The sequence below is a fragment of the Malus domestica genome, chromosome 09, assembly GCF_042453785.1.
Source record: "Malus domestica chromosome 09, GDT2T_hap1".
Taxonomy (NCBI): Eukaryota; Viridiplantae; Streptophyta; class Magnoliopsida; order Rosales; family Rosaceae; genus Malus; species Malus domestica.
In genome coordinates this window covers 15,234,940-15,306,539 of record NC_091669.1, presented here as the reverse complement: position 1 = coordinate 15,306,539, position 71,600 = coordinate 15,234,940, and the positions used below count along the sequence as shown (strand labels likewise).

General features: G+C 38.3%; 6 protein-coding genes and 1 pseudogene across 6 annotated transcripts; 2 read left to right on the top strand and 5 right to left on the bottom strand.

Moving 5' to 3' along the window:
- Positions 1–19,248: 19,248 nt before the first annotated feature.
- On the top strand, positions 19,249–20,099 carry LOC103453620 (auxin-binding protein ABP19a-like). Its single transcript, XM_008393176.4, has one exon. It carries the CDS (start codon positions 19,304–19,306, stop codon positions 19,943–19,945), a length of 642 nt encoding a protein of 213 aa, XP_008391398.1. The 5' UTR covers positions 19,249–19,303; the 3' UTR covers positions 19,946–20,099.
- Positions 20,100–20,563: 464 nt separating this feature from the next.
- On the bottom strand, positions 20,564–21,152 carry LOC103453619 (uncharacterized; annotated as a pseudogene).
- An 8,236-nt stretch (positions 21,153–29,388) lies between these two features.
- Positions 29,389–31,139, top strand: SCL29 (nodulation-signaling pathway 1 protein). Its single transcript, NM_001300874.1, has one exon. The coding sequence runs from the start codon at positions 29,391–29,393 to the stop codon at positions 31,047–31,049; it is 1,659 nt and encodes a 552-aa protein (NP_001287803.1). The 5' UTR covers positions 29,389–29,390; the 3' UTR covers positions 31,050–31,139.
- Positions 31,140–34,794: 3,655 nt separating this feature from the next.
- LOC103453617 (E3 ubiquitin-protein ligase SPL2-like) lies at positions 34,795–37,344 on the bottom strand. The gene is made up of 6 exons (XM_029108279.2): positions 36,801–37,344; positions 36,610–36,711; positions 36,314–36,490; positions 36,077–36,198; positions 35,513–35,632; positions 34,795–35,260 (listed from the first exon to the last, which is right to left on the bottom strand). Exons 1-6 carry the CDS (start codon positions 37,134–37,136, stop codon positions 34,969–34,971), a joined length of 1,149 nt encoding a protein of 382 aa, XP_028964112.1. The 5' UTR covers positions 37,137–37,344; the 3' UTR covers positions 34,795–34,968.
- A 489-nt stretch (positions 37,345–37,833) lies between these two features.
- LOC103453614 (E3 ubiquitin-protein ligase SPL2-like) lies at positions 37,834–40,764 on the bottom strand. The gene is made up of 6 exons (XM_008393172.4): positions 40,185–40,764; positions 39,974–40,090; positions 39,693–39,863; positions 39,489–39,610; positions 38,734–38,853; positions 37,834–38,316 (listed from the first exon to the last, which is right to left on the bottom strand). The coding sequence occupies exons 1-6, from the start codon at positions 40,524–40,526 to the stop codon at positions 38,037–38,039; spliced, it is 1,152 nt and encodes a 383-aa protein (XP_008391394.1). The 5' UTR covers positions 40,527–40,764; the 3' UTR covers positions 37,834–38,036.
- A 103-nt stretch (positions 40,765–40,867) lies between these two features.
- On the bottom strand, positions 40,868–43,781 carry LOC103453615 (E3 ubiquitin-protein ligase SPL2-like). Its single transcript, XM_008393173.4, has 6 exons — positions 43,346–43,781; positions 43,146–43,247; positions 42,860–43,030; positions 42,640–42,761; positions 41,758–41,877; positions 40,868–41,277 (listed from the first exon to the last, which is right to left on the bottom strand). Exons 1-6 carry the CDS (start codon positions 43,691–43,693, stop codon positions 40,989–40,991), a joined length of 1,152 nt encoding a protein of 383 aa, XP_008391395.1. The 5' UTR covers positions 43,694–43,781; the 3' UTR covers positions 40,868–40,988.
- Positions 43,782–65,880: 22,099 nt separating this feature from the next.
- On the bottom strand, positions 65,881–67,749 carry LOC103453613 (uncharacterized). Its single transcript, XM_008393171.4, has 4 exons — positions 66,951–67,749; positions 66,744–66,833; positions 66,546–66,613; positions 65,881–66,356 (listed from the first exon to the last, which is right to left on the bottom strand). Exons 1-4 carry the CDS (start codon positions 67,659–67,661, stop codon positions 66,203–66,205), a joined length of 1,023 nt encoding a protein of 340 aa, XP_008391393.1. The 5' UTR covers positions 67,662–67,749; the 3' UTR covers positions 65,881–66,202.
- Between the last annotated feature and the right edge of the window lie 3,851 nt (positions 67,750–71,600).

Genomic DNA, 71,600 nt, shown 5'->3' with positions numbered 1-71,600 from the left:
CATCAAATTCCTGCAGCTAGTTGAGCTTCTTCTTCATGTTTGTAGCATAGTCATGTGCGAGCATGTGCAACTGTTTATTCTCATGCTTGAGCCCTCTGATCTCCTGTTTGAGACTTATCACTTCAGCCGCCAATGATTCAACTTGACGGGTTTGAGCAAATAGGCGTTGGGCCATCTTAGACACAGAACCTGCACACTGAACACTAAGCGCCAGAGAATCCTTAACAACCAACTCATCAGACCGTTTGGAAAGTACTCTGTTATCTTTGGGAGTGAAAATGTTCCTGACCACCACTACAGCGGTCATATTCATCACAGAGTCCCCAACGGTAAGAGGACCAATAGGGGATAAGAAGGATGGGCGCTATATGTTGTCTTGACAAGGCATGGCTGCCTCATCACCAAAGTTCAAGTCAAAACGACGATCGGATAGGCCAGACATTCTCAGAAATGATGAAGGAGAAATGAGGTGCAATAAATCTCTGAAGTAAGGGGAAAATTCCTACAAGCAATAACTATCTGAATGTACTTCTTACACACAATTGGTGCCCTTATAAAAGAAAAGGCAACATGACCGTTGGTTCAAAAATCGAAGAGGCACCACTATCCGGATTCCGAAGAGGCACCACTTTCCACACGCAACAACAGCTCTTCGGGTACCACAGATAAATTTGCCAAAGATCTCTGACAAAGTTTAGACACATAAATTTTGAAGGTCCAGCTACCCTACTATTACCCACAAAGGTAAAGGAACAACATCACTGTTTGATAACTAGAAATTCCTTATGTGTGTCAACCTCCGTGCTGCGTGGCAAGGCAGATTGGCAAAAATGCCTAACCTTTACTTACATTCGAGAAAACACTCCCAACAAGATTACTTGCTTAAAAATCGAAGAGGTACCACTCTTCGAATCTCGAGAGCCAGACTCCCAACAGGATTACTTGTTAAAAAATTGAAGAGGCACCGCCCTCCGAATCTCGAGAGGCACCGTTCTTCAAATCTCAAAAGCCAGATCCACGACAAGATTACTTGTTTGAAAACCGAAGAGGCACCGCTCTCGGAACATTGAGAGCTAGATTTCCTTGGATAAAGCTTGTCTACAAGCTTCAAACGCAACATCAACTTTCCAGATACCACATACCACTTTTTCAAAGTGCTCTGACAAAGTTAAAACACGTGAATCTTGCAGCTTCTACTACATTGCTATGACCAAGAAGGGTAAAGGAACATCGTTACCACTCATTGTTGGGATAATTCCTATATATGTCGACCTTCATCCTCCACAGCCAGGCAGACCTGCAAATAAAAAAATGCTCAACTTTTCTTCACATCTGAGAGGGCACTCTCAACAAAGTCTCTCGAAATACTCAGCTTTTTTCCCCCCCGATAATACCTTTGCAAACAGGCCACACCAGAGCAAAAGTATCTCATATCATCAGGGTTAAAAGTAAGAGTATCCCATAACATGCTTTTTCCCTGTCTTTTCCTTTGGCCTTGTTCTTACCTGCAAGACAACGAGAAAGAAAGCAATCAGTCAGCACTTGGAATCAAGCTTCCTGTCAGGAACTGACTGCTTGGAACCCCTTGCCTGATTACTTAGCTGGCATTGCTCTCGAGTACTCATCGTTAACATCTTATGCTTCCAGAGAAGATACCACATCTGCCTAAGTAACAGATAGGGCAAGTGAGAAGGATACAAGGAAGCATGTGGAGACAAGCGTAACAGAACACGTGCCGATGCATCCACTACTTTGTCAACAGCAAAAGTATCCCATATCATCAGGGTCGAACGTACTCTAGATTTGATAGACTTGTTTTGACCCTCAAATTCTTGAGTCGGCCTTATACTCTGGAGGAAACCAAAAAACCCTCCAGCTTAGTTCAAGAATAAGCCTGTGGAAAGTTACTTCTTCAAAAGCAAAAGTATCTCATATCATCTCTTCTCCATTTGCTTCTCCTTATCCTTGTTGTTGTTTAGGACACAAAGAGAAGGAGAACAATCAACCGGAAGCCGAAGTCGAACCTTCGATCCAAGTTGCTTGCTTGGAAATCTGATTGCTTACCTTGTTTGTTACCTCATTCGGCAAATCTCCTAGCTCGACGACTTGGGGGACTCCTACTATAGGGTTTGTATCGCACTTGACCAAGCCCGAAACTACAAGTAAGCTTCAAGTGAAATTGATACATTACCTTGTCCATCTTTATCGGTTAAAGATACCACCCCTAGATGAAGGAAAAGTACTTCCAGAAAAGATGCCACATCTACGTATGAGACATATAAGGCAAGTGAAAATGATACCACATTTCGGTATTTAAAAGTTTCGTGATTACTCAATGGCTTGGATCTTGCAAGTTCCCAACCGGGGAGCTTCCCGCTGTTTATACCATACTTGACCAATCCCGAAACTACTGAGCACCGGTCAATGTTATACTATCAAGGACCCAGAAGAGTTTCCCTCCAACCAGGAGGCCAATCATAGCGCGACGCGTGTCGACATCAGAAGCCAATCATAGTGTGACACGTGTCAACATCAGAAGCCAATCACAACATGACACGTGTCAATGTTCGAATGAAACTAGAAACTCTCTTCTATAAATAGAGATCATTCTCTCACAATATTTCCGAATGTCATTTGTACTAAATCATTCACCAGTACTCACTAAAAGAGAGCTTGAACCTATGTACTTGTGTAAACCCTTCACAATTAATAAGAACTCCTCTACTCCGTGGACATAGCCAATCTGGGTGAACCACGTACATCTTGTGTTTGCTTCCCTGTCTCTATCCATTTGCATACTTATCCACACTAGTGACCGGAGCAATCTAGCGAAGGTCACAAACTTAACACTTTCTGTTGTACCAAAGTCCTCACTGATTTTGTGCATCAACATTTGGCGCCATATGTGGGAACGACACTTATTCTCACTCTCTTCAGCTTTGTTAAGTTGGTTTCCACCATTCGTACACTCTCTTTTGACCAAGCATCCTTCTCATGGGGAGCGAAGGAAGCCACAATACACAGAATGACACCCCTTTTACACCTAGTGCGAATCAACGAAAGAAGAAGGAAATATGGTTGCTCTTCAAGCTAAAGTTGATGAGCTAGAAGCTCAGAACAACAAGACGAGCAAAAAAACCCTATAAAGTAGAAGATAGTAAAACATCCAATCAAAATTAAGCAAAGCCGTCATGTTCAAGGCAGCTAAATCACGAAGGTCAAGACATTTTAAGCGTGCACACCATATTCCATTTAGCAGTTACCAATTTATGGAAAGCTAAACCTCCAGACCAAATAAAGTTCTTTGCACAAGTAGAAATATGCTTCAAAAGGTAAGTCGGCCACTGACATACTGAGAAACTACACAAAAAATAACTTTGATAAACAAATTGCACCAATTGAACTCGTCCTGTCATGCCCCGATCCCGACATACGTCCAAGATCGACATGTAACGTCATCAAGTATCCATATATCTAATATACCCCACCTCCGGAATATGCACAAAGCACATCTCAAGATTTGAATTGCGTACAAATTTTTGTATACTTTATGGCTACATCTAGCCTCATCGTTAGACTGCATACGTACCCTAAAAAGGGATTAAGCCATTCGTAGTTCACCATTTGTTAAACTTTAAACTTTTCATAAAATACTTCTAGCAGAAAACATAAAGTACCACACTACACATTAACCATAAGCCAAATAACAATTGTCATCTTGCCATGCACATAGGTACACCATTCACACACATATGCTTTCCAACACTATTCCACCATCCTATTAATCAATAACATATACTATACAATGCACCAAAATGTAGGACTAGAACGACAAAGTTTGGCCGAAGCCTACATCTTTGAAGAATGGGGTTTCAGACCACTCAACGAATTCCAATAACATCAAGTTCCAGACCACTCAACGGAACTAAAATACCAAGCAGGATTCTGAATCACTTAACGAAACCAAAACCAGGATACAATTCCAGACCACTCAACAGAATCGCGGAGTAGAAGGGATTCCGGACCTCTTAACAGGATTTGAGTAGATACGATTTCGGACCACTTAACAGAATCGTGGAGTACAATTGGTATCAACCACTCAACGGAATCCAGATGGAGCAGGGAACCAGACCACTTAACGGAACCCCAATGGAATCCAGTTCCGGATCACTCAACGGAATCAAGCAAAAGTCCAAGGAATATAATAACGGCTCGAAGAAACAAAACATGAATCAAGTGTTCAATTACAAAGGCTCAACGAAATGAAACAAAGCACAAGTACTAAATTTAGAATGGTTCAACGAAACGAGAAATGATACAATGAAACTGGATATGAAACAAGCTCTGAAGCAACAAACCCCATGGCAATGGGTTAACGGTCCACTATTAGCCCTCACATTTCATTGCATCATACCAATCATGCAAATCAAACCGCATATCAAATATGCACGTCAATCACATTTCACAAATGTTTTCAATACACAGTCAAATCACATTTAATAAAATCAAGTGATAACCACAAAGAATGCTAAATACAATAGTAGGTAGTAACCATATCACATATATTCAAGCACTTACTAACCAATGTAGGTACATTAGACTTCACTTAGTCTTCCGTAGTACTAATTTTAGTATTTAAAATGATTCAAGACATGTTGACCAAAAGTCAACTCTTAGTCAACAGTGGGGTCCACAACCTTACTTAATTAGATCCAGAAGATTCGCACATCTAATTCCAGATCCGTAACTTTCTTAGGTTCTCATTATGCTCATAGAACAATATACAAAAATTTCATCACAATCCGACGGCCAGATCTCTACCAATCACAAATTCAAGTGGCGATCAACGTTTGGTTTACAAACTTAAAAATTCAATTCGGGAAGATCTGTATGTTGAATTCACAATCCGTCAGTTTCTAATGTCCTCAAATATTACATACTATAATACATAAAAGTTTGCTAACGATCGAACGGTCGGATCATCGATTCAAATAATGATCAAGTGGCGTATTATAATAAAAATAGGTTCAAACAATCAAATCACATCAAGCGGATATCGAATCTGAAATGAGGACATCTAATTTATCTTAAAATAGCATTGTCGGTCCACTGGCCACGCGTCGCCGCCGGTGGCAGTTTCCTATGAATGAAAGCCCAATTTTCCGACTAACTCTAAAAATTACCAAATTTTATAAAAATGTACAACTCGATGATAGAAATATTTTTCATACCTAGGCCGAAGTCCAGTTCGGTCGGGAACTGGCCGAAACATCCCTTGAACAGTCAGAAACCCCGAAAATGGGTGAACCTCGATCTGTCGAATTCAAAGCTCCTCCGCCCCTAAACTTGTTTGGGGTTTGTTCCTGGGTTCAAGAGACACCTGAAGGTGGTGGTGGTGGTTGACGGAGAACATTTCAAAAATGGTGGATCAAAGGCTAGGATTTCACGGCACCCATACGGGTGTCCTTCGTGAAATCAAGATGAAAACTTGTTAATTTTGTCTCTAATTGGATGTTGGGATGTCGTGGTGAGGTTTGGTGGTGATGGGAGGTTGAAGAAAGTTGGAAAAATTGATGGAAAACCCGCTAGAACAGTCACAGGGAACCGGGTTTGTGTTCGGGTTGTCGGGTTAAAACCGGGTCAAAACTTGAGATCTGGTTGGGTGGTTTTTCTCTCCCTCATTTCCCCTCCTCATTCTCCTTTCTAATTGGGTAGTTTCCCCCCCTCTCCTCTCCTTTCTCTACTATTCTTTCCATCACAGCCACACAAGTGGCTTCATCCCAGCAATTCATGCTCCAACAAATCTGGAGCTTTCCAGATTAATAACTAAAGGACCATTTTGTCATCAACTTCAATCATTTATAACTCCTTCGTTATAACTTCAAATTAAGTTCCGTTTGCGTCTACGAGTTCGTATTGCCACGTACTATCCAAATATGTGAAGAAATCCTAGAAAATCATGTAAGGATCAAATACGTCCGCGAAGAATCCATTTAATACAATAAGGGCAATTTTGTCCTTTTGCTTATCGAAAAAAATATACTACGTAAATATGAAAGCGTCGAAATTATGAATATGAATACGAAATACGAGATACGTAATTTTAAATAGTGAAATCCGGGGACGAGATTTCACATGTTCAGTCATCAAAAGAAATTTTCCTTTTCGACCTAAGAGATGTGCCTTAGTTTTGTCAACCAAATATTAAAAGTGAATTTTCCTTGTCTTACTACGAAAAATTAGGATACCAAGAAACGTGAGGGGAACAACACCCAAACGAAACACAAGATGTCTAGAGACAGAAGTCATACGATGTGAAATGGTGACCCAATATAAAAGTTGCTCTTATTTGCATTAACAAATTGTCCAGAAGCACGACCATACATGTTTAGGAAATCCCGAAGAGAACAAAGAGATCAAATACCCATGCAACAAAAAATAAGAAGGTTCTCTGCATATAACACATGAGTGAGAGGACAGCAACCCCGCATAACTGGGATAGAAGTTATTTGTCCAACAGAATAAAGCAAATTTAAATTCCTATTGAAAGCTTCCTCTGTAATACAAAGAAGTGGAGAAAGAAAGTTTTCCTGACAAACACCCTATGAGCAAGAGAAAAACTCATGTAGAGTACAATTCAGCAAAACTGAAAGCCGAGTTGACTGTAATAGAACATGCACCCAATCTACAAAAGTAAGAGAAAATCTAAAGCGAAAAAGCACATAAAGAAGAAAATGGCAGTTTAAAATATCAAAAGGCCTTAGTAATATCTACATTAATACCCACATTACCACTCAAAGATTTTTTGTCCATAAAATTGAACTGTTCTGAAACCAAACCATGCAATCAAAAATACGTCTTTTTTCTTTCAAAAACGGTGTCTGTTGGGGAGAGATAATATGTGTGACAATAGGACTGAGCCGATCAGCAAGAATCTTTGGAATAATCCTTGACAAAAAGTGAGCAAGTGCAATGAGTCGATACTGAAAGATAGTGGTGGTCCTTTCGACTTTAAGGATAAGTACCACAAAGTTGCAATTAGCATTCAGATATAATCATCCATGCTTAAAGGAATCTTGTACAAAAACATTAGTATCCAATCCAATAATATCCCAACATGACTGATAAAAAGAACTAGGAAAATCGTCAAGTCCCAGATCATTTGAATGATTCATAGAAAAATAGCATTTCTAATTTCATCAACTGAAGGCAAATAAGAAAGAGCAGAATTTTCATGTTCACTAACCATAGGTGGAATCCACCACAAACATCCTCAATTCTACTTAGAGTGAATGAAGAATTATATAAAGATCGATAAAAGTTTACCACATGATCAACAATCGTAACAAGAGAAGAGAGCGCACTATCACCATCTAAAAGAATAGTAATTCTAGAAAAGGAATGCCTACTCGGCATAAGCATGAAAAGAGCAGTATTACGATCACCCTCAATTAGCTATATAACCAGAGCACGATCTCACCAAAAAGCTTCTTGCATACAAAGAGTATCAAGGACAACCGTCTTGGCCACAATTTCTTCATTAAACTTAGAGTTCCCATCAGAAGAAATAATATTTTAAAGTGCTCATAGAGATGAAAATTGTTGTTTTTCCTACAACAAATGGTGTATGGAGAAGTTTGAGCTAAGGCTTTGTTGATTGATAGATTCCATGTCTCCAGGGTTGATGAGACGATAAGAAAATACGGGATGCCGTATAAAATGCCTTTTATGGTGGATTTGTTGTCCCAAATCTACGAATTGGACAAGAAGGCGTTCACGATGAAACAAGACGGAAGGAGATCACCGAAGTCCTCCCAACAGAAAACATCCATATGATGTTGATTATTTCCGGACGGGGATCAATCAAATTTCGGGTTAATATATTTCTTGCCGATCCTAAATTTGATCGAGTCAGTGGAAAGATTTTGCGTAAGGAATCGAAATCGGATCTTGACAGTAGTTTTACCTATGTTCGTCGTGATGCACATAAAAAATTGACTATAAATGCTCTTGTAAAGTGAATGCAGTCGACAAGGTATATGCAATATTCTGCATTGGCTTCTACAGTTCGTTATTTTCTTTTGTGGTCATGAAGTAGTGTTTTCTTTGTTGCTAACTTGCTATGTCCCAAGACCGTTTCCATAAGTATGAAAATTATGGTTAATACAATTCTATCCTAGCGGAGGTTTTTACTTTTAATTCTCACGCTTTACTTTGAGGTGACTTGGTAGGCCATCTCATCTATGGTTGAGCAGAAAGTTTTGGAGAAGCAAAATTATGCATTCGGGTGACAAAGAAAAAGAAATGGAGAAGAAATAGACAAAGATGGATAATAATATTTCGAGAAGAGAGAAGTAAAAAAAAATTGTTAACTATAATAATTGAGGAAAAGGAAAATGAAGATTTTGTTATAAAAGTGGATGATCCACATGAAGAATTAGTCACCGTACCGCTTCTTATCATCCAATAAATGTTGTAGTTCTTGTCAGCCAACAAATGTTGAAGGTGTGCTACTGCTCTCATGTAGCATGTGCTACTTTCAGATTTTTTGGTCTTAGCAGAGAATTATATATTTTCCTATATAAATGCCTATTAGCTCATAAATGATCTAGAGAAGAAGATATACAATCTATTGTTTCTATTACTTTGTAATTTCAGTATGATAAGGAGAGAGACCACTATACTGCACCGATGACATAGACACACTTGATGAACCTCATAAAAATTATGTTTTATTTACTTTATATTTCACTGCATACGTATTCTCAAGTTCATAATAGATCTTAATTGTCAATGTCATAGTCGTTGACCATGTTATCTCGGTGAAGTTCGAAATAGAATATCACGATGGATGATGTGAATTTAAGGAGGTATTTCTAGTTTGGGATTTCAGGGGGTTTCGTGCGAGAGAGAAAAAGGGCCTTCAAGTACGTATCCCAGTAATATAATACTTCTTAATCTACTATTAGTTTTTCTTTTCCTCTTAAAAGGTTAGTCATTTGTTGTAAATGAATCAAATCAAACTTGTGAAGTCAATATATTGAACTCAACAATCAGAATTATTCTCATAATAAAACTCAAATTTTTTTAATCTATTGTAGGAGTTTGATTCTTATAAAATTGAAATCAAATTTTTGGCCTACCGTTAAAGGCCTAATTTAATTATATTTTTTTTTCTTTTTGGTAGAAGCCTAGTTTAACACTAAAATGTGCAGTTGAGAATTGCTGACATTTTGCAAAAACCCCACAAGACAACAAAACAATCTTCTCTTCTGTATGATGACTGTTCACACCTGTTACTCTGCGGCAAAACACATGCCTCCGTCTTATTCTGCTTTATTATGCATCAAAGAGTCAGCCTTTGGTCGATGAATCCAATATTTCCTTAATTACATCTCTTTGAACACACCTCTTTCCATATTTCAGAATGACTAGAGCTCCTGTTCAGGATGCTTTTGACTTCAACTGAGTTACAGAGACTTTGTGGGTCCATGAACCACATTTATACGACATCGTCGGCTTTGGCATAAGAAATAAGAATACGAACAACGATGTGTTCAGTGGTTTATGCACGATTAGTCGTTCATGCATGTTTGCACGTTGATCTTGCTGAGTTCACATTTTACTAGTGGTGAGAAATTACGCATGCACGATCTTACTAGAATCTTAACATTAATTAGACAAATTCAAACATTTATTTGTAGTTAAAAAAAATTAAAAAATATATTCTACAAAGAAACTCTAAATTCTTAATTTAACAGTCATATGATTTTAGATTTTGATGATTTTTTGATAAATATAACATTTGAGGGAATACCTAAAAAATTGACAATTCGAATAGTTAAATGAGCCAAAAAAATGTGTCTAAAGTTGTATAAAAAAGTTGTGTAACGAACCCGCCTCTTATATCCGGGCCTGCTGTTTTTGGATGCCTAATTTGTCTAGGTAGGATTTGCTACGTTTTCTGCAGGTTCGCTTTCATCTTTATACCTATGTGTACCCTATCTCACCATCTAGAAGAAACCAGAGAGAGTAGTTCAAATCAATTACTATGTAAAACTGAAACGCCACCACTTTAATATTTCTGGTTGCATGTAAATTTTCATACCCACCACAAGTGTACGCTGGCGTATTTCCTGCACTTTCTAATTAATTTCAGTGCAATTGCAATGTCGGAAGTTGTACCAACCAGACAACCAGTGGACCAACTTTGGATGATTTGGCTTTATGTTTAGCCGCTCCAATATTTATTACGGAATTAACAACCCAGATAAATTGTAGAAGACAATAACTTCGTGAACCTTCTGGAGAGATTCGCGAGAAAAAAAAGGAAGCAGGGTTGAAGAAGAAGTTATGGCACGTTTTACCGTTTTAGGAGGTTGATTAATTTTCACCGTCTGCTATTTTCTTGTTTATTAATTGTTATTAATTCTCTTCGTCTGCATTTTTCTTGTTTATTAATTGTTATTGAAGTTAAGCTGAAAACAAAATCTTGAATTACAAATGGGTTTAGGGTTTCAGACTGATTGGACTGATCTTTCTGCAGCTGCTACACTATTTTTGTTTCTTTAGGATCATCATCAGCTGCAGCTTTGGTTTTGCTTAGATATGGTATCGGGTGGTCTGACATATTCCACTGCGAACCTGCAATTAAAGGAACTCCCAGAATCTCTATAGCCCAATAAATCCAAGACCCTTTCCAGTTTCCGCTCAGAAGGGAGGTACAAATTTGGAAATATAATTAAAGATGCCACAGCTTTTTGCCTAGTATCCTGCCATAGACAGACTAATTGAAATATCAAATAGGATTCTTTGTTGATAATGTTTATGTTTATGTTATGTTCAGAACAATTTCATTTTGTAATTTAATATAGTGATAATTTTTAATAATGTTTTAAATTCGAATCTTGTTAAGACCATCTCCAACATTTGGAGTAAAATTTAAAAAATTTAGGTTTTAAAAAAAAATAGTTTTTCTACTCCGACCTTCTAGCTTAAAATTTTAGCCCCAGATTATAAAAGAATAAATTTAGACTATTTTTTTTTAAATTAACTTAAAAAAATTATGTAGACTATCCTAAATTAATTTTATGAACATTTTAGCCTAAAAATATTTAATTCCGATAAATATTGAAAAATCACTAAATCGACATATGAAACTCGTGAAATATTATGGAAGAATATGAAACACACGATAGAGATGTATAAACACAAAATACATGAAACACACAAGACACAAAACACATATAAAGCACAAACAAAACACATGATAGAGATGTATAATACATAAAAAATCTGAAACACATGACACACACGAAACACATACTAAATACATACAAAACACATGAAACGCATGAAACACAAACCTACACACATGAAACGCAAACCTTCAATCATCCTCTATATAAGCATAGGTTGAATATCTAACCATCACACAACATATTCACCAATCATCCAACTTTCATAGTTTTTTGTTTCCCCAAAATCATCAATATCTCATCAATGAGTGATAGAAGAAGGTGTATAGCTTGGCAATGCAGATGGCACAATACCAAGCAAGCCTTGCAACTAGGGATACATAAATAAACAATGAAGAAGCTGAATTTGCAAACTCGCTTATACAATATGAGCACCATGCCGAATCTAGCTATCTTGGTTCTGTCACGGGGCATTCATTTGTGCAGTGTGATAGAGAAGATTGTCATGACTGGATGATGAAAGATTATTTCATCGAACGTCCAAGATATCATCCTCATGATTTTTGGAGGCGGTATCGGATGAGGAGAGAGCTTTTTGAAAGCATCTTGAACACAGTTGTTCATCATGACCACTACTTTGCAAGGAAGATAAATGTCGTAGGTCGACAAAGTCTATCACCTCATCAGAAGCTCACATTTGCATTTCGGATGCTAGCTAATGGGTGCTCTGTAGACTCAACTGACGAATATTGTCGATTTGTTGAGAGTACTGCTATTGAGAACCTCAAGCGCTTTTGTAAGGCAATTGAAGCTATATATGGAGCCACATACCTCCGAAAGCCAAATAGTGAAGACTTGAAGAGGCTTCTACGCAAGGCAGACAAACAGCCTAGTTGATTCAAGCCATTAGATCAACCAACGACCTAGTTGATTCAAGCCGTTGGATTAGAAAACTAGCCATTAGGGCCATGCCGGATGCCGGGCTTCGCGCGTGGGTCGAGTGTGCGCGTATGGGCCTAGCGTCTGGCCTTCATGCGCCGACTTCCACTCTCACTTATGTGGCCCATCGGTTTCTTTGGCCTTTTTTTTTTTTGTTAGAATCTGGCCTTGGTTTGAGTTCTAGCACTTAACTACATTTTAGAACTAGGGTTGGAATGGAACGAGGGGGGAAGAATATAAGGAAAATTATAGGACTTACTCTAAAGATTGGAGTTGATCTAATGACGAAATGGGAGCATTTTTGCTCACCACCATAAACTATGGTGTATGCTCACCATACATTTAATCAATTGACACGTATTCTTTCACCTAACTCTAGTTAACTTTCACATCAAATGTTAGTTTTTCAATTTTGAAAAAAATTAACCAAGATTAAGTGAAATGACACTTGTCAATTGATTAGGTGTATGGTGAGCATACACCATAGTTTATGATGGTGAGCAAAAATGATCCCATGACGAAATTGATAAAAAAAAAACTTCTTACCATTGAATGTAAATATCATTGTATTAAAAGAAACAAAATAAAAACCTCAATTTAGTTTTAAAAGTTTACACCAAATACAGCAACATAGGAGAAACCAATAGTTAAACACTGAGGGCGTGTTTGTTTACCCTCGCTAACTTGGACTAAATTGGATTGGACAACTTATTAAAGTAGTCTCGTGTTTGTTGTGCCGCAAAACTAAGTTTAGTGGGACTAAAAAGGACTCGCCCCTGACTAAAACCTTCGTTAGAAGGTCTTAGCGAGAGCCCCGAAAAGCACTGGACTAGCTAAGACCGTGCTTTACTTCGACCTGGGATTCGTCTGCTTCACTTCAACCTCATCACCTTAATTCATCTGTTTCGCTTCGACCTCGACTCATCTACTTCGTTTTGACCTCGACTCGTCTGCTTCACACGATTGACAACAAACATGCATCACCACTGTTGAAACCCATATCCCCAAAGGACGGGATCTTTGTGAACCCAGTGGTAGGTGAGGAAGGAATATGGAGACGAGAACGCCATCTAAGATGCTAGGATGCCGGCGATGAAAACGGGAGCAGTGGCTGAGACGCTTGGACAAGTTGCCTTCAAAAGAGAGGAAGAGATTTTTAGAATTGGCTTTGATTTGGGAGATCTACAATTGTTGCTTTCGGTGGAATTAAGAGTTGATTGTGATATTTATCTCAAATTGTTGAATTAGTTTTTGAGAAAGGCGAAGAGTTTTAAGAAAAAATGAAAAGGAAAGAATTAATAAAAAAAAAAATATATATATATATTAAATAATATAATAATATAATTTGTTAGTTATCTTGTTTTTTAATCTGACATTGTACCAAACGCTTCACTAAGTTAGTCTAGCTTAATCTATTTTAAGCTAGTCCAGCTTAATCTATAAAGTTAGTCCAGTTTGAGATAGTTTGGTGCAACAAACGCACCCTGAATGAATATCTTGTTTTCTGTGTATTGTTTAATTTCTTTTTATAGAATAGTTGATGGTGGACAACCATATAATAGGCTAGCAATAACTTAATATTAAACTCGTCATTGAACTTAAGATCTCCTACTCACGAGTAGAGAAGCTCACCACAAGACCATAATACTAGCAACAACATTGTTCAATATTATATTTCTTTTACAGATACTATTTAGACCACTTTATACACCATGTATGAACTATAAGTTGAAAATAAAATGTTTAGGATAAATTTAAGAATTCTCTATAATCTCACAATTCTCAAACAGAACTTCAATACTTTATTCTTCTCTATAATGAGGTACTTATAAGAATACAATGGAGCAATGCTAGAAAATAAATCAAAACAATTCTTTGTCCACAAAACAAGAAAACCTAGACCAAGTCAAATAAAACCAACTCCCTAATTAAGTCAATCTCTAAAACATTTTCCTTTATATTTTTCAATACTATATAAAGGAGAGTATAGTTTTGCCGGACAATGAATTTGAACTACACATTCGAGACATAATTCGACCTAATTAATGTCCTTAATTCACAGTCTAACTACATAACTTGCATTGACACCAAACGGTTCAATCTCTTAAATTCTACATTTTATTAATTAAACATTAGTTGGTTTATAGTTTTTTATTAAAGCACTCTAAATTTTGATTAAATTAGTTTAGTTTTATCCATGTTCTTTTCTTAAGTTCCAACTCAATATATGATATGAATTTTAAAGAAAATAAGAGCTTTATTATTATTAATACTGAAATCTAAAGTTTGAATCGTATTTTGCGAGTTTATTGTGAAGTTTAACCCATTCCACACCTCCTTAGTGTAGATAATATCGTTTGTTAAAAACGAAAAGTCCCTAATTTCATGAAAATTGTTTTCTAAGACTTCAATTTTTTTTCTTTTCAGAAACATGAACTAAATTCGATTCATGGAAAAAGATCTAGTCAGTCTCGTTTTTCTTTTCTTAAAATAAGTACGAGTGATTATTTCAATAATTAATTTAGGGTTAATCTTAGTTTACTTGTCACATCCCGGCCCGGACCCCCATCACATCTCGGGCTCGACTCCACCGTAGCACGATATTGTCTGCTTTGGGCCCTGACCATGCCCTCATGGTTTTGTTTTTGGGAACTCACACGAGAACTTCTCAGTGGATCACCCATCCTGGGATTGCTCTTGCGCGAACTCGCTTAACTTCAGAGTTCCTAAGGAACCCGAAGCCAGTGAGCTCCCAAAAGGCCTCATGCTAGGTAGAGATGGGAATATACATATAAGGCTTAAAGGATCCACTCCCCTGGGCGATGTGGGATGTTACATTACTACCCTCAAGTTTCATGGTTTTCAACATTTAGTTCATGAAGTTTATTTCGTCCCAGAGTCATACCTAAAGTGTTAATTTTGGGAATGTCTCATACATCCGTTAGCTTGGCTATTAAGTCTCCCATTAACCAATGACGTGGCGCCCACGTGGACAATGACTGGACATCACGTGTCAATAAGGGTCCCACGTGGATATTAAAAACAAAAAAAATTAAACATTAAAAAATTACAAAATTACAAAAAAAAAGTATCTTCTTCCTCAACCATCGACCCTCCTCCCCTTCTCCTTCCATTCTCAGCCTCCACCCATATGTGCAAATCCAAAATGTCAGTCGACATCGCTCATCCAGTCTTCACCCCTCGCTACACCCCACGCACCCAGCAATCCGCTCAATCCACCCACCCAACTTCCGTCGCATCCTCCTCCTTTGAACAGCCTTCCACCTCTACCCCCTCTTAGCGCTGCAAACTATGTGGAAAAGACGCCGTCATTTTCCAACGCAAGTTCCGCGTCAAGCTCTCCGTCACCAAACTCAAAAACCAACTCTCCACCATCTGTCGCAGCCACCACACTTCCATCATCAATCTCATCGGCCCGAGCATCTCCACCGACCATACATTCCTTGTCTACGAATTCGTCCACGGCACCAGCCTGGCTGCTTGCCTGCGTAACCCCAACAACCTGAATTTCATGGTTCTGTCCACGTAGACCTCATGTATGCAGATTGCCACCGATCTCGGTCCTATCCTTGATCCGTTGCTTTTCTCCAAATTTGTGCTCGATTTCTCGAGATTTTCCGTCAAACCTAGTAGGTGGGGCACTCTCATTCGAGCTCACGGGGCCGTCAAAGAGGATGAGGGTTGAATGGGTGGAGTCGAAGAAGGAGTGGGAATGTGGATGTGCATAGGTTGGGTAGGTGCATAAGAGAGAAAGAAGGGATAAGGGAATGAGGGTCGAGGGTTGAGGAAGAACCGAAGAAGACATTTTTTTTTTTGTAATTTTTTTAATGTTTAATTTTTAATTATTTTTATTTTTAATATCCACATGGGACTCTTATTGACATGTGGCGTCAATCATTGTTCACGTAAACACCACGTCATCAATTAACGGGAGACTTAACAGCCAGAATAACGGATGTATGAGACTGTCTCGAAATTAATACTTTAGGTATGACTCTAAGACAAAAAAAAAACTTCATGTGCTAAATGTTGAAAACCACGAAACTTGAGGGTAGTAACTTGAGATTAACCTATTAATTTAAGTACCTACAACCCCCCAATCATTTAGTGTCATTTCAAACTTTTCTCAACCTTTTTAAACATTCTAAACAAGTACTCTACCTGTTGAAAATGTCATATCCAGTAAGCTCCAGTTAAAAATCTGTTAAATTAACAAGGGCTTACTTTATCTCCAAAATCAATAGAAGGTCATGAAAGCATAGCCTTCACCAACTAATGGCCACCACCACCCCCATCATGCCATCACCTCCAAACACAATACTAAACCATTAACTTCGCCCTACAACTCAAGCGGCCAACGTCGAGAAGAAAGTCATGGTGGTTGCTGAAATAATATAGACTGTCATGATGCAGCCACCACCATGTTCACCACCCACAAAGAAGAATTGAAAGCTTACCAGCCGAGAATCGATGAATGAGGAAATCACATGAGCAGAAACAAGTTCTTTGAAACCCTATATGAATTCTTAACCTTCTTCTTTGTGAGAAGATTGCCCTCCTATTGTAATTTCAATTTGGATCCATTTTAGATTCATTTGAATACCCATTTGATCATTGGATTCCATATTATATAATCTATTTTTTGAAATTCAGATTTTGAGGCAACTAATATTAATGTTGACCATAATATACTTAATTGGTTAGTTTTGAATATAATCTATGTAGAGAAAATTAACTGGGACCAACGGATGTGACATTTTCAATAGGTTGAGTACTTGTTTGAAATGTTTAAAAATATTTAGACCAATTTGGAATGACACCAAAAGATTACGAGATTTTATATACTTAATTTCTTTTAGGGTTACACATAATGTGCAGTTAGCTTTTTACATACCATAGGATTTTTGTTTTTAAAGAAATTTTATTGGTTTTTCTTTTCTCTTTTGAAATATATTGAATTAATAATACATAAATTAACAAAATTTTCTTTTGCAAGATTTTAAGAGTCTGTTATCTTTTTTTAGACTTAATTAAGAAATTAAATAAATTTGTAAAAAATAGGTATTCTTTTTTACTTGGAAGTGATAGGTCTTAGATTCAAATCTCGTGGATGGAAAATTTGATACCAAATTAGGTTGCCCATTGTGTGGCTTAGCCAAACTCTCCCTCCCATTTATGTAAAAATATCGATGTACTAAAAAAAAAAAAACCAAATATCTACATCAAAATGCCCCATAATTAAGCTGTAGTACTAGCGTCCGTTAAACATCAACTGAATAATTGTAGTACGCAATTTCATTTTGGGGTATCGTTTGTTTTTTTTTTTGGGCCTTTGTTCCTTTGAAATATTGGGCTATAAGTGGGATGGTCTTGTTGATTGAGACCAATTCTTTGTTTTATTTTCGATTAGTATTTGATATTTTTCCACAGAAAACTAAAAATGCAAATATTCTATAAGAAAATAAATCAGTCAAAGAGAGAAATTTGTCATTTAATATTGCGGTCTAGTGTTTTTTTTTCTATTTATAAATGATAGATCTTAAATTTGGATCTCGTGGATAGTGATTTGAACCAATTTATCCCCCTAATGTAAATATATCCAAAAATTAAAATTAAAATTAAAGAGAGAAGCCTCTTATGGTTCCTTATTTAGTTCAATTGAAGAGAGAATGTTCCAAGCAACACTAGGATAGTTCTATCCCAAATATAAACTCCATTCACGGGATGTCCAGAATTTGTAATACCAAATGCAAAAAAAAATTTGTCTTCCTAAAAATGTACGTCCAGAAAATAAATTTGAAGGTTCTTCTAATGTCTCTAATGTTTTCAGTAAGTATCTTGACTTTCTAAGGAGTCACCGTCAATGCGAATGTTTGAATGTTTTTCCAATATCCTTAGTGTTTTCAATATTGTTTTCAGTGTAATTCCTCTTAAAATCTCCTTGAACTTTCCAGTTCTTAAAAATCTCGATGAAATCTTAGCTTGAAGGCAAATGAGTATAGTCCACACAAGAAATCCATGGTAGCCATTTGAAGGAGAGAGTTGAGAGTGTATACCCCAAGATTTGCATGGGTGTACACTTGAATATTTTAGCTGTCAAACTGTCTGCTTGTGCACTTTCCTTCTCTCTTCCCATGTGCTATTCTAAGGCCATTTGGACCACAACAAGAAAGTTCCTCATTCCTCACCAATATCTTCAACTCTACTAATGCATGCTTAGTGATTTTAGCCCACCGATAACTTCTCAATTAAGCCTTCAAATTGATAATGAAAGCTTGCTTCGTATTGGTTGTTTATATATGATCAAGGAATATTGGTCTAATATTTAAGACATTATGCTATGAAAGGTCAAAATCTATTGATGTACCTCTCAGAACGTGAGATTCTTTCATGTCACTAATTTACCACATGTCAATTGCTGATTGGACAGATAATGCACATTTTGAAGACGTTGCAAGCTCTTATTGGACAGTGATGTCACCGTACCAAATCATAGTTGCATGAGAGAATTTCTCTTAACAAAAACCAACTTTTAAGAAACCAACTACTGCGACACTGTTTTATTTATTTTTTGTTAAACATGAACCATTACGAAACTAAATAAGAAACTTTCGCATCCACTGATGTAATAAGTTGATATCCCTTATATTATTGAATCTTTAAACGTGAATGTAAATTGGTCAATAGAGAAAAGGTGTGGCCCTGCTCTAAATGATCACCTTTATCAATAGTCCCTCGTTGTGATGGTTAATGGAACATGCCAAATTAATTTCTTTTTGTGGCAACTTTAGCTAATATGCTACTCATGTTTAGGTTTCTAATTCTCCATTATCCACTATGTAGTTGTGCATGCAAGTTGTTGTTTGACAGAGAGGAAAAATCAATGCCTACTCCAAAAGTCACCCTCTATTGCTAACCGCCAAAAGTGACATCCTGTTTTATTGTTGCCCATGCAATGAAAAAGGGAGTCTCATCACCAAGAACCCTATCAGCCCAACAAATATATGGCTCTCTTTTCTTCATCAGTCAATTGTGTCCTGCATGGGCATGCCCAATCCCTTTATGCACAAACCTGTATAAAACCCTAACCAAACCATAAAAAATTCCACACAATCACTCATCACTTCCCTGAACTGTTTCTGAAAATGCCTCGGTGTCAAATCCTCTTCCTCTTTTCTCTCATTTTCCTCTCATCCTCCACCTCCAATGCCTCTGTCAATGACTTCTGTGTGGCAGATCTGAAAGGCCCAGACAGCCCTTCAGGCTACACCTGCAAGACTGCTGCTATGGTCACTGTCAGTGACTTTGTGTTCTCTGGCCTGGCCAAAGGTGGGAACACCACCAACATAATAAGCGCCGCCGTGACCCCGGCATTTGTTGCCCAGTTCCCAGGAGTCAATGGCCTTGGAATCTCTATCGCAAGGCTAGATTTAGCACCAGGTGGTGTTATCCCATTCCATACACACCCCGGAGCTTCGGAGATTCTCGTTGTGACGAGGGGTATTATCAAAGCCGGGTTTGTTTCGTCTGCCAACACGGTTTACTTGAAAACTCTTCACAAAGGAGAGGTCATGGTTTTCCCACAAGGGTTGCTGCATTTCCAAGTGAATGTTGCAAAAATACATTCCAATGCTTTTGTTAGCTTCAGTAGCGCAAGCCCTGGCCTCCAAATCCTTGACTTTGCCCTTTTCGCCAACGACTTGCCTTCGGAATTGGTGGCGCAGACCACTTTCCTCGACCTTGCTACAATCAAGAAGCTCAAGGGCGTTCTTGGTGGCACTGGTTAATTAATTACTTTAGGTTTTTTCTATTCTTCATTGTAACATTTTAATTTTTGTTTTGCATCCATAAGCTTTTGTTTTGTTCAATTTTTATCGTTTGTGTTGTATCCTAATAATAATGAAGCTTTCAGGAGCAATGATAACTTGGCCAACAAGACAAGCAATTCTTCTCAAAAAAGATAACTAGTAGTTAGAGTACTACTTGTATGATTTTTTACTTGAGTGATTTTTTAAAAGTGTAGCGATTTGAGACTTCTCTTTCAGCCATTTACATTTTGAACAGAATATTTTACAATTTTTTTTTGCATGAGGAGTGTTAAAATCGCTGGTGTTTTCGTAAATATAATGATATTTGAATGAGGACTCGCAAAATTAATAAGGGTTAAATTAAGGGTTCAAATTATGATATTTAAATGTGGACTACGCCCAAACGTGTGGAGCTGTGAAACTTTCATTACCCCATAACATGCTCTTGCTAACAAATGAAAGTTGTAAATCAACAATCTTATGCTCCAAAAAATTTAAAAAAAAAAATTACTTAAAGATCATCACTTGCACAGCTCCAAGGCTATCGAGGCATGGGTTTTCATCTTTTCGAATTTTTTTTAAATTTTTTTTTACCGGAAAACGTCGAAATCACAGGCTACAAGCATGGATAGAGTTGAACATTACACAAACCAATAATCAAAGTACTTTTTCTAATATACAACCAACCAAGAACAAAATGTCCTCAACGGCAACATAAAAAATCAATCATCATCCTCAAGGACGCTCCGACGCCTCGGAATAGTGACTTTGGTCTGCTTGTTTGTTTGGTTGTTGATCTGCTCCAACAACGAAATGAGCCTCTCCTCAGATACCTTCTCAACTATCTGGCCCATTTGAGCATCTCTCAGTATAACATCTTCAACACCCCTTGCCTTCTCAGGTTTCACCAAAGCAATTCTAGCAATTCTTTCAGGAGCTTCGCCTGACACAATCTGACTAAGCATCATCTGCCTCCGTTCTTCGGCCTCCCTCTTGGCATCTTCATTTGCCTTGTGCTGCTCTGGTTTTGTTGTTGCCCTCCAGACCCTCCTACACCATGTTGAGCCATAAGCTCCTGCATTCTTCTTTGTCTAATTGCTTCCAGTTCAGGATCAGCCATTGATTCGACTTCCGGATGAGCGATCGAGTCTCCGAAACAGGTTGCGTTTCATCTTTTCGAAAAATTACCTCCGTAAATAATGTGTTTGTGGAGGGAACACTGTAAGTTTTATCTATCAGCATTTTAAAATTAAGTATTCAACATTTATAGTGACATCTTAAACAAAAAAGAAAGGTAGATCAGTGCTAGATGTGAGGCATTTGACTTTCCCAGAAGTCATCATCTAAAAGATACTAAAGTTCATAACATGAAGGTCAGGACAGTGCTAGATCTAATTCATACAGCGGGCGGGTGGAGATGCTTGCTTATGCAGCAAATCATTGTGCATGGAAGCGGCATGGTGTGCTGCTTGGACAAGGCGGAGAATTGCTCAAACATGCCCAGCTTCTTATCAAGATGTTCCAACTTTAATGCTTTCTTAGGCCTAAGAACACCCAAATCTACCAGAACGAAAGGGACTCCTGAGTTTTATTCCATCTCCATTGCTTCTCTTACAAGTATTATGGGTTTTATTCTCATCGGTCCAACCTTGGGCCCGGCAAGATAAGCGAGTAAATCCGTTAATGTAGGCCTCGAGAGAGCCTTCTTGGGAGACATGAGAAAATGACATGTTGAAGTTCAATTGGTCGCCGGGCCCAAAACGTTGTAGGAGGCATTTACAGGTAAATGTGGCCCATGACGCGTACCCGACGTGTAACTTACACCATTTGAACCACAGAGACGCATCGCCGCTGAGATTGAGGCCAGCTACTGTGACACGGCTGTTGGTGTCGACACAGTGGTAATCCAACTACTCATTCGCCAGAGCTAACCAACTCTAAGGATCGTCGTCGGAAAATCGAATCATGTATTTGGGCCCATTTGAAATGGATGGTGCACCAGTAAAAGTGGAGGGAAAACTATATAGGTGGAGGTTAGGAGCGGAAGGTGGTGGTGGATGTTGAAAACTGAGGTGACACTTGAAGATGGCATGTAAATGGCGGAAGGGAATAAGGTATTGGCGGAGATCTGGAGAGCTGAGAGCCCTAGGTAAGACAAGGTAGCGCGGGTCAGGCACTAAGGCACAGAGAGATCAGGTTGGTGTGAGAAGAGTGACAGCGGAGGGGACGCCGATTCAATAAGAATCTGAGGAGTACCTATCGAAATCTGGAGAATATGATTCGTTGTGGACGACGGATGGAACGAACAAATCTTCTCCATCAAGGCTTTTTTTTAAGATTCCATTTAGCCCACCGTTGAAGATGGGTTTTTGGTCAAAAGTGGGCTAGATTGAGTGGCTCAATCTAGTACCGTTTGTGCAAATGATGTTTAAGTGACCCTAATAGTAATTAGTGGTTTATCGTGATTTCATATAACATCTGTCGATGCAATTGGCGCATTAAGAACTTGACAACAGCCTTCTCCATGTTGCAACTCAACATGAATGATGTTGACAATAAATTCCATTTTGATGGGAGAAAGAACTTTGTATCAACTTATAAGTAAGTTTCATTTCTTTTCATATTGTCAATTAGTTTTATGGTGGAATCTAAGGGCTTATTTTTGAATTTTTTTATAATTTCTCAAAACATTTCTTAAGAATTTTTCTTGAAAACAATTTTCTTTAAGACTAAAAAACTTGTTTGGTATATGATTTAAATTTTTTAAATCTTATAACTAAAACTGGACAAAAAGATCCATAAAAAGGGGTCGAGAGAGAAAGATGAGAGAGAAGGAAAGAAAGTAAGAGATGATTGGAGGAAAGAGAAAGAAGTGGGAAGATCGGAGGAGATAAAGAGGAAGATGAGTGAGAGAAATAATCAAGAGAATGAAGAGAGTGGATTGGATGAGAGACGAAAAATGTTTTAAAAAAAAAGAGAAGGGGGAGAGAGAAAGAAGAAAAGAGAGATAGATTTGGAGTGAGAGGGGAGGAGGGAGAGAAAATAAAGAAGTAAGTTTAAGTTTAAAAACTCTAAAAACTCACTTTTTATGTTTTTAAATAATAGACTATATTTTTTAGTTCGTCTTGAATTTAGTTTTTGAAAATAATCATACCAAACAAGTTTTTAAGGCTTAAAACTTGAAAAATGTTTTTAAGTTTAAAAAATTAGATTCAAATAAAATACCAATCATGCTCTAAACTTTCTTCAAATAATACAATTGGAAGTTTGTTAAAAAGTGGTTTAAAAGCTCTCCTCTCTTAAATAATGAAAGGAATGAAGGGGAAGCTTGGTGAAAGATTCCGAATCTAAACATGAATAAAGAGAACATGGAAAAATTCAATGAAGACGGGTAGGTGCACTTTCCACAAATTTTCTACAATGACGACACTTTGTCTTCACTAAATAAAAAATTAAAATAAAATAAAACCAACAAACTAATAAAAACAATAAACTATAAAACTATGTATAAATGAAAGATTAAAGATAAATATAAATACAGAAATTGGGTAACAAGGCTCAAAGTCAATAACACAGTATTAGCTAATAATAAACTTGTTGCTGATCAAAAGAAGAAAAAAAAACAATAAACTTGTTATCTATTTTGATTTATTGCTGATATTTTCCAGTGGTTATTTTTTTATTAGTGTGACTTTTTAAAGAGTATTTATTGGGTAGTTTTACTAAGACCCCACAATCTTATAAATACACCCTATATTTTTATTTTCTTGCATGAACTTCCTCTTTTACCCCTATTCAAACTAAATTGAGATGGACAAAAAAAAAGGGACACTTTGGATGCGGTCCCTAACTATCAATATTCTTTAATTGAAACCTTTTTAGTTTTTAGTTTTTTATTAAGGTCCCCGACATTAATATAATAATGTAAGTTACTATATTTTTAAATTAAAAATTAAAATTGAAAATTGAAATTTGTAATTGTTTATATTAATGAGATTTTAAATAAAATCCATAATTTATGGGATTAAAAATAATAAAATATAAATTATACTCTCTATTATATTGTGTGTGTGTGTACATATATGTATGGGTACATTAACCAAAATTAACAAAAAAAGGTATTGTACCAAAACATGGATACATTCTCAAATCAATGAAAAAGAATGTACCCATATAAGTTTAAACATAGATTAAAAAATTTGAATGGATTTTATATTAAAAAAAGGGTACATTTTACATATAACAAATTGATATATTTGAGAATAGGTACATTTAAGATTTAAAAATTGAAAAATCATATGAATGGGTACATTTAAGATTAAAAAATTGAGAATCTTTATATATATATATATAACTAATAGGTACAAACTTAATTTAATTTTTTATTGTTTTGGAAATGTTTGAATTGAAAATTAATTAGAAGTTTAATAGAGGTGTGAGTATTAAACCCTAAATTAATTACTAATTTTTATATTAAAAATTATATAATAAACATGTAAATTCATTATCACATTAATGATAGGGACTTGAATCAAAATTTGAGAACTAATAAGGTCTTAGTCAATAAACAGTAAAAACTAGGACCGGATACTAATTTTTCCAAAAAAAAAACCCATCCACACCCCCTATTCAACATGTCGGCAGCCAACCATCGAAGAAATTCTGGGCTCTCTCTCTCTATGTGATGGGGTGGGCGAGTTAGGGTGTCAGACGACAGACTTTCGCGCCAGAGAAAGGTTGAATGGTGCTAACCGACAACTTTCGCAACGGAGGTGATGGGGCTGAAGGGTTATCCAGTTGGATGAGTTAAGGTGATGTGTTGTTACCTACGGTATAAGAGTTGCCGGTTGTGCAGATGTCGATGATGGAGGCTTTCGGAGATAGGTGGCTGTCTTACTGGGGCTTGTTTGCCATTAACTTCTTTATGGGGTGGGGGGTGTCTCCAGAAAAATGAAGGACAAAGTTAGAATTTTTGAGGAATCTTTTGGATCTGGAATGTTTTCATAAAAATATGGGGTGTCAATAAAACAACCCTATTTATTTTATAACTAAAATGGACGAGATTAACTCCTCAGTAACAATCAAATAGCAGACCTAGTTAAAGTACAGAAGAGGCGGTTGAATTACTCATCTATTTATTTTCTTCTCTCTTTTGTTCGTTGATTTTCTCAACTATTAGAAAAATATTGCAGGAAAGGAACATCAATATGTTGTGTGTTGTGAAACAGTACCACAAATTGTTCAATTTATAACCAAATGACAAATGAGTAGTAAGTTCCAAAATTGTACCCGATCATTCTGAAGGAACTTTTGATTTCTCTGAGCAGCATCGCCTCGTGAGATGTTGCTGCTGACCACTGCTGCAGAGATTCATTCGATTTCCAGCTGGTCCATGCAATGGCAGACTGAAGGGCTGGTAAGAGGCGTCTCATGTTTCCCAGAAACCGGGCCATTTAATTTTGGGTCCAAACAAAAAGCACAAGGGGTTTAAGCCTTTCACGAAGTTTAGAGCAACTTGAGGAGTAGTTTGCTAATCCAGTAAGATGTACTACTTTCTTGCAGCCCACCCCAGAAAACAATCTTCAATGGTCTAGAATTAGGGGTTCTAAACATTATTTACTGTAATTCGTCATTCACGAGATTCGAACTTTAGATCTCTCAATTAGAGGTGAAATTAATATGACTAGATCGTTGTATTGACCAGCAAGTTAACAAAGAGAAATCCTTGGCTTTCTTAGGGAAGTATGCTCAGCCTAAAAAGTGTTCCATCTTGGGTATTCTTGGTAGGATAGTGCTATTCACGCTCATTTGTATCTCTCACATATTCTTGTTAATTTTTTGTTATTCATCTTCTTCATTCATTCGATCTGACCCGAAAAGTGAGAGGGGTGAGTAAGAAGTAAAGATTGGTTTGTGGATGGCGCTACTCTTCTTGATATTGGCTTATAGGTTCTTCCTTTTAATATTTGGGTGTCCCCATTTTTCAAGGTCGTCCTCTGAGAATTTTCTTCCAAGACATTGCCAATAAAGTCAGGTGCAAACTGTCAGCATGGAAGAGTCATATGCTTTCCCAAGTGGGTCATCAACAGCTTATCTCGTCAGTGATTTGGAGTGTGCTTATCTACAGCTTTCAGGTTTATGCTTGGCCTCGTCTTCACTGAATCATGTTCAGTTGGATTTGTAATTTCTTTTGGTCGGGGGATACTGATTCCAGAGGCATTCCGATTGTTTCTTGGAGACTTTGTTGTCGTCCAAAACATTTGGGGGGCTTAGGTTTAAAAGATTTGTCTTCTCATAGCCTTACCTTGCTGGCTTCTCTAGATCAACTCGTCAGCTTTGGATCATTTTACTTTGTACTTTTATTTGGGGCATTTGGTTCCTTCGGAATATGCTAAGCATTGGTTTACGGACTGTTTTTGGGAATCGTCTTCAATATGATTTTCTAGCCGGCACCTTCCTTCTACTTCTTTGCCTATTTTCTCATTGCTAGGTATTTCGCCGCTCTTGGCTTCGGCCCCCTGTTCACTAGCATCCTTCGCAGTTGGGGTGGATTAAGGTGAATATATATGGCTCTTATTCTAATGAGTGTGCGAGTTTTGGAGGCGATTTCCATACCAGTTAAGGCCAAGTCCTTGGCGCTATTTGCTTCTTGGACAGAATTTGTGAGTTCGGTGACAGCGAAAATTTAATTTAGCTTTTATTGAGGCAGTTCGTGTAGCATGGGTTTGTGACTGGAAACACCTTTGGATTAAAACTGATTCCACTTTGGTTCAACATTACTTATATAAGGCTTTGTCAACAGTTTCATGGTTTCGTCAGATGAGTTTTGTTCCTACACATATCTATCGGGACGGCAACCAGGTCGCCTACTTGCTAGACTCTTATAAGGCTGCAGCTTACGCTTGACGTTGGTGGTCAATTATCCTATCATTTGCAGTCACTGTTCATACACGCAATTTGCCTTTTTTTCCTACTCATCGTTTTTGTTGACTGTTTGATGGTGTTGGCCTAGTCTCCTTACATGTACCTTTTTATAATTCTTACTAGCAATCGGCACACACCCTCTAAGGGTGCAACTAAATATGTTTTTTTTATTTTAGTACGACTTATTCTGAATGAGCGTGGATGACAACTCAAAAATAAAAAAAGACAAATAAAAAAAGTGGGAAAAGAAAAGGTAGGAGAACATGGGGAATGTAGAATGGTAATTTACATGGTTGTGATGTTATTATAAAAAACAATAAAATTTGTGTTATGCGTATACTAAATTGTCCACATTTTTTATTTTTGTTGAGTTCTGGTGAGAGGATTAGAATGGTAATTTATTGAGGTTTTGGTTGACAAACATGATTTTATTAATATATAATTTAGATATTAAAAAAATTTGGTAGAGAGTGGAGGGGCGAGGGTTTCAAGGTGCAATGTCATTTTTCCTTTGGGAAGAGTAGGTGTCTCGTACGCAACTATTAACAAATAGCTAATCTCGCCTAATTTTGCTGTACTTTCACCCAAAAAAAAAAAAGGGCAGTGCTAATAATATGTTGTTTAGAATCCTTCTCGTATTTTTTATTTTTTTTAGTTTCTGAAACTAATGTGTTTTAAGTAATATAGTTTGATTCACTGAAATCCTTATTAAGTAATATAATGTGAAATGTTTAAGGGCCGTCCGATAAATTGGACTGTTAATTATGATTTTATTTATTTATTTTACAGTTGGTTTAAAATTATTTAGTACGAATAGTTACAACTTACAAATACAAAAGTGCGTTAATATGTCGTCAATATTCAATCAATATGTCATCAAAGAGGGCAACAATCACGGTTATTTAGTACGAATAGTTACAACTTACATTCATAAAAGTGTGTTCAGTTGATATGTCGTCAATATTCAATCAATATGTCATCAAAGAGGGCAACAACCACTCAATATATTCATGAAAAAAAAAATCACAACTTCTGATCCAACTTGAGAGAGAGAACCCCGAGTGTAGGCGGCGGACTCTACCCAACGTCGAAGATGGCCACCAACGATGAGATAGCCCGACGACGGTGATGCAGGGATACAATGAAGAAGAAAGAACTTAGTAATCAAACTCTAAAAACAAGAATCATATCAACTGGGGGGCTAGATAATCCGGTTCCCTTTCTTACATTCTTTATTTAAAGTTGTCACATTCCGTCCTTATTTTACATTTTCTCAGAAAAAGAGGTGGTAACTGCCAAGAGAGAGGATTGAATTTGAGTAGGCAAAAAAGGGAGGCACAGCCACTCAAACTCTCTAGCTAATTGGTCCTCTTGTGTCAAGAAGAAATACCACACAACATCACCATTAGATTTAATTAAAACATTAGGGGGCAAAGAGAAGAACATAAATATTGACAAATGAAATAGAAAAGGTCCACCTTCAAAACCAAACATGTTTAAGAGTCTTTCCAAAAACACAAACCAGTAGCAAACGAAGTGTTTACAATTTTTAATTCTTTTGAACCAGTATCTGCCGTCTGCAGACTATTTAAATTCAACGCTAATCACATTTTCACAGCAGCTTCATCTCTATATCTAATCGTAATTAGTGGATCTCAATTGGCATGACATGCCAAGGAATAAGTTAACCTTTCAAGACACACAAGGGTTAATTACTTAATTAGAGTTGATTATCCCTAATGAAACATCACATCGTCCAAATTAACAGCACACCCCACATTACAATATGCCTTCCCTTGTCTCATTCATGCAGCCCCATTGCCTTAATCCATTAATTTAACATTTAACACATTTAACGTTTGATCCTATAATTTTTTTTTTTTTAAATGTGTCATCAAGTTTAAATTTCTTGCATTGCACCCTGAAGTTTTGAAATTGTATTAATTCAAATATTTCGTCTATTTGAACATCTAACCCTTCATTAAATTGACAAGGCGCCATATGTGGAGTCCGAATATGAGATGTGACATACCTTGCACGATTTGATCCGATTGATTGTCATTTTGAAAAACAAAGCATCGATTTAAGAGAAGACGCAGCTCTATGTCGAGTTTTTTAGGATTTTTAGGTTTTTTTTTTCTTCTATCAATGTGGTGCAAATGTGAGTCACATCAGCTCATACTCGTGATTCCACTCTCACCATAACATCAATTTAATGAAATATCAAATAATCAATTACATCAAAAGCATAAATTGATATTACTTCAAAACATTATGGTGCAATACGGAAAAATTGAAACTTTGTGAATCACTTTGAAAATCATTCAGAACTTGGAGGGTATCCCATAAAATACCTCCATCCATTTTGGTCAATGATCAAACTTTGTCACCTTTTGACAAAAACAAAAAAAAAAAAAAAATTTGTCACCTACCTTAAGAAACCCCTTTTCTCTCTTCATCATCTTCACTTCCTCTTCCCTTTCTGAAATTCTCAAGCACAATGACCACTGAACAACCAGAGCCAAACTCCACCTCAGATCATATCTTGGATTGGCTTGAAGATTCAGTCACTTTCTTCCCATCTTTCTGGGATGATCCTTACCATTCAAATGACATCGATGGAGGACTTCAATGGTGGGATGAGAGCCATGATCTTGTTCATCCCACCACCAATCCTACTTGTCTCAACAACCCAACTGGCATTTCAATCCCAACAACCACCACAGGGCCCCCAAATCCAGCCAATTTGAATCATCCGTCACCTACCGATTCATCTAAGAAGCGAAAGGCGTCCCCGGAACAGCAACACATTGATCGGAAGAACCACCACGGCCGTCCGATCAATCCTGCCGTCCCGGGGAACCAATCAGGTGAAGAGGTAGTAGTGGTGCCAGTTAAGAAATCAAATGGGAACAAAAAAGGGACAGCCAAGGGTACGGGGAATAACTGTAATAACGGTAATAGCAAGGAAGGGAGGTGGGCAGAGCAGTTGCTAAACCCTTGTGCCTCAGCCATCACAGGTGGGAATTCGACACGTGTCCAGCACCTCCTCTTCGTTCTCCACGAGCTTGCCTCAGTCACCGGCGACGCCAACCACCGCTTGGCAGCTCACGGGCTCCATGCGCTGAATCAGCACCTGTCCTCCTCCTCCTCCTCCTCTGCCCCTAACGGCTCTGCCTCAGCGGCGCCGGTTACTTTCACTTCCACAGAACCAAGATTTTTCCAAAAATCTCTGATGAAATTCTATGAGGTGAGTCCATGGTTTGCATTTCCAAATAACATTGCGAACTCTTCAATTCTCCAACTTATTGCGGAAGAATTTGATCGAACTCGAACCCTTCACATTGTCGATGTCGGTGTGTCTCATGGTATGCAATGGCCTACTCTGCTCGAGGCCCTGACTCACCGGCCAGGCGGCCCTCCGCCATTGGTCAAGATCACAGTTATTGCCGGCGCTGAAAACAACCAAAACAGAGGGACCCCATTTGCAGTAGGTCCTCCCGGTGAAAATTTCTCCAATAGACTCCTCAGTTTCGCCAAGTACATGAACATCAATTTGCAAATTAAGCGCCTCGACGATCAGCCATTGAAAACTCTGAATGCTCAACTGATCGATGCCTCCAATGACGAAACACTGATCGTTTGCGTGCAATTCAGGCTACACCAACTGAACCACAACGCCCCGGATGAGAGAACCGAGTTCTTGAAGTCCCTGAGGAGCATGGAGCCAAAGGGGGTGATCCTAAGCGAGAACAACATGGAGTGCAGCTGCAACAACTGCGGGGATTTTGCGACGGGGTTTTCGAGGCAGGTGGAGTACTTGTGGAGGTTCTTGGACTCGACCAGCGCGGCGTTCAAAGGGCGGGAGAGCGAGGAGAGGAGGGTGATGGAAGGGGAGGCAGCGAAGGCACTGACGAACCGGGGGGAGATGAATGAGGGGAAGGAGAAGTGGGGTGAGAGGATGAGAAGGGTAGGGTTTGTGGGGGAGGTGTTTGGGGAGGATGCCATTGATGGAGGAAGAGCCTTGCTGAGGAAGTATGATAGTAATTGGGAGATGAAAGTGGATGAGAAGGATGGGTGTGTAGGGTTGTGGTGGAAGGGGCAGCCTGTTTCTTTTTGTTCATTGTGGAAGCCTCATGAGAGAGAAGGCAACAATTAAACTAGGTGGTTATATTTTTATTTTTATTTTGAACTTTACGGTTTTTATTCCTGATTATCGTATTTAATTAAACGAAAACAACCGACATAATTAGATACGAGTGTATTTATTATTTTTCAAATTTAAGATTGGGTTTGCAGTTTAGTGTTCTAGCTTTATATCTACTTGATTTCTCCTTCTCCTTTAACTTCTCCATCTGTGGAGTGGTCCACAAATTCTGAACTTTTTCATTCTTATTTTGGGTTCAAGTAGTATACGAGGATGGTGGAAGAAATATGAAATGAACGTGGATGAAATGAGTTGAGTGAAACACAAAATGAAATCGAAAACTAATTTGAAGCTATTTTCTTCCAAATTCGTTTAATCTCCTTCATTTCTTTCTCATCCATCCCTTTATCTTTTTTCATTGTTAATTTCTTCCACATATTTTTCCTTTATCTTTACCAAACAAACTAAAAACGAAATAGTTTTCAAATCCGCGCAATAATATACCCAATTTCGGTCCACCTCAAAGTTTCCAGTTTAATTTTCTCTAGCTTTACCTATGTATGTATGTCATGTGCAAGGGTGAAAAGTCATGATTAAGATGATAATCATATTTGATCCTTCTCATTTGTTCGCCATAAAGCACGAGCTGCGAGAAAGAGAGATTTTCAATCTTGTACTAATCGCCAATCTCGATTCAACTACAAGCCTGCTATTCAATCGATTGAAAATCGGATTGTACATTACGGGAACAATTGCAAAATATAAAACATAAGCTTATTTGGATGTGCTTTTAAAACGATTGAAAACTTTTTAGAGAAAATATTTTTAGGTTTTAAAAACACTTGAAGCGTTTTCTGTAAGAAGCACCAGTTATATGCTTTTTAGAGATAACATTTTCACCAAAAACGTTTTCAGTCATTTTAAAAACACATCCAAACTAATCAATAAGTGATTTCCACATATTTTAGAGCTTGTTTGGTTTCCTATTTGAAATTTTTTATCATTTCTCAAAACATTTCTTAAGAACATTTTTTGAAAACAATTTTCTTTAAGATTAAAAAACTTGATTGGTTTGCGATGTAAAAATTTTAAATCTTATGACTTAAACTAGACAAAGAGATCTAAAAAGAGGGGGTCGCATGAAAGATAGAGAGAGGAAAGAGAAGGAAAGAAAGTAAAAGATGATTAAAGGAAAGAGAAAGAAGAGAAGATCGGACGAGATAGAGAGGAAGATGTGTGAGAAATAACCGAAAGAATGAAGAGAACGGATTTGAGGAGAGACGAAATAGGAAGAAAAAAAGGAGAGAGAGAATAAAAGAGAGATAGATTTGGAGTGAGAGGGGAGAAGGGAGAAAGAAATGAATGAGTTTAAATTTAAAATCTCTAAAAACTGACTTTTTATGTTTTTAGAGAATAGACTATATTTTTTAGTTAGTCTTGAATTCAGTTTTTGAAAATAGTCCTACCAAATAAGTTTTTAAGGCCTAAAACTTGAAAATTACTTTTGAGTTTAAAAATTTGGATTCAAGTAAAGTACCAAATATGCTCTTAATTTCTCACACAAATCTTTTCTTTCTCACTATTATGTTGAATAAGTAAAAATGTGTATTTTATCATTTTCAATCGAAAAATAATATAAAAAAAATGACACCACTGAAACGTAAGCCCCGTTCAGTTAGTCCAATGGACCAAGCGAATAACTGTTAAGTCGGCCAAGATTAGTCCGGGCTTGAAGCCTAAAAGGCTCCACACGTGTCTCAGCCCATCGCACGGGGCGATAAGACTCCAAGCCTACGGAGGGTACCTGTTTCCAGGCCTGCATCTCTGCAGATAGGGGCCCGGGGACTTTCCTGGGTCTAATTCTTTTTACAGAAATATGACCCAATCGCCTCGTCCAGTGGTGTCATTAGTAGGTTCTCCAACAAGCTTTATAAACAGCACAAAGAACCCTTGCGTGAGCGATGTGGGATTCCCAACAAAGCTTACCATACGTGCCTCTAATAAACACACTTTACAAAAATTGTAATTTCCGATTCAGTTTACTGAGAAACGAAAGAAACCAAAACGCGCGGTTTGGTTCTTTGAACGACGACGGCACTGTTCTTTGTTTCCCCGGGAGACGAATACGCCGGATTTGAGGCTATTCCACTTGCCGACGACGGCGGACTTGGCTTCGACGGTGCCGCGTAAGACGACGAGCTTTGCATCGGAGGGCTGAGATTCGTCAGGGGCGAGGATTGCGCGGTGTCCGGAGACTTTGACGTAGGGAGCGTTACGGAGCTTGAGCAGCGCTGAGGAGGTGTAGGCGAACTTGATGACGGTACGCGAGGCGGCGCACGCTAGGACTACCCCCAAAGCGGCGCCGTTGTAGGAGAGGGCGAGTTGGGAGAATAGGTTTATTACGGCTCGCTCGTGCAACGACATTGCATTGTCGTTTGGGTTCTACATGTATTAGGGGGAAGCGGTGTGAGAAGAGAAGGTGGTCGTTTGGCGCCGCGACTGGTGGAGTGGCGGGATGGAGGAGAATAAAAGAAAATGAATTAAAAAGTATTAAAGTATTAAATATTGCATTGGTGATGGGAAGAAACAAAAAAGCAATGCTTTAAATCAATAAAAAAAATAATAAAAAGCATTTAAAAATTAATCAAATTTCTTTTGAAGGTGCTATCAAATTTGGCAACAAGGAGGAGAGATATATTTTCATGTCATGTTACATCAGATTTGGTTTTTCGGTTGGAAAACGTTATTGCTATCTTTTATTATCGTTACTGCTGATTTAAACATTTTGACATCTCTTTTGGAAATGCTCTGAGACGGTTTAATTTTTGCTTTAATTTTCAAACTCCAGCATATCACCTATACATATCCTTAGTTGAGATAAAATTAATTTAGTATAATTATTCTATTGTTCTAACCCGTAAAAATGTATATCACATTAGCTGAGCGTGTTTAATGTGTCAAAATTGAGTTATGAGTGACACTGATCCATGTATTTATCATTGATAACTATATTTTAATCTCTAGTTTCAAAAATGTCAATTTTTATAAAAAAAAATTCAATGTAACAAAAAAAACTTAGTTGAATATAACATATAAGGGTTAAAAAAAAGAAAACTAATGAAAATGGCTTGAAAACTTTGAGTTTTAATGATAAGGACAAAATAAAGGGTAAAATGAATAGTACCAGGATTGAGTAAAAATGTGATTTTTCGTTAAAGTGAACAGTACCAGATGCTTTTCGTTAAAGTTCCCTTAAAAAAAATCGAAAACCGAAATCAACCCAAATGTCAAAAACCGAACCGAACTAAAATGGCTCGTTCGGTTTCAGTTTTCTTAGTTCAGAAATCAAACCGGACCAAATTAAATAAATATTTATTTATTTATGTTGGATATTTAATTATGAAACCCAATTTATGTGCATTTATAGCCCGATTAAAATGTTTAACTTAATTTAAGCCCAAAACATAATTCAAGACCCAATAGGATTATTCTCTCTCTTCATTTCTCCAGACTTTCAGAATTCAATGGATGTGGGACTGCCATAATTTCAAGGGAACTTTAACGAAAAGTATCTGGTACTGTTCACTTTAACGAAAAACCATATTTTTACACTAAAAAGGCAATCTTGGTACTATTCACTTTACCCTTTATTTTGTCCTTATCATTAAAACTCAAAGTTTTCAGACCTTTTTCATTAGTTTTCCTTAATTTCAATGGTTAGAGTCTTCAATCCAGCAGAAAAAAAACAAACTAGCAATTTTCAGAAATTAGTGTAATTTTCCTTTTCAAAACTACAAAATACATAAATTAGTATCTTTGTTAAATACACAAAACATGCCTAAACCACACTACTTTGAGCTCTAGTCTCTAGCACTTTAACCCGAGACGAACAGTCCCTCACATAGTTTCTCCTAATACTAGAACACCGACGTTAAGAATCATATATTCGCACTGAAGCGCGGATATCCTGCCGGCAAACGGGACAGCATGGTGTTACATTCCGTTGGATTGATATGCTACACGGGTGGCAGCAAACACGATGCCCGCAAGGAATGAATGCCGATCGCCTTCTCCTCATCAGACATATGACACACAACTGTCCATCTGGAACCTCTCCTACTTCCTCCTCTTCTTCAATTTGAGTTTCAGTATTGCCGTCAGCAGCAGGGATTGATTGCTGTGACTGCCTTCCTTGCTTCCACGCTTTCAATTTATCCCAATTCCTGAAATAATACATGTAAATCAGTTTAACGAAACTCACATTTCCGATCAATGTGATCATCAGTGTTTAACCATTTCAATTTCATCTCTTAAATTATAGTGGGTGAGTATGAGATCTACAACTCATGTCCGTGGACTGTAAAAAGTTGTCCTTTACATCGGCCTAGAAACATCAAATAGCCCTATCGATATTGAACAAGAACTCGCAAGTAGAATGGAGTGAAAGAATGTCACATTTGGAAAGAAATGTGCACCTCGAAACAGCATAGCCAAGGATTCCAATTGACATTGAAACAAGAACAATCCCACTCCAGAATAGCACTCTTGTGCGTGAAGTAAGTTCCACAACCATCTCATCCTTAGACATCTCAGAGCTGTAAAAGACACAATATCATTCAGGGAAGTCGAGCAATAAATAAACTCACGTTCTTACAGCAACATACTATCAAACAGTGAGGTATAACAAAAAAGAACAGCAGAGAATTGGAATCTTCAACACAAAAAGAAAGAAGGTAAAGCAATATATATTATTTGACAACAGAATATTTGTCCCCTGGATGACCGAACTGAAACTTAAATCCGAGTTCAAGGTTTTAGCCACAAAATAAATCCAATGGATGAGAGCACTGCTGCACAGGTATATTATGATAGAATAAACTACAAGTTACTGATGTCCTAGCTAATATACCAGACTATTTGACAACCATTAACAGGATAGAGAAGGCATTTTCCAGAGTAATTAATAAACTTTTCATATCCGACGGCAATACTGAAATATAGAGATTAAAGAGACCATGTTCAAGAACAAGCTCACTTACAGAAAATAGGGAAGATCTTTGCACGACTTGATATCCGGCACTCCATTTTTTAAACTGCAGAGACCGACAGCGCTAATTTCCTTTCCCAATGGAAGAATCTTCTCTTCATCGAGAAAACCAATCTTCCAAACCAGAAACGAAAAACGACATCATAAAAAGGAGAAGCTAAGGAGCACTGGAGCAAATAACTGAGATCCTAAGAAGCACACAATGGGAGGCAAAACTAGCAAAACTCACCGGGTATTCATGCCGGAAGAGTGCATCAACGAGTTTATATTTGTAGGGAGAAGCATTAACAGGATGAAAATTAAGATAAACTGTAGTAAGAGGTAAGGGATGTCTTGATTCATCTACATTCACAACAACAAATTCCGAAACCCTCCTTCGACTACCTTCAACAAGAACAAAAGGAACCTACACCAATATAAATCAAAATTTACCCTTTAATTTCTAAATTTTATGCATTCAAATAAATTTAAAATAACCATAGAAATTCACAGAAAATATTGAAAATAATTAACCAGTTCCAGTACCGTTCTTAAATCCTTCGACTCTTGCTCTCTCCAAGGCTTCAAAATTAAACTTCTCAAATCAAACGGAAATCCGATGAAGTTCTTCCGATCCTTATAAACACACTTTACAAAAATTGAAATTTCCAGTTCAGTTTCCTCCAAACAAAAACGAAGATTAAATTTACTGAGCAACGACAGAAATAAAAAATCACCGTTTGAGTTCTCTGAACGACGACGGCACTGTTCTTTGTTCCCCGAGAGACGAATACGCCGGATTTGGGGCTATTCGACTTGCCGTCGACGGTGCCGCGTAAGACGACGAGCTTTGCATCTGAGGGCTGAGATTCGTCGGGGGCGAGGATTGCGCGGAGGTCGGAGACTTTGACGTAGGGAGCGTTACGGAGCTTGCGCAGGGCTGAGGAAGTGTAGGCGAACTTGATGACGGTACGCACGGCAGCGCACGCTAGGACTACGCCCAAAACGGCGCCGTCGCAGGAGAGGGCGAGTTGGGAGACTAGGTTGATTACGGCTCGCTCGTGCAACGACATTGCGATGATTGTCGTTTGGGTTCTACATGTATCAGAGGGGAAACGGTGTGAGAAGGGAAGGTGGTGGTTTGGCGCCGCGACTGGTGGAGTGGCGGGCTGGAGGAGAGACGGTGGGAGTTTTCGGGAAGTGGTGGTCTTTTAGTAGATTTAATCGGAGACATGGGTGATTTAGCGATTCACCATTTTGGTGCGCATTTGAGGCGGTTCAACTTTAATTTATGCTCATTTAAGGACATTGTGAAGTCCTAATTAATTAGGAAATTTTGACAGAATAATATATTTACGATACCACTTGATACTACGGTTTCATAGTAATCCTCTTCACTTATAAATAAGAAATCTTAAATTCGATTCCTTCACCAAAAACGAATTTAAATCACATTGTTGCTATCCCAGTAACACCCATATTTTGTCAATTTATATGCCTTTAGCCCCCATACTTTGTAGTAGCCCTAAAGGTGTCATGATATCAATATTCATCGTCCATCTTTATAAGTTTATTTTTCTGTACAATTTAACTAATAGTAATTACAATACATATAATTGTACAAATATAATAAATAAATTATATAACATAGGTTATGGTATAATAATTTTGGACACAATTATGTACGATTCTAAGTCGTAATTTGGTTGATACGGTAATTTGGTAAAAACTTACACCCCTTAGAGGGTCATCTATCTAATACACTTCCAATGGTTAAAGCTTCTTACTCAGAGTAGTCAGTACCAATTAAAACATTCGTGTAGCACAAAGCTTCACAATTACGTACAAGATGAATCTACTTCAACTTTTACATACACCAAAACATACCTAAACTATAATCCTTCCAACTCTTACCACTTAACCCCAGAAGCAAAATTCCCACACATCGTTTCTCCTAATACTAGGATACCATGTTAAGAATCATATACACGCAGTGAAGTGCGGATCTCCTGCCGACAAACAGGACACTTTGGTGCTATGTCCCGTTCGATTGATATGCTACAGGGGTGGCAACAGACTCGATGCCCACAAGGAATGAATGCTGATCGTCTTCTCCTCATTAGACATATGACACACAACTGTCCCTCTGGAACATCCTCTTCTTCAATTTGAGCTTCAGCGTCGCTGTCAGCAGCCTGGCTTGATTGCTGTAACTGCCTTTGTTGCCTCCACACTTTCCATTTATTCCAATTCCTGAAACAAGAGAGTGGAAATTTAGGAATTTAATGACTTTTCTCCACCGCTCCTTGGCGATGAAAGTTGAGTTAAAAACCATTTTCATTGTCCAGGCCCGGTGGAGAAAATAAATTATCAAATTCCTAGTGGTTAGGGCCTTCCCCCCTCCCCTTAGTTTAGAATAGCGTAGAATATTGCTTGTGATAAAAAAACCCTTCAAAGGAGGCACAGCTTTATCCATGCAAGACATGCGAGAGAAATGTTAAAAGAAACTGTTAACAACCCGATGAAGGATCAATAGGATATTACACATCATGGTAATTCAGAGCACTATACAAGGCTGCCCGTTATACCAGCCTAGAGACATTTAACAACTATCAAGATTTGCAAGCAGAATAGGGTAAAAGAACTTAACATCTCAGGGAAAAGTTTTACCTCACAACTGCATAGCTAAGGACTCCAATTGACATTGAACCAAGAACAAATGCGGTCCAGAACAGCATTCTTGTGCTTGATGCAAGATCTCCAACCATCTCATCCTTAGACATCTCAGAGCTGCAAGTGATACAATATCAGATAATATACAGTATAAATACGCTTCTGACAGAAAATTAAAAACAGAAAAAAAAATCTTTAGGGCTCTCAAGCGTAAAATGACCTTCCTACTGCCACATATTATCAATCACGGAAAGAAAAGGAAAAGAAAAGAGAAGGATTGAACTTAAATCCAGCACTGGCTACTATAAAGGGTGACAGTACTACTGCACGGGTACATTATAAAAGAAAATTTCTCTCTTCTCAGTGTGAACAAAATTAAAAACTTCTCACTAGCTGTGTCGTACTTTGTGTAAAAAGTGTCCCTGATCCTGACCGTATATATTGCAAAGCAGTAATAGGAGCATTAAGACCAAGCTTTGTAGTGCTAGGAGGATTGCTAGCGTGGCGTTAGATATTTCAAAGATGAAAACACTAGGATTGATTGCTAGTAAACCATACAGTTTGACAACCATTAAAATGGAAGGGTAGCAGCATTGAAGCAATCAACCATTTAACAAATCCAAGACAGATAACCCCGAAAAAGGAGAGTCCTAGACACAACACCAGAAAGTGTTTGGCAGATTAAAAATAATGATTTCTTCATACCCGACCACAATACTGAAGAGAACATGATGGAGAACAAACCCACTTACAGAAAATAGGGAAGATCGTTGCAGAACTTGATTTCCGAGACTCCATTTTTCAAACTGCAAAGACCCACAGCACTAATCTCCTTTCCCACCGGAAGAATCTTGTCAACAGTGAGGACACCAATCTTCAAATTCGGAAAGAAAAACGATAAGATAAAGAACGCCAAAGCAAATAGCACAATGAGAGCGAAAGCTTGCAAAACTCACAGGGTAGTTAGTGCCGAAAAGTGCCTTCAAGAATGAAAATGGTGAAGGATTTACAGGTTGTAAATGATGATAAGCTATCGTAAGAGGTATGGGATGGCTTGATCCATCCACATTCACAACCACCATATCCCGAATCGGCCATTGATCACCATCAACAAGAACGAAAGGAACCTACATAAATGTAAAACAAAATTACCATTTCTTTTCATAGTTTAACGCAAAATAAGCTTGATCATCGTCAAAATTCACAGAAATACTGAAAAATTAAGGCAATCGAGTACCTTTCTAACCAAATTCGATTCGTGTTCTTCCGAGTCTTTCCAGTGTCTCCAATACCTCCATACTATCGATCTCAAATTAAAGAATCCAATAAAACCCTTCCACTTGTGAATTATATACTGGGAGAACAAATTTGGAATTCAAATTTTCATCCAAACACACCACAAGAAATCACGGAAATTGAATTTTCTGAGCCAAGAAAGAAAGACGCACCGTCTTAGTACTCTGAAGGATGACGGCTCTGTCATTTCTATCTTTGGAGACGAGTACGCCGGACTTGAAGGCCGTCCACGTGCCGTCGACGAGGGACTTCGCTTCGACGGTGCCGCGTACAACGACGAGCTTGTCCGAGTGATCAAGGGGGAGGATTGAGCGGAGATCGGAGACTTTGACGGCTGGCGCCTGACGGAGATTTCTTAGAGCTGAGGAGGAGGCGGTGAAGTTGAGGACGGAGCGCATGGCGGCGCAAGCGAGGGCGACGCCCAAAACGGCGCCGTCCCAGGAGAGGACGAGTTGCGAGAGTAGGGAGATGATGGCATTGCTGTCCGACGACATTGTGGTAGTTGTCGTTTGGTTTCTTACACTCGGATATGTGGGTGATGCGTGTAGGGTGGTTTGGAATTTGGCGGTTAATTTTGCAACACCAATGCAAGTAAATTTCACTTTTACCAAACAGGTTACAAACGCAGTTGATTGATATAGAGGATTGGATGGGATAAGTTTTCTTCATGTTCCAAAGTCAAACTCTCCCCCGCTCACAATCTAGTTACGAGTGACATGACACCAACCCGACCTATTACTATTCATCATTTTGTGAATCGTGTTGCATTTGCGTTCGTGTCCAAGTACTGCAACCCTCAAGAAAAAGAAAATGATGTTTGCTATGTGGCCCGAAATTACCAATAACGAAATTGGCTTACGCTTCGCATAAGGCTTCACAAGTACATACGAGATGAATCTACTTCCAACTTTTATATACACCGAACATGCCACAGTTTCTCCAAAATACTAGACATGTTAAGAATCATATATTCGCAGTGAAGTGCGGATCTCCTGCCGACAAACAGGACACTTCGGTGCTATGTCCCGTTCGATTGATATGCTGCAGGGGTGGCAACAAACTCGATGCCCGCAAGGAATGAATGCTGACCGCCTTCTCCTCGTCAGACATATGACACAAAACTGCCCCTCTGGAACATCTCCTGCATCCTCGTCTTCAATTTGAGCTTCCGCATTGCTGTCAGCATCCCGGCTTGATTGCTGTAACTGCCGTTGTTGCCTCTCCACTTTCCATCTATTCCAATTCCTGAAACAATTTGTTAATCAGTTTCTTGAAACTCATTTCACATCGCTGTGATCATCATTGGTTAACCATTTCCATTTCGTCTCTTAAATTCAAACATCAAGTACGCGACAGTTTTGTAATTACTGAAGTTGTAATATCAAATCTTGAAAGAAAAAATAAAAAATTATTCATGATGCATGTCGTGCATTCCTGTATTTCACTGAACATAATTTCCTTTCTCCACCGCTCCTTGACAATGAAAGTTAAGTTAAACACCATTTAAAGGATATCTCTAGCCATGCAAGACATACGAGAGAGATATTAAAAGAAACTGAACATTCAGAAGTCAACATAGTTAAATGGCACCCGAGGAAATTCAGTAACGTTGCAAAATGTTCTCCTTGTTACCACCCTAGAGACATTTACTAGCTATCAAGATTGAACAGGAAGATGCAAGCAGAATAGGGTAAAGGAATTTAACATTTCAAGGAAAATATTTACCTCACAACAGCATAGCCAAGGACTCCAATTGACATTGAACCAAGAACAATCCCAACCCAGAACAGCATTCTTGCACGTGATGCAAGATCTGCAACCATCTCGTCCTTAGACATCTCAGAGCTTCAAAAGATACAATATCAGATAAAATACAGTATAAATACGCTTCTGACTGAAAATTACAAAAAAAGAAGTATAGATAAGATAGGGCCCTCGGACGAAATGGACCTTCCTACGGCCACATATTATCAATAAAAAAAACCTGGAATCTTCAAAACAAACTAATAAAGTTTATAAAAAGCTATAATATTTCTCTCCTCTAGATGACAAGACTGAAACTTAGTTCCGGAACCAGATTTTATAATGGATGAGAGCACTGCTAAACTGATACATTATGATAGAGTAAACAAGAAGTTACTGGAAGCTTTTACGCTTTTCTTTCTATTTCTTTCTCTTCTCTGTATCACCCCCTTGCTGTGCCTTCTCTTCATCCTCACACATTGGCAGAATCAAAATCTTCCTTTACTTACCCAATAAAACAATAATTATTGTTAATCTAATCCATCTTAGGATGCACGTCATACTTCGTGAAAAAAGTGGCAACTGATTCTGAGAGAGAGAGAGAAGCTTTTCGTAGTGGCGTTAGCTATTTCAAAGATGGAAACACTCCTGAGAGAGAGAAGATTATACCAGACTGTTCAAATTAAGTTACCACTGACTAGTTAAGGAATCTAAGTATCTAATATCATAGCTAGTATATCATATTATTCAACAACCATTAAACTGGAATGGTAGCAATGTTGACGTCAATCATCCTCATCACAAATCCTACACATATTAACCCCGAAAAAAGAAAAGAACATGTTGAAGAATAAACCCACTTACAGAAAATAGGGAAGATCCTTGCAGGACTTGATTTCCGGGACTCCATTTCTCAAACTGCAGAGACCTACAGCACTAATCTCCTTTCCCACCGGAAGAATCTTCTCAACATTGAGGAAAGCAACCTTCAAATCGGAAACAAAAATTGATAAGCTAAAGAACGCCAAAGCAAATAACTCAGATACTAAAAAGCACATTGAGAGCGAAAACTTGCAAAACTCACAGGGTAGTTAGTGCCAAAAAGTGCTTCCAAGAAAGAATAGGGAGAAGCATGTACAGGTTGCAAATGATGATAAGCTATCGTAAGAGGTAAAGGATGCCTTGATCCTTCCACATTCACAACCACAATATCCCGAATCGGCCATTGATCACCATCAACAAGAACGAAAGGAACCTACACAAATATGAAATCAAAATTACCATTTCTTTTCATAATTTAATGCATTCAAGTAAACTAAATTGCCATCAAAATTCACAGAAAATACAGAAAAATTAAGGCATTCGAGTACCTTTCTGACCAAATTCGATTCGTGCTCTCTCCAATACCTCCAAATTATCGCTCTCAAATCAGACGACCATCCGATTAAGCCCTTCCACTCCTGAACTATACACTGCACAAAAACAATTCTGAATTCAATTTTTCATCCAAACACACCGCAAGAAATAACAGAAACTGAATTTTCTGAGCCATGAAAGAAAGCAAACGTACCGTTTTGGTACTGTCAACGATGACGGCTCTGTGATTTGTTTCTTTAGAGACGAGTACGCCGGACTGGAGGCCCGTCCACGTGCCGTCGACGGCGGACTTGGCTTCGACGGTGCCGCGTACAACGACGAGCTTGTCGGATTGATCGAGGGGGAGGATTGAGCGGAGATCGGAGACTTTGACGGCGGGGGCATCACGGAGCTTGCTTAGGGATGAGGAGGTGGAGGTGAAATTGAGGACGGAGTGCACGGCGGCGCAAGCTAGGGAGACGCCCAGAACGGCGCCGTCCCAGGAGAGGACGAATCGGGAGAGTTGGGAGACGAAGACATTGTCTGGAACTGGCGACGACATCGCGGTGGTTGTCGTTTGGTTTTACATTCGAAAGTGAGTGATGAAAGAGAACGTGGTGGGGTGGTGGGGTGGTGGTTTGGAACTTTGGCGGTTAGTAGATTAATTCAAAGACCGTGGATCGTTTAGTAATTTAGCACACATTGACGACTTTTACGGGACAGGTGGTAATTTTTTATTTTTTATTTTGGGCCTGAAGGAGCCATACGTCTCAATAAGCAAAGCCCATATTTTTTTTTTGTCAAAACAAGGCCCATATTTAAAAAATAACAAAAAACAAACCCGGTGAAGTTGTATTTCTAGCTAAAATGATCCAACTTTGACATTTTATTGCTGAAATTTCAGCAACTAAGTATTAAAAGTGGATTGCTTCAGCCAAAAGCACAAAAATAAGTGCTATGACACACCCCGATTAGAGTCGAGGCATACTGGCCGTCACCCGAATGTGATGTAACCAAAAGTGTAAGTGATGTAAATATGTGAATAAATTAAAACCGAAACTAGAACTTATTTAAACTAATAAAGTGAGTGCGCAATAGTGGGTAGAACCCATAGAATACAAATGTTCAGAGCATAAATGACAAAGTAGTGCAGTTGAAACTAATTAAGTACTTAATACACAACCGGGAAAAGTCCTTACATTATTTATGGATATGTTAGAATCACCGGATATTCCTCGGAATCCACAGAGTAAATCAGCTAACTAGGACCTGGAGGGGAGAAAAACAGAAAGGTGAGTGGGCAAAAACAAAAGTTTATAAAATCCATTTATTTTCTGAACATACTAACCCCTCGCTTTAAAACATGTATAGTTTCCAGAAAATCATACTATGTATAAGTATGAAATCAAATGCAAATAAAAAATAATTCCAGAAATATGCCAATCACAATATCCCAACAGTAGCATAATAAAATCAGATGCTCATTGATCTATGCTAGCACATAAGTCGGAGTTGCCTAATACAACCTGTACGATTGGACTGATGCTCATCAATCTATGCTAGCACATAAGTCGAAGTTGCCTAATGCAATATGTACGACAGGACTAGGTGTAATCATAATATACGCTTTAGTGCTACATTCACGTGAAAACTGGCGCTATTTGTGGTCACATGCGAGTTGGAGTTGCCTATTGCAACCTATACGACAAGATGTCGGACTTGCCTATTGCAACTTGTACGACATGATTAGCACCTACTTGGATCTAAGGTGAGCGTGCGGTGCGGATGTGAACATCCACGTGAAAGACTGGCCCTGGCCCTAGGCGAGCACTAACATCAGGGTGCAGCAATGATGAGCAGACTACATAAATACAAGCATGCCATAACGATTCAATAATTCTAGTCAACATAATAAACATATATGTGCATCCCGTAATATTATTTTAGCATTTCACAACAATACAACATTTCTTATAACATTATTTAATCGTAGCATAATAGGCATAAATCAATTCAAAAGCATTTGTAGAAACTATAAAACTTTATAGGGTAAATTACATTTTACCCCCTCAAGTTTGGATGTTATTACAACTTGATACAACATCTTTAAAACATTTCAATTTCATACACAAACTTATATTTTTGTTCAATTTCGTACATTCGTTAGTCAAACCGTTAATTTTGACTGTTAAGTGATGTTGTGGCAAGTGGGTTCCACTATTTTGATGATGTGGCAGTCAATAATATGCCACATAAGAAAATAAAAATAATTATTTTAAATGTTAATATGGAAAAAAAGAAAAAAAAAAAAAAAAAGAAGAAGATCTGGTGGAGATCTTTCTCCCAGCAGCCAAACTAAATCCGGTGGAGAAGAAGTATCAATGGATAGGAATTGAGGGCTTAGAGTCTTCGTCCACGGTGGTTTGTGGCCATCGCCAACCTTTGAGCACGACACCGACTCATTCCACTCAAACGAATGGGTATAGGGGATCGACGAAACGCAGTGCACGACGGCGAGGCCAAAGTTGGAGGCGAGTCGTGGATTTTGAGAATCGAAAAGCACGAGGAACTGGTGTCGGCTTCATCATCTAATCAGAGGGAGCAGGGATGGAGCAAGAGAGATAAAAAAAGCCTCGTCTGGTCGCCGTCCGGCTTTCCTACCATCGCTAAGTTCAAATATTTTATTTGGAGAAGCTGCTCAAAAACCTAAGATCATGTGCAAAGCTCGAATTGGTTGAGGGTTTTCCCCTTCCTTGTCAGTAATTATTCGGTAATTTTATTGGTTTTGAGATCTGGGTTTTATTTTGGTGCGGGAGTTTTTTAAATTCGCATTGGGAAGCCTGCAGACGTTGTGGAGTTACTGGAGAAGAAGCTAGGGAGAAGAAAAATGGAGAAGAAGATGTGGGCTGGCATTGCACAAATTCAGGGACCCCCAACTCAAATTATAAATTTTGGTTATGGTTTTGGGAAGGGGTGTCCACTGGTGGAGTAGGGTTGCTTTCTGCAATTTCGTGAGTTTGCAGGGTTGTATTTCTCTTTAGAGTCTTGCCAGTTCGTTGAACTGGATTGAGAGGAAGATTAGAGTTTCAGGGATATTTTGTGGGGTGGATGGAGGATAGTTTAGAGGGGGAGGGGTTGTTGGATTCCTATGGCAGAAGCAATGGAAGAAAATGGGTATTTAGTTTTTTTTTTTAATTAATTTTTTAAAATAAAAATTTGCCATGTGGCACAAATTTGGCAGCCACGTGGCAAAAATGTGGCATCCATGTTAGCTCTTAACGGATCAATAGATGGGAAATGTAATGGATGTATTATATTGAAATAAAATAGTACTTGAGGTATGAAAATGAAATGTTTTGAAGACGTTGTATGATGTTGCAATAGACCTCAAACCTGAGGTGTTAAAGTGTAATTTACCCAACTTTATATATCATATATATAAAAACAAATGCCCACTCACTGATACGTCGATGGATCGTAGCCTTCTAGCATCGATTGTCTTTATATGTCCTCGGCATAAGTATCACTTATGTGGGAAATAACTAAACTAATTAATTAATAAGGACATAAACAAAAAGGCTAGGAAAAACCCCCATAGTTTGCTCAAACAGAGAGTTTAAATATACGAAAACATTCTACTTAACGACGCGGACCCGTACACGTCAACCACTCACCGGCCGGTAGCCGGACGCGCCGCTAGGTTAAGGCCACATGCGCGAGCCATGCACCTGACACGTTTGATAGACTGACAGAGGACTATTCCGTCAGATTTGAAGGAATATTTCGTTAACCCTAACATTGTCAGAATATTCTGTTAAGTCTGACAGAATATTCTGTCTTCTTTTCCAGTGGACCTCTGTCGCCGTCCGGTTCATTGGAAACTGGAGAATTTGGTCGGATTCTGGAAAAAAAAAAATCAAACCTTCATATCTTCTTCATTTCTCAACCATTTTTGACAAACTTTATATGGAAATGAAGCTCAAGAAGAGGAGAATAAGGTTGTACCTTCCAAAAGTCCAAAATGGACGGGACATGGATCAAAATGGACTCAAGAATCTTGGCCTTACTTTTGTTGTTTCAAATTTATGGTTTTCCTCATCGGCTTCACTTCAAAACTAGGCTAGTGGCCTCGGGGAGTTGCCTAGATGCTTCCAAACCTTCTAAAAATGTGCAACTTGAACGAAAAATCATGGAGAAAATCACACCCGAGTCGGATCTTCCGAGTTGAACACTCAAAACTTGTCCACTTCGTGATCGGTTGGTACGGATGTGTTCGTGGGAACGAGAGGAACACGGTGGTGGTAATTTTATGCTAGATTTGTGAAGTTTGGTGGTGGTGTATGTGTGTTGCAGAGAGGGGAGGGTCTCGGGATAAAGAGAGAAGGAGAAGAAGAAGAAGAAGAAGAAGAAGAAGAAGAAGAGAGAGCAAGAGAAAAAAAAAAAAACCTTCTGATTGACTGAGGAGAACAAAAAATTTGATTGGGTGAGAGAATTGAGGAGAGTGACTGATTGGTGGGTGAAAACTGGTCACAGGTCCAATTTTAAAGAGGGAAAGGATTAGATTTCATGCAATTAAAAAAATACAAGAAATCTATAAAATCTGACTCACCCTATCTAAAACAGTGTTTCCAACACCGGATAATTTGCACACGTGTGTACAATTCTATCCGTTGTTAACGCACTTTAAATCAACGTAACGTTTTCGTTACAAGTCCGTTTTGGGTTTAACTCGCGCTCACGAGTTCGTAACAACGAGTACTATTTAATTACGATAACGATAAAAATAATTAAAAGCCAAATATGTACGTCCACGTCACTTTGCCAACAAAGGCATAAATGTCAACTGACATACTCGGGGATAGAATTACATAGAAAATTAGGGATGGATCGTCACAACCTACCCCTTTAAGAAAATTTCATCCCCGAAATTTCAACACTACTGAAAATCATAATTAAAGAACAGATGTGGATAAAGATCTCGCTTACGCTCCTCTGTCTACCAGTAACTTCCTCAACAAAGTGATTTCTCCATAAAACTTTCCTCATACGAATGGTTTTGTTCCTTAGAACTTTGTCTTTCCAGTCAAGAATCATCACTGGAACCTCATAAGTCAAATCTGGATTAATCTCTAATAGTTGCAGATGAATCACATGTGACGGATCAGAGGCATATCTCCGTAGCATAGACACGTGGAACACATTATGCACTCTCGACAACTTTGGAGGTAGATCCAGTCGATAAGCAACTTCACCTATTCGCTTAATTATCTGGTATGGCCTGATGTAATGAGGGCTTAGCTTTCATTTCTTCCCGAATCATACAACGCCTTTCCACGGCGACAGCTTTAAGAATACCCAATCTCCAACCTCATATACTATGTCGGTCGAATGTCTGTTTGCTATACTTTTTTGCCGATCTTGGGCTGCTTTCGGGTTAGCTTTTATCACCTGAATGTTCTGTGTCGTCTCATCTATGATTTCAGGACCAACCAAAACTCTTTCGTCGACCTCAGACCAATACAACGATGTACGACATGGTTTCCCACAAAGCACCTCAAATGATGACATACCAATGTTGGAGTGAAAGCTATTGTTGTAGGCGAATTATATCAAATGTAAGCGCTTGTTTGAGGGTGATAGGCGATGCTGTTGAGTAACTTCGAACCTAAAGCTTCTTGAAAAGGTACCTAGAATTTCGAAGTAAATCTGGGGTCTCGATAAAAAATAATACTAACTGGAACACCATGATACTTGATAATTTCAGAGATGAAAAGTTCAGCCAACCGATTTAACTGATAGTTCTCACGAACAAGTAGGAAATGCGCTGACTTGGTAAGTCGATCTACAATCACCCAAATACCGTCGTAGCCATTATGTGTACAAGGCAGCTTGTACACGAAATCCATTGTGGTCTTCCCATTTCCACTGGGGTATGGGAAATGGTTGTAGCAATCAGAATGGTTTCTTTCTTTTTGCTTTGACCTGCTGACAGACCAAACAATGACTCATGTACTTCGCAATTTCTCTTTTCATTCCTAGCTAGTAATAGAAAGGTCAAATAGTATGATACATTTTAGTACTCCTCAGATGCATTGCATAAGCTGAGATCTCCCCTATTGTTGTTTAACATCGCTTGCTTTAACTCCTAGGATTCTGAGTCATTCATCTGAGCCTCGAGAACACGATCCAATAAAACTGGTCTAACTTGAAAGTTGGTAAGTAGAGCTCCCTGGTGATCCACTCCCAAAGTGGTTCTAGTAGATCTTGGGTCGGTGAGAAGAGGAACACGACATGCATAAAGAGTATTGAGTCGACTGTGAAACTTCATGCTAAGAGCATCTGCTATAATATTTGCACTACTAGGGTGATACTCGATAGTGAAGTCATAATCGCTGATCAATTCCATCTATCTACGCTATCGGAGATTAAGTTCTTTTTTAGTAAAGATATACTTGAGGCTTTTATGGTAAGTGAAGATTTGACATGTTTTCCTATAAATATAGTGCTGCCAAAATTTCAAAGCGAAAAACAATAGCTGCCAATTCGAGATCATGAATAGGGCATTCATTTCATGATGCTTTAATTGTTGTGAAGCATACACGATCACCTTTCCATGATGCATCAACATGCAGCCCAGACCATTCAGAGAGGCGTCACTATAGATCTCGAAATTCCCACTGTCATCGGGAAGTACCAAAACACGCGCATAAATGAGACAGTACTTCAACTGTTGAAAACTCCGTTCACATTCATCATTCCATTCAAAATTAACTCATTTCCTGGTCAACCTTATCAGAGGCAAGGCTATTGTTGAGAAATATTTCACAAAGCGTCGATAGTAGCCTGCAAGACCAAGAAAACTCCGAACTTCAGTGATCATCTGAGGTTGCTCCCAATTTTCCATTGCTACTACTTTTTGAGGATCCACGGGAACACTTTGAGCTGATATCACGTGTACCAAGAATGACACTTGATCCAGCCAGAACTGACATTTACTGAATTTAGCGGACAACTGATTCTCCCTTAACTTCTTCAAAACCAGACGTAGATGTCTAGCATAGTTAGCCTCGCTATTAGAATACACCATAATGGCATCGATGAAAACAATTATGAACCTGTTAAGGTATGGATGGAATACCCAATTCATCAAGTTCAAAAAGTTGTTGGAACATTAGTTAACCCGAATGGCATCACGAGAAACTCATAATGACGTATTGAGTTCGAAAGGCTATTTATGGAACATCATCACTTCTAATCTTCAACTGATAATAGCCAGACATTTGATCAATTTTTTAGAAAACATAAGCACCACAAAGCTGATAAAAAGGATCATTGATGCGAGGCAACAGATAGCGGTTTTTAATCGTCACCCGATTTAGCTATTTGTAATCAATACATAGCCTCAGCGTTCCGTCCTTCTTCTTCATAAACAAGACTGGAGCTCCCCAAGGGGAAGTGCTCGGTTGAATAAACCCTTTTTCAACAAGTTCTTGCAACTGGGTTTTTAATTCCCTTAACTCCGTATGAGTCATACGATAAGGAGTTAAAGAAATAAGGTCGGTACCTGGAATTAGGTCGATGGTGAACTTCACTTCATGATCCGATGGTAGGCCAAGTAAGTCATTGGGAAAAACATCATGAAATTGTCTAACTACCCGAACGTCTTCCATACCAGCAGGAGTCTCCTCAGTCATAACTACATGAGTTAAGTAGCCTTGATAACCTTTCCTCAACATCCGTTTCGCTCTCATGGCAGAGAAAACTCCATCTTTCAGACCACTTTGCCGATAAAAGTTACAATCGGCATGCCCGGTTGATGGAAAGTAACAATCTTCTGGTGACATTTCAACATGGCACGATTATAATCTAACCAATCCATGCCCAAGATAACATCGAAATCAACGATGTTCAAGGAAACAAGATTAGCTGGCATTACAACATCCTCGATACTCCCAACTAACATAGCAAACTTCACCTTCTAGGCATCGAGAACTCCAACTCATAACTGAAGGGAGTGGTGTGAGGTTGAGTTTTTTGAGCAAACGTATGAGAAATGACTGAACGAGTAGCACTTGAATCAATTAAAATTCTAGCAAAATGGCCAAGAACATTTAATGTACCCATAATCAAGTCGGGGTTAGCTTGAGCATCCTGCAAGGTGATGTGATTGACACGGCCCTGTGCCTGTTGTCAGCCTCCATAACCCTATTTCCCTCGTTGTCCCATCCCTGATTGTCTCGACCTTAATTGGTCTAATTTGTCTACCTGGTCGAACCGCCACTACTAAAGGCTACATTAAGATTCTGGGACTATCCTCCAGTGTACCACTGTACTCCACCATCCTGATACGACGTATAACCCCCTGATACTGTGGATAGCCACCCTGGTAATAGGGAACTTCATGCGGGTACTAATATGCTCCTCATTAGTATTGGGGTATGTCACCCTGATAATGAAAAACACCCTCATAACCTATTTGATGTTTGGTACCAAGTCATTGAATTTGCTGGAGTGGAACTGTAGATGGTAGAGTAAGAGGTTGAGGTTTTTGATTCATAGGACATTGAGTAGCTCTGTGTCCCATATGACCGCAGCACCCACTATTTACCCTTTTACATTCACTATAATGACGATTATTGCATCTGCGACAGAGCGGAACACCAGAATTATTAGAGTTCCTTTGATTTTGAAAGCGGGAACTGCCTGTGGACTTCCCTTCCATTAGCGGTGTATTGAAACTTGAACCACCGATTGACGATCCAGTAATATTACTGCTTATCTTGAAACTCTGAGTTTTTCATCGGTCAAAGGATGACTGCCCTTATTATTATTTCTTTAAGCATTATTATTGTCCTCCTCATCATCGTCATCATTAGGAGCATTCTTAGAATCTTCAACACGAAGCAGAACCTCAAAGAATTCTTGGCAGGTAGACCATGGAGTAAAAGTCACCAATGAACGCAGTCGTTTATGAGTCCCCTTCTTAACGGAGCATTTTTCTGGGATTCCCAGTGATTTCGGGACAACAACGGGATAAGTCAGTGAACTTTCAGTGGTACTATGTGACTGACATTTTACCTTGCTTCAGCTCTATGAATTCTTCTCTCTTTCGATCCTTGTACTCCGAATGTGTGAATCTAACCTCAAATAGATGCCTGAAAACATCCCAACTTATGGCATCTTGAGCAGACAACGAGCGTGACTCTTGAGCCCACCATGATCCAGCTCCCAAAGAAAAAACCAAGTTGCTGTCTCGACCCATCACTTATTTGGAAGATTCACCTGTCGCTGCATAACTCGGAAAATCTTCTTAACATGGTCGATCCAAACCAAAGATTTCTCAGGTCTCTCATTGCCAAAGAAGTTATTTATCTGAATATGGGATACGGTATCTAGGGTAGTCATCTGGGGAGGCGAAGTGTGGACTAAACGGCGCTGGCGATAGCCTCATCGAGTTGCCTAAAATCGGGAAACTCAGTCTTAGAAATGACATGTGGCGTTCTACGAGGTGGCATGATTCAGACATAAGAGATAAAAAATTATTAGGACCTATGACACATATGGGGAATGCAGGACTGCCAAAACCTATGCTTTGATACCAAACTAACACACCCTGACCTGAGTCGAGGCATGCTAAGTGTCACCAGAATGTGACATAACCAAAAGTGTAAGTGATGTAAAAATGCGAATAAATTAAAACCGAAACTAGAACTTGTTTAAACTAATAAAGTGAGTATGCAGTAGTGGGTAAAACCCATAGAATACAAATGTTCAGAGCCTAGATGATAAAGTAATGCATTCGAAACTAGTTAAGTACTTAAGACAAAACCGGGAAAAGTCCCTACCTTATTTATGGATATGTCAAAACCACCGGATATTCCTCGTACACGAGAGTAAATCAGCTGACTAGGGCCTGGAAGGGCGAAAAATAGAAGGGTGAGTGGGCAAAAACAAAAGTTTATAAAATCCATTTATTTTCTTAACATACTAACCCCTCGCCGTAAAACATGTATATTTTCCAGAAAATCATACTACGTATAAGTATAAAATCAAATGCAAATCAACAATAATTCCAGAAATATGCCAATCACAATATCCTAACAATAGCATAATAAAATCAGATGCTCATTGATCTATGCTAGCACACAAGTCGGAGTTGCCTAATGCAACCTGTACGACTGGACTGATGCTCATCAATCTATGCTAGTACACAAGCCGAAGTTGCCTAATGCAACATGTACGACAGGGCAGTGTGTAATCATAATATACACTCTAATGCTACAATCACGTGAAAACTGGCGTTATTCGCGGTCACATATAAGTCGGAGTTGTCTATTGCAACATGTGCGACAGGATGTCAGACTTGCCTATTGTAACCTGTACAACATGACTGGCACCTGCTTGGATTCAAGGCGAGTGTGCGGTGCAGAAGTGAACATACACGTGAAAGACTGGCCTTGGCCCTAAGCGAGCACTAACACCGGGGTGCAACAATGATGAGTAGACTACATAAATACAAGCATGCCATAATGATTCAATAATTCTAGTCAACATAATAAACTTACCTGCGTATCCTGTAGTATTATTTTAGTATTTCACAATAGTACAACATTTCTTATAACATTATTTAATCATGGCATAATAGGCATAAGTCAATTCAAAAGCTTTTGTGGATACTATAAAACGTTATATATCATATATATAAAAACAAATGCCCACTCACTGACACATCAATGGATCGTAGCCTCTTAGCCTCGCTTGTCCTCGTACATCATCGGGATAAGTCTCACCTATGTGGGAAATAACTAAACTAATTAATTAATAAGGACATAAACAAAAAGGTTAGGAAAAACCCTTATAGTTTACTCAAACAGAGGGTTTAAATATACGAAAACATTCTACTCGACGACGTGGACCCGTACATGTCAACCACTCGCCGACCGGTGGTCGGACACGTCGTAACGCGCCGCTAGGTCACGGCCACACACGCAGGCCACGCACCTGACACGTTTGACAGATTGACAGAGGAATATTCTATCAGATTTGACAGAATATTTCGTTAACCCTAACGACACAGAATATTCTGTTAAGTCTGACAGAATATTCCGTCTTTTTCTTCGGTGGACCTTTACCATTGTCACCCCGTCCGCCGATGCTGATGCCTTTGTCTGGTTTGTCGGAAACTGGAGAATTTGGCCGAATTCTGGAAAAATTTTAAACCTTCATATCTTCTTCATTTCTCAACCTTTTTTGACAAACTTTATACGGAAATGAAGCTCAGGAAGAGGAGAATAAGGTTGTACCTTCCAAAAGTCCAAAAATGGATGGGAAATGGATCAAAATGGACTCGAGACTCTCGGCCTTACTTTTGTTGTTTCAAACCCATGGTTTTCCTCGTTGGGTTCACTTCAAAACTAGGCTAGTGGCCTCGTTAGATGCTTCCAAACCTTCTAAAAATGTGCAACTCGAATGGAAAATCGTGGAGAAAATCACCCCCGAGTCAGAGCTTCCGAGTTGCTTTGAGTTGAACACTTAAAACTTGTCCATTTCGTGATTGGTTGGTATGGATGTGTTCGTGGGAACAAGAGGAAAATGATGGTGGTAATTTTATGCTCGATTCGTGAAGTTTGGTGGTGGTGTATGTGTGTTGCAGAGAGGAGAGGGTCTCGAGATAGAGAGAGAAAGCTTTCTGATTGGCTGAAGAGAAGAAGAAATCTGATTGGGTGAGAGAATTGAGGATAGTGACTGATTGGTGGGTGAAAACAGGTCACGAGTCCAATTTTAAAGAGATAAGGGATCATATTTCATTTAATAAAAAAAACTACAAGAAATCTATAAAATCTGACTGACCCTATCTAAAACAGTGTTTCCAACACTGGATAATTTGCACATGTGTGTACAATTCTACCTGTTGTTAACGCACTTTAAATAAACGTAACCTTTTCGTTACAAGTCTGTTTCGGGTCTAACCTGAGCTCACGCGTTCGGAACAACGAGTACTATTTAATTACGATAACGATAAAAATAATTAAAAACCAAATGAGTACGTCCACGTCACTTTGCCAACAAGGGCATAAATGTCAAGTTACACACTCGGGGGATAGAATTACATAGAAAATTAGGGACGGGTCGTCACATGCTATGTCAAGGTTAATTTAGAACTTTGATGCTTGCTAATTGAAATGTCCAAACTTGTACGTAGTCTTTGAAATGACTAAAAAACTCTCAACTAATCAAAAGCATTTTTGTTAGACTTACGTAGAAGTGCTTACATGTTATAAAAGCGCTTTTCAAAGCTTTTTAAAGAAGAACTTTTCAGTGTTTGTTTAGGAAGCACACTATTTGTAATTGCTGTGATTTGAATAAAAGTGTCAATAGCAGAACCACTTGTAAGCAGAATTATTTTCTAATTCCTAAATGAAGCACTTTTCAATTTTTTTATGAGAAACCCATACCATACGCCCCTTTAGGACGTGCTTTAGAATGTGGTTTGCCGAAAGCCATTGCAAAGTAGTTGGGGGGGGGGGGTAGATGAGGTTTGCCGGAAGCCATGGCAAAGCAGTAAAGGGATGGGTGCTTGGAGATGGTTGGTTGGTAGGGATTTTTTATTTTTTTATTATTGTTTTGATACTGTTTGGGCCCAAAATAAGATTATTGGGCCGAGTGTAGTTTTATGTTCGGTCTAAACCTCTTCTAAAAATTCTATTGGTCGTCCAATGGTCATGAGCCGCCCAGTCAGGTCGGCCTAGTCCTATTGCAAGAATAATTGATCTGGATAAGTGCAAATGGGCCGAGTCCTAGTATGATAAGGAGTCTTAATGGAATAAGGATGCTAAGATTTGAGAAGTGAATGTGGTTAGATAAAGAGTTTGGTTCAAGATCCAAATGGAGGTAGGATTGGCCGAGACTTAGTTAGATTAGGATAAAGAATCCTAATCCGAGTATAGTTATGGTTCGGCCATGATGAGATTGGTTGCTATAAATAAGAAGGAGGTGCATCATTCTAAGCCCCTCCAATTCAACACACAAACTGCCTTGCGCAAACTTTCGCTCTACGCGAAACCTCTCAACAACCTTGGGATTTTTATTTTCTTTTCACCGACACATCTTCAGTTTAAATAAACAGCACTGTGAAGGAAACCGGTGGCACCTTCAGTTTGGATAAACATCACTATTGTCGTAGAATTAGCCGATCATGAAACACCTTCAATTTGGATAAACAGCACTGCATCTCGGCCGACTGATTACTTATCCAAGTCTCGATCGACAAAGGTTTTTTGAATCTTTGTTGGTAGAGGTCATCTCATCAGCCTTCTCAGCGAAGTGGGGTTTTACAGATTACTGGGCTTGGCACATTGAACGCCAAGTTATTTTATGATTGGATACTCACAAGTGGGATTTAGAGTTCGGCATTCTGACGGCTGAACTACGTTTACGATTAAGACGTACATTTGCTTTGAGTACTTGTGCCTATATAGTTTGGTGTTGATTCGACGTGCTTATACTCTTACAAATATAATCACTGTGACCGAATCCGGTGCCGTCGATTTGTGAACTTCACATAACGAGCAGCCTTCTCTTCAGGCTCTAGAACTTGAAGGTCGAGACGTGTTCCTTCATCGACCACAGTTGCAAGATTAAGAAGTCAGCAACGCGCCCAATGCCACACAACACATTTTACTCCCCGATCGAGTTTGGTTGACGAGTTGGCATGCCCCGTGATGTGAAAAATAAGTTAACACACAAAATTAAACCCTCTTTTTGACAATTGTAGTATAGATGTAAGTAGGGTATCGTTCTAGGCCGGGGATTAGGAGAGATTGCTAATCTATTCTAAATTAATTTAAAAATATTAAATAAGACTCAAGGACACAAAACTAGGCTAAAAACTCTAATAACTCGAAACACACTTAAAATGACTCAAAATAATGAAAACAATTAAATTAAACACTAGGAACTGAAATGGACGGAAATTAAATTAAGAGACTAACAATAAAGAAAACTAACTAAATAATATAATTTAATAATGGAAGGGTGTTTGGTTTTGACTAGAAGTAAATTAAACTTAAATAAATTACAGAATTTACAAAAACATGAAATTAAGGTGAAAGGATAGGTGATGGATTAGCTAGAGGGTTCTTCTCTACACATGACACATATGCAACCTAAATTGATTTTCAGTTGTTCTTTCAATAAGTTGTGAAACTCAACACTTCAGATTAACCGTGAACAACACTTTTTTAATCTTCAAGTTTTCCTTAAGTTATTGAATTGGACGGGAAAACGCATACAACAATTCAAAACATTCTTCAAAAGTCCCCTACGTGAAAAGCACAATAGAGATACAATCAAAGATCATTAAACTTTGTGAAAACTATAAGCATTGACGAGGCATTCGTAACTATGAAAAGCATGATACTCTTGCCAAGAATTTACTTAACGTGATTGTGACTAGCAACCTTTACTACTTGTGAAAATAAGTTCATAACGATTAGGTGAAATTCACTTATATTCTAGCATCAAATTCATGCATGTAAATTAAGCGTGCACTCTCAACCAACATACACAAATCAGTTTTTATACGAACGGATAAGTAAATTGAATTCACAACTTATGAAATCACAACCGAAGGTAATCAATTCATATTACAAATATATCCATGGTTTCGAATTAACCTCTAGCCAAAATAAATTTAATTACACATTATTAAAAACAGAAATAAAATATAGATTTAGAAAGATTTAACCGAGAGAGAGGAGAGTGCTTGCTGCTTCTGCCCATGCTGCCCTTGCGTCAGTCCCCCTCCTTCTCTCTATCTTTTTTTTCTGTTTTTCTGGCGTCTGACTCTTTCTCTCTATCCATCTCTGCGCCTTCCCACCTTCTGACCGTCCTCAATTCTGCTGCCAAGGCAGCCTTTCCTTTTCCGCGCCCAAGACCGCCCTCACCCCGTACTGACTCCTTTCCTACCCGTGCCCACTTGCCCCGTCAGCCTTCCACGCTGACTGCTATCCCCCTTTTTCCTTGTGCTGCAAAGGCAGCTCTTTCCTGTCCCCTGCTGCTCGCTGCCAAAGGCAGCTCTCTCCTTCCACCAATGCCGCGCCTTGGGCCTCTCTCGCTGCCAAAGGCAGCGCCTCTTCTCTGCGAGCTGCCCAAAGGCAGCTCCCCCCCTCTATTTCTTTCACTCTCTCACACGCTGCCAAGGCAGCGTTTTCCCTTTTCGGTCCTCTTCCCTGTCCCGTGATATCTGCTGCCTTTCTTTTATTTTATTTCTTTCTTAGCTGTCTTCTGCTTTCCTTTTCACGCTGACCCCTTGTTTCCTCTTTACAGCTCCTATTTTTTTCTCTCCAGCTGCAAAGCAGCTTTCTTTTCTCGGTTCTCAGCTGGAACATAGAACATGGTCTCAGCCAGCACACTCCCACTTTTCCCCACGTCTGACTTGCCTTCCTTGGATTCTTTTGTTGTCTAGTTGGAAATCCACGCTTGCTGACCAAAAAGAAAACGAGTGAGTACCGTCTGCATGCACTTTATACACGTAAACAGATATTGGAAAAATCAATGCGTGGTGCATATATACATTCTGCATAGATTTAAGGACAGAGATTTAGTTCGATTATAATCGCAATGAATTGACCTACAAAAAAAAATCATAATGTTCGAAGTAACTATTCTGTTTATTATTTAAAACTCATTTGTGCTGTTTTTATTTTCTTTGCATAACAAATCCTATAAACACAAAAATAACGTAAATAGCTCAAAAATATAAAGAACTGACTAAGAAAATACGAGTGAATTTGAAGTAAAAATATATATAAATATGATCCGATCAAATACCCCCATACTTAGCTTTTGCTAGTCCTCGAGCAAAACAAAGAAAACATGAAAAAGTACTAACATGAAAAAACATTAGTTTCCCCCTATGTGACCCTCATAGAATTTCATTTGAGAACACAAATCATCAAGAACCATAGCTAGCACCAAACAAGTTAATCCAAGTTCATCTTCCTTATTCAAATATTAGCAATAATCTTTGAATCATCCTTGAAGTGTAATGTGTGAGATAGCCATGCTAATGCAATTTCAAGTTTTTATTTTTTAAAATCATCATATGCAAACTAGTAACCTTCTCACGGGATATACACTCAATCACATATGTGTTTAGTTTTAATGTGTTTCGCTCAAAGAAACAAATGTGAAATTTCTACCATAAGCTTGCATAAAGATCACTTCTCCACAGTCATAATTGCAAAACTTAAATCAAGAGGACTTTTATTGGATGTAATGAGGCTTAGGGATAGGGTTATTGAAATGAAAGAATAGGAAAACACAAGTTCCAAGCTACATTGCAAGCAATTCTTTTCTTTAGATTTATAAGAACTCAAGCTCTCCAGCAATTCTTCTAGCACCTCCAACCATACTCTTAAACTGAAACTTTAAAAACTTTTTATTTTCTTTGTATACAATCTTTCTTTCTTTTTTTTTTTTTTTTTTTTTTTTTTTTTTTTTTAAATACAAACATGAAATACCCCCACACTTATTCTTTTGCCAAACACCTTCAAAGTACTTCACAAACATTTCTCATAAGACAATCTCGCATTGCTCGCTTGGAAAGGGTAAGGAAAAATATTTCAGGTATAAGGGTAGACATATCTGGTGATAAGAAATAAAAGGCTCAACAAACACGGCTCAAATTGGCAATCTAATGATATCATTTTTCTGTTGGGAAACATGGTTATTTGGGCCATGGTGGTAAACCTAATGCCTCTATCATTTCCAAGTTCATGTAATCAATGACAAACATTTCGAAAGATCGTTACGCAAGTTCTAGAGATGCATCTCACATAAGTTCAGCACACATGAAAGAATAGGAGTGTATGAAAAATGCACACACTTTCAATAGGCTCAAAAACTCACATAGGATGTATATGGTCACTAAATTCACATATGAAGCTTTACGTTATGCTTTAGTTTCACATCAACAAGGCTATGTGCATTTGGTTTTTCAAAGATGATCAAACATGTACAAAACTAACAAAAGAATTAGGAATTTCACAAAACACATGTTAACTAAGTTCTTGATGATCATGGTTCAAATTTTATTCAATTATATCATTGGGTCGGGAAACTAACAAAAATCTAATTCAAAACAATAAGGAAAACAAGACAATATTTTTGGATTTTTAAATTTTCCGATTTTTTTTTTTTTTTTTTTTTTTAAAGAAAACAAAAAGCAACAACACAGAAACAAATGAAATTCTAGAGATTTCTACCCCCACACTTAAACTTGACATTGTCCCCAATGTCAGAAAACACTATAATGCAAATAAAAAAATAAAATAAAATAAATAAATAATAAGAAACAAAATAACGCAATTGGACTGAAAACTTCCCTAATTTGCAGTAAAATCAAGCGATGACCCCCAAGCTAAAATTCTGCAATCAACTTCAAGGGTGGAAATAACCAAAAGTTCCTGCAAAGAAAAGAAATAATTCAGTTAAGTACGCAAGAAAATTAATTAAAAAAAAAAAATTGCAAACGAAAAATTGAAAATTACGATAAAAGATAATGAATAAAACTAATAAGTAATCATTGGTCGTGCTTGTTGACTTTCCACAGCTTTCCTCTTGAACAGGGTGACACTTAGCTTTTCACTTGCAAGTGATGATTTTATGATATTGTACGGCGAAGCTTTGCTCTTTGGTTATGTTGCAGTTCCTTATTTGTTCTCCAAGCAGATGTGCCAGCTTCTCTAGGTCTTCAGTTCGGACTTCTTGTGCTGGGTTGATTGTACGAGCTGCATTCTTCTCTGCTTGTTTCTTCAGCACGGCGGGCAGGCACGAGGCAAAGGTGTTGGTCCTTATTTCTTTCTTCAATCTTTCCAAGTGCCCACCTCTTGCTTTCTTTCTCCTTGTCCCTAGCTGAATTGTCTCCACATGCTTCGAGGTATCATTTTCACTTCCCTTACTGTCCCCCAGGCAGATGTGGTAGACGAAGAGAAAGCATAAAATGATGAAGATGAGTACTCGAGAGCAAGGCTAGGTAAGCAATCAGGAAGGGGTTCCAGGCAGTTGGCTCCAGATTGGAAGATTGATACCAAATGCTGGCTGATTGCTCTCTTTCTCCTTGTCGGAAAACAAAGACAAGGAGAAGGACATGGAGAAAGCATGATATGAGATACTCTTGCTTTCAACCTTTATGATATGAAATACTTTTGCTTTGAATGGGTTGTTCGCAGGAGTATCCCAAGGAATGAGGAACACAGAGTGACTCGAGAGGATTCTTTGGGAATGCATTTTCGGAGATGAAGAGGTGTTGAGAGGGTGTGCTGAGAGAATGTGCTTTTGCTGTGGAAGGCGAAGGTAGAAACTTATAGGACTTGCCTTCACAACCGGAACTGTTCTCTCACTCATTGTCGGCAGCCGGTGGATGGATGAATAGTACAAATTACGCGCTTTCTGACAAAGCTGCCCGTAATTTCCGCAAAGCAGATTCCTCATTGATATCTGGAATCGGCGCTTCGAGCTCTGAGCATCGTCGATTGTAGAGGTAGCATGTGACACGTGCGGATAAATCTGGAAAAGAAGATTTGCCCGTGGGTTGAAGCCCAGCTTTTGAGAAAGCTAGCGTGTCTTTGACTGTTGAATTTCCCTCTTCGATTTCTGAATTGGTGCTTCGACAAACTGCCCGAGAATTTCGCAAAGCAATTTGCGTGTGACAAGTGACGACACGTCTGGACAAATTGATCTTTTGAAATCCGGGGTTCGGCTCGTGGTTTCTGAGCAAGCCCAGCCTTTAAGAAATGAAACGCCTCTTTTGAGAAAAGAATCCGGCTTTTGAGAAAGGAGCCCCGACTCTTCGATTTGCGAGATGACGCTTCTCTGAGGAGCGCCTCTTTGATTTCTTCTTTTTATAGAGGCGTTAATTTTGTTCCACAACACACTTGAGCTCCCTCTAGTAAACACTCCCATCTTGCACTTGTTTAATCTTGATCAGTCCAACTCTCTTCTTTCTTCACCACCTCTGAAAAATGTCTGGCCCTTCCGATCGTCGTTTTGACCTGAACCGTGGTGAAGAGGCAGCTCCGCCTTCACCAGACAACATATGGCGCCCATCTTTCATATCCCCAACTGGTCCTCTTACTGTTGGGGATTCGGTGATGAAAAATGACATGACCGCTGCGGTGGTGGCCCGAAACCTTGTCACTCCCAGAGATAACAGACTGCTCGCAAGGCGGTCTGATGAATTGGCGGTCAAGGAGTCTCTGGCTCTCAGTGTGCAGTGTGCGGGTTCCGTATCCAACATGGCCCAACGCCTATATGCCCGAACCCGTCACGTTGAATCCTTGGTGGCTGAAATACAAAGTCTCAAGCAAGAGATTAAAGGGCTCAAGCATGAGAATAAGGAATTGCACAAGCTCGCACACAGCTATGCCACCAGCATGAAGAGGAAGATTGACCAGATGCAGGACACCGATGGTCAAATTTTACTTGATCATCGGAGGTTTGTGGGTTTGTTCCAACAACATCTGCCTTCGTCTTCTGGAGCGGCACCGCGTAGTGAAGCTCCAACTGATCAACCTCTGCCGCCTCCTCCTTCTGTGGCCCCGCCGACTGCTGAAGCCCCGCCTACTACTGAAGCACCACCCGACCAATGAATACTATTAGTTTACATCATTGTAAAATATTTGTACTTTTTTTTTTTTTTTTTATTATTTTTTATTTATTTATTTATTTTTTTTTAAGTGTTTATTTATTTATTTATTTATTTTTATCATTAATTTTAAATTTTATCTTTTTTTTTTTTTTTTTTTTATAAGTAAATTAAAGTAGAAAGACTTTGGTTAACCTTCCCCCACACTTAAACTAAATAACACAAACTCACAGAAATCAACCAAATAACACAACTAACTAAACAAAACAAAATGAAAGCAGTAAAGATAAGGGTGGAAGAATGCAAAGCTGATTGGGTTAGTGATTCCAAAGTCTCCCTTCGTTGAATGCTTGGGTTGCCTCCCAAGAAGCGCTTGATTTAACGTCTTTAGCCGGACGCATCTTTCCTTTAAATTTCCCTCGGCTCCATTTGAACCTAAAATCAAAGAAAGAAAAATAAATCAAATATCAAAAGTAAAATACACAAACACCAATATAAACATAAACAAAAACAAAAATAAAAGGATTAGCAAAGTTACTAATCCCCGGCAACGGCGCCAAAATTTGATGGTAAAATAACTAAGCACACAAATTAAACCCTCTTTTTGACAATTGTAGTATAGATGTAAGTAGGGTATCGTTCTAGGCCGGGGATTAGGAGGGATTGCTAATCTATTCTAAATTAATTTAAAAATATTAAATAAGACTCAAGGACACAAAACTAGGCTAAAAACTCTAATAACTCGAAACACACTTAAAATGACTCAAAATAATGAAAACAATTAAATTAAACACTAGGAACTGAAATGGACGGAAATTAAATTAAGAGACTAACAATAAAGAAAACTAACTAAATAATATAATTTAATAATGGAAGGGTGTTTGGTTTTGACTAGAAGTAAATTAAACTTAAATAAATTACAGAATTTACAAAAACATGAAATTAAGGTGAAAGGATAGGTGATGGATTAGCTAGAGGGTTCTTCTCTACACATGACACATATGCAACCTAAATTGATTTTCAGTTGTTCTTTCAATAAGTTGTGAAACTCAACACTTCAGATTAACCGTGAACAACACTTTTTTAATCTTCAAGTTTTCCTTAAGTTATTGAATTGGACGGGAAAACGCATACAACAATTCAAAACATTCTTCAAAAGTCCCCTACGTGAAAAGCACAATAGAGATACAATCAAAGATCATTAAACTTTGTGAAAACTATAAGCATTGACGAGGCATTCGTAACTATGAAAAGCATGATACTCTTGCCAAGAATTTACTTAACGTGATTGTGACTAGCAACCTTTACTACTTGTGAAAATAAGTTCATAACGATTAGGTGAAATTCACTTATATTCTAGCATCAAATTCATGCATGTAAATTAAGCGTGCACTCTCAACCAACATACACAAATCAGTTTTTATACGAACGGATAAGTAAATTGAATTCACAACTTATGAAATCACAACCGAAGGTAATCAATTCATATTACAAATATATCCATGGTTTCGAATTAACCTCTAGCCAAAATAAATTTAATTACACATTATTAAAAACAGAAATAAAATATAGATTTAGAAAGATTTAACCGAGAGAGAGGAGAGTGCTTGCTGCTTCTGCCCATGCTGCCCTTGCGTCAGTCCCCCTCATTCTCTCTATCTTTTTTTTCTGTTTTTCTGGCGTCTGACTCTTTCTCTCTATCCCTCTCTGCGCCTTCCCACCTTCTGACCGTCCTCAATTCTGCTGCCAAGGCAGCCTTTCCTTTTCCGCGCCCAAGACCGCCCTCACCCCGTACTGACTCCTTTCCTACCCGTGCTCACTTGCCCCGTCAGCCTTCCACGCTGACTGCTCTCCCCCTTTTTCCTTGTGCTGCAAAGGCAGCTCTTTCCTGTCCCCTGCTGCTCGCTGCCAAAGGCAGCTCTCTCCTTCCACCAATGCCGCGCCTTGGGCCTCTCTCGCTGCCAAAGGCAGCGCCTCTTCTCTGCGAGCTGCCCAAAGGCAGCTCCCCCCCTCTATTTCTTTCACTCTCTCACACGCTGCCAAGGCAGCGTTTTCCCTTTTCGGTCCTCTTCCCTGTCCCGTGATATCTGCTGCCTTTCTTTTATTTTATTTCTTTCTTAGCTGTCTTCTGCTTTCCTTTTCACGTTGACCCCTTGTTTCCTCTTTACAGCTCCTATTTTTTTCTCTCCAGCTGCAAAGCAGCTTTCTTTTCTCGGTTCTCAGCTGGAACATAGAACATGGTCTCAGCCAGCACACTCCCACTTTTCCCCACGTCTGACTTGCCTTCCTTGGATTCTTTTGTTGTCTAGTTGGAAATCCACGCTTGCTGACCAAAAAGAAAACGAGTGAGTACCGTCTGCATGCACTTTATACACGTAAACAGATATTGGAAAAATCAATGCGTGGTGCATATATACATTCTGCATAGATTTAAGGACAGAGATTTAGTTCGATTATAATCGCAATGAATTGACCTACAAAAAAAAATCATAATGTTCGAAGTAACTATTCTGTTTATTATTTAAAACTCATTTGTGCTGTTTTTATTTTCTTTGCATAACAAATCCTATAAACACAAAAATAACGTAAATAGCTCAAAAATATAAAGAACTGACTAAGAAAAGACGAGTGAATTTGAAGTAAAAATATATATAAATATGATCCGATCACCCCGCACACAACCGAATGACGTAGTTAGCTTATTAATTACTCGGCTTGCGTGTCACGTAGGTTTGGTAATTTTTAGGGTCAACATATATCTTTGAGGGTGTTTGTCTCAAACACGAGAGATTTGTATAAAACTTGATAAACTTCAAAAAGTGTTAATGTAATTAATCTGGTTGTTAATATATGATATGATATGATATGTTGAGAAGAAAAAAAAAATGGAAAGCCATGTGTGGTAACACCACTTGCACTTCTCTAGGGTTTAATAAAATTATGAGTTCAATTTTTTGAACTTCTGAATTTATATCCACTATGTGATATTCCAACATTAAGATAATACTCAGTTTTTTATTTTATTTTATTTTATTTTTTTAAATATAATATTTAGTTAAGTAGAATGTCCATTTCATTCCATTGTTTATATAGAAAATTGCTCATTCCAACAATTAATATTTAATACTTTATAATACCAAACCTTATCGATTGGTTGTCGATACAAATAAAGACACTTTCCCGAAATTATGGATAACAGCAAATTCATGCTTCTTCTGCCTTGTTCCAAATCCTAAGCTCAAGCCAACACACAACCAATTCATGAAATTTTACAAAGCGGGATGATTGAGATACTGAAACGGAAATATATCTCCGAGTATGGCGTAATCACTCCAATGACAACTTTATAAACACCGTATTCGGTTTAGAATATTCTAAACCGAATAGTCTGTGACCAATAAACCATGTTTTGATGAGATTTTTTCATTTGACCTCCATCGGAATTCCAATAATATTGGAGGGATAACTATCCAAAACAAATGATTTTATCAATGCATTGACTGTGTCTGGTGAATCAAAGTTTGCTGCATGACCCGTGTCCTTGATTATCTCTAATTTTGATTTGGGACCCAAATGCCTGGAAAAAGCATGTATAAAAGAAGCTTTGTAAGTACCATATATATTGAAACTAAAGCAAATAAATCCGTAATTATATAAGATAATTAGGAAAATAAATCCTTGTTTAAACCCCTTCTTAGAACATCAACGACTTATAAATTATGTACCTACCTCAAAATATAAAATAATAAACAATTAAATTATGTACCTTTGCAACTGATGGGCCAAGAACAACGGGAAGACTTTATCTTTGTCACCCCAAATTATTAGCGTTTCCTTCACACAATTAAATAAAACACTAGTTACAATTTGGAAGCCAGAAGTTGCTTTTGAGAAAATTCAAACCTTAAATTTTTGGATGCATGGATTAAAAAAAAAAAAGATTAAACATATAAGCTTTTGTTACCTGATTTAGGATAGGAAGGTTTGAATCTTGTTTCTTGGCCACCAAGTGTTCAAGTAGCTCCATTCTCTCCTTTCGGTGTTCATTGTTAGCCTAAAAAAATGTTGAACGCTCTATAAGATTGGGAAATTTAATTCCAATAACAAAAACTGAAAGCGTTTTGTAAATAAATTAAAACACTTCTAACAATGTTTGATAGAAAAACTATACTTTGATGAGTCTGCCGAGGACAAAGTCAGGAACCCACTTGAAAACATCATGCTTGTACAAAGACCGGTTCATTAACAACCGTAGATCATGTGGACTTCTTGGCAAAAGAATCTCCAAAGTATCTGATTCCACCTTCAACAGCTCATCCTTCTGTTCATCCGTCCACACTACCCCACTACTCACAATCACAACCTTCTCCACCGTCTCCGGATACATCTCAGCCATCCGATACGCCACAAACCCACCGTAGCTCAGACCGTAAACCGAGAACCGGTCCACACCCAATCTCTTCAACCCGTCCACAACACTTTTCGCTTGGAATACCTCGCTCCGGTCCAACCGGTTCGTGTAAGACTTCCCAAAGAACAGCAAATCCGGCACGTACAAGTTGAAGTTCCTGGACAAGGCACCCACATGACACACAAACTGCCACAGAGAATTGCCTCCGTAGCCATGAACCAGAACGAGACCGGGTTTATCGAAGCGCCGGTGGTTGGCAGTCCAGAAGTGCACGGTGGTTTGGTCGTCAACGTCGATTGTACAAGGAGAGAGACCACATAGCCTGAAATATAAAGCTACAAGAGTATCTGGGAGTTTGAAGAACACTAGATCCCAGTTGGTTTTGAGGAAAAAAGATAAGAGGGTGTGGAAAATTGTTGATGCGGTTGAGAGGTAGAAGAAGAAAGCATTCCACAACTTTTGGTAAGCCATGGAAATGATGATAAATTAGACCGAGGAAATCACTAGTTTTTGTAGCAGAGAGAGGTTACTGGCTTGATTAAATTTAACATAATTATATAAATGATAACATGGGATTTTAATAAAAAAAAAATGGATCGTGGTAAAGATTAAGGCATGTAAATTCATAAAATACTCAAGCATTTATCATGCGATACAAAGTCAAGAGGCGTTGCAGTCAACAACTAAGTATTTTATCATAAATACTCTAATCCTCAACAAATTAACAAAGATAATTTATTTTGACAAAAAATAAAAAATAAAAACAAAACAAAGATTTTTTTTTTTTTTACCAAACACTATTATTTACATAGTGTGGTACAGTAATACCACGTCACTTGTTGTCACATCCCGGCTCGGGCTCGCACCATATATCAAGCTCGACTCTGCCGTAGCACGATATTATCTGCTTTGGGCCCCAACCACGCCCTCACGGTTTTGTTTCTAGGAACTCACACGAGAACTTCACAGTGGGTCACCCATCATGGGATTGCTCTCGCTCGAACTAGCTTAACTTCGGAGTTCTGATAGAACTAGAAGCCAGTGAGCTCCCAAAAGGCCTCGTGCTAGGTAGAGATGGGAATATACATATAAGACTTACATGATCTACTCCCTTGGACAATGTGAGATGTTACAATCCACCCCCTTAAGGGTCTGACGTCCTCGTCGGCACACATCCAGCCAGGGATTGGCTCTGATACCAAATTGTCATATCACGGCCTCGGCCCCCACACATCCCAGGCCCCGCCTCCACCGTAGCACGATATTGTCCGCTTTAGGCCTCGACCACGCCCTCACGATTTTTTTTCTGGGAACTCACACGAAAACTTCCCAGTGGGTCACCCATCATGGGATTGCCCTCGCGCGAACTCGCTTAATTTCGGAGTTCCGATAGAATCTGAAGCTAGTGAGCTCCCAAAAGGCCTCGTGCTAGGTAAAGATGTGAATATACATATAAGGCTTACAAGATCCACTCCTCTGGGCGATGTGGGATGTTACACTTGTGGTACTCCCACTTAAAATCTGACATGTGTTCCTATTTTGTACAGTTGGAAATGAACTGGTTTTGCTTTTTTACCTTTTTAATTTAAATAATTAAAAATTAAAAATTGTAAAAACCAAAGAAAACCTTTCGCAATTCTAGAAACTACCTATCCCACTCTGTTAGAACCCTACTCTACATCCTCCAGAATTGCACAGAGAGATAGGAAACAGAACATGAGAACAACAATACAATTTCATTAACCGCCTTTCCAATTGCTACAACCTGCTATTTATCTTCTACCTACTAACTAACTACTAACAACCATGTACACATGTCATCATCTTATCAAGCCACTTGGCAGTATCCTATCACACTCTAACCCCAATTCCAAAAACCACCTATCCCAAATGAAATGAAATTTAAATAAAATAAACAGGGAGAGAGAGGGAGTAGGAAATGAAGTTTGGGTCATGTTTTGCAGAAAGACACAATCTTTGAGAGACCCAGAGGAGGGGAAGAGAGAGATATTGAAATCATGGGTTGCTTTCTTGCATGTTTTGCTTCTTCCAAAGACAAAAAACGCAGGAGTAATACGATGTCCTCTGTGACTCTGTTCTTGCGTCTTTGAGAGACCCAGATGAGGGAAAGAGAGAGATCCACATCATGGGAAGGAATACGATCTCCTATTTTTTGTTTTTCATTTTTAGATTTATTTAAAAAGTAAAAATGATATTAAATTTCAGCTGTATAAAAATAATGACACATGGCTAAATTTGAATGGAAGTATCACGGCTGATGTGGGTATTACAATACTATATTATAATTTCTCAAGGGGGAAGGGGATGAGCTTAGCCTAGCAATGAACTAACAATAATATGGTTCAAATTCGCATTTGGCGAGAATCGAACCTAAGATCTCTCACTTACAATTGAAGAAAAATACTAATAGATTGTAATACTAAACGACAAAATTAATTAATTTTACTTTTTTCTTTTGTAGTACATGACTTATAGTACATCAGATCTTAAGTTTGCGGACTTGGATTTTCTGCCCTCCCATCCCATACCCTCCTATATTCTATGGTCACGGTTAAGCCATGTCAACATTTTATATTGATTTTTTTATAAAAATAATAAGACAAAAAGTAATGGGAATATAAAATGTTGATGTGGCTTAACCGTGACCACATAATATAGAAGGGCATGGGGAGGGTATGGGATGGGGAGGGCAGACAATCCAAGTCCTAAGTCTGGCCCCTTAACCTCTCTGGCAAACCTGCTTCACGCAATATTAATTTATTAACTACCAAAAAATCCAATTAATGGATTAAAAAAAAAAAATCCAATTAATGAACGATGTGGTAGGTGATGAATAAAGTTTATTTAGACTAAGCACAAATGTAAAGGGAGATTATATTCACACACCCCAAATTACTTCTCTCACACCTTTTTAATTTTTTAATATTTTTCTATCAAGTGTTAGTGGTGTGTAGAAAATATTAAAAAATTAAAAAGGGTGTGGGAGAAGTAATTTGGGGTGTGTAAATATAATTTCTCAATGTAAATTGATGAAAATATTATAACGCAGTTGAGATCTTGATATCATCTGTATAATAGTAGTGCATTGTGCAACTCTAACAACTCTCTATGTTTATGCTAAAATTTAGTTACAATTGCAAGAAAATTAATTTAAATAATTACCTTCAGATGACAACTCAAGCCATTATTCTGTATTTTTTTATATTGCATCCACTTCATTAAGGAACCACCTTGTCCACCTCTTGCATTTATCCATTTGCACTATACAAATTTTATAGTCAAATCCGTTCATTTTCTTAATCATCATTTAAAGAGAGTGATGATATTTACATACCTCTTGTTAATTAATGTCATTTGAATATCTTAAATTTATTCAATCCGACTGTCGGAAATTAAAGAGGAGTGTGTGAATGGTAAAATGGATAGCACCACCTTTAAAGATTCTATAACTTTTGAATTCTATATAGTCTAACTCATAAGAGTATCTCCAATAGGGCGATAAATTGAGAGTCAAATGTTATTTTTAACTCTAAATTTGTCAGTCCCTCTTCGATGCATCAGAATAGTTGGAGTGATTTTGGAGTTATACGCTAAGTTATATTTAAATTTAGATGTAACTCAAAAGTTAAAAGTGTGACCCACAACCTTTAAAAAAAGAGGAGTGCTATCCACACACCCATTTTTACTTCTCCCACATCCCTTGTTAATTTATGTCCTTTGATCTTTTTCAATTCATCCGATCCGATGACTGAAAATTAAAAGGGTGTGAAAGAAGTAAAAATGGGTGTGTGGATATCACGTCCCTAAAAAAAAGTCAATTGGTGGTGAAACACAGTTTTCCTCCAGGCCCAGAGGAGGCTAGTTGGAATTGCACCATACCTGTGGGATGTGGCCACAATTAAGTAGATTCACAGCTTATCAAGCATCGAACCCAAAACCTCCCATTTTTTTCCTTTAGGGAGTTGGTTTTCTCATGTTTTTCCATTGGGCCACTTGTCGTGGTTGTGCGACCAACAACACTTTTTTTAGAAGCATAGTAGACCCTATTCTACTTTTTTATGCTTTTATACTGTTATTGACAGCACCACCATTCCAAACCAGTCCTTAGAAATTATGAAAGCTATATTTGATCATAAATTCAACTCTATCTCACTTTAATGAACAAGAATTGAGCACTAAAGGTAAATTTAACTCTGCATGTATGGGAGATGGTAGATGTTAATAATGAATTAAGCATGAATTTGGTGCCACTGTTTTTCTTTGATTGAGGTCATTTTGGATGTTATCTCGAATTTTCTCCTAATATTATAATAAAATATTATCGTTACGTCTAAAAAAAGAATGCATTTGGTGCATTACTTTTAGTTCCAAGCAAGAAAAAAGCAGGCT

Excerpts from the sequence above, each read along its gene's own strand:
- LOC103453617 (XM_029108279.2), bottom strand. The coding sequence starts at position 37,136 with ATGTCGTTGCACGAGCGAGCCGTAATCAACCTAGTCTCCCAACTCGCC. Across the intron at positions 35,633-36,076 it reads AAAGATCTTCCCTATTTTCT|CTCTGAGATGTCTAAGGATG; the intron begins GTAAGTGAGCTT and ends TGTCTTTTACAG. Across the intron at positions 35,261-35,512 it reads CTTGGCTATGCTGTTTCGAG|GAATTGGGATAAATTGAAAG; the intron begins GTGCACATTTCT and ends GTATTATTTCAG.
- LOC103453613 (XM_008393171.4), bottom strand. The coding sequence starts at position 67,661 with ATGGCTTACCAAAAGTTGTGGAATGCTTTCTTCTTCTACCTCTCAACC. Across the intron at positions 66,834-66,950 it reads TCCTCGGCAGACTCATCAAA|GCTAACAATGAACACCGAAA; the intron begins GTATAGTTTTTC and ends ACATTTTTTTAG. Across the intron at positions 66,614-66,743 it reads ACCTTCCTATCCTAAATCAG|GAAACGCTAATAATTTGGGG; the intron begins GTAACAAAAGCT and ends AATTGTGTGAAG.
- LOC103453614 (XM_008393172.4), bottom strand. The coding sequence starts at position 40,526 with ATGTCGTCGGACAGCAATGCCATCATCTCCCTACTCTCGCAACTCGTC. Across the intron at positions 40,091-40,184 it reads TCCTTCAGAGTACTAAGACG|TATATAATTCACAAGTGGAA; the intron begins GTGCGTCTTTCT and ends TTGTTCTCCCAG. Across the intron at positions 38,854-39,488 it reads AACGATCTTCCCTATTTTCT|CTCTGAGATGTCTAAGGATG; the intron begins GTAAGTGGGTTT and ends TATCACTTGCAG.
- LOC103453615 (XM_008393173.4), bottom strand. The coding sequence starts at position 43,693 with ATGTCGTCGCCAGTTCCAGACAATGTCTTCGTCTCCCAACTCTCCCGA. Across the intron at positions 43,248-43,345 it reads TCGTTGACAGTACCAAAACG|TGTATAGTTCAGGAGTGGAA; the intron begins GTACGTTTGCTT and ends GTTTTTGTGCAG. Across the intron at positions 41,878-42,639 it reads AAGGATCTTCCCTATTTTCT|CTCTGAGATGTCTAAGGACG; the intron begins GTAAGTGGGTTT and ends TATCTTTTGAAG.
- LOC103453620 (XM_008393176.4), top strand. The coding sequence starts at position 19,304 with ATGCCTCGGTGTCAAATCCTCTTCCTCTTTTCTCTCATTTTCCTCTCA.
- SCL29 (NM_001300874.1), top strand. The coding sequence starts at position 29,391 with ATGACCACTGAACAACCAGAGCCAAACTCCACCTCAGATCATATCTTG.